This window comes from Polyodon spathula, chromosome 23, assembly GCF_017654505.1.
Source record: "Polyodon spathula isolate WHYD16114869_AA chromosome 23, ASM1765450v1, whole genome shotgun sequence".
Lineage (NCBI taxonomy): Eukaryota > Metazoa > Chordata > Actinopteri > Acipenseriformes > Polyodontidae > Polyodon > Polyodon spathula.
This window is the reverse complement of record NC_054556.1, coordinates 27915709-27987797: the sequence shown is the minus strand read 5'-3', so window position 1 is coordinate 27987797 and position 72089 is coordinate 27915709. Positions and strand designations below refer to the sequence as shown.

Below are 72089 nucleotides of genomic sequence, written 5' to 3'. Positions count from 1 at the left end.
TCATACTCCAGCATTGAGGAGGGGAAACCCTAATCGCTACTACTGCTCTTGCTTTTGTCTGCCTTTTTGCACAAGGCGCTTGTCTGCACAATGCAGCTACGTCATGCAGTTAAACACAGACCCAACATATAGACCACGGAGCTTATTCTTTTGCTAAGTTAGAGTGAGCACTCAACAATTCAGCACACAGCACCCAGAAGCACGGCTGGTCAGTGAGAATGCATGTAGGAACAATATGATTTCAAAACAGATGTAAATACCTCATTGAATGCCACTCTTTTATTTTGTTTTTGAACCATCAGACTTCAAGGCAAGGTCAACCTTAAAGAACTTGAATTGACCACCCAGCCACACAAGCCAGGTAACTGACAACCGCTGACGAGTCCCACAAGTGAGAGGATTCAGAATGACAAGTCTAGAGGAACACAGCGAGAGGGGCCTAGGAAGCTGAAACGGGATGCTTTTAATAAAAATGAATGAGAGGAGGTTGTTCAGCCAGTCCATGCTGGTCCGGTTCCTAGGAGCTGATTGAGTCCTTTGTCACAGGTGCATGTTGGCACGGAGCTCATGTGTTTTTAAATGCATGAAGAATATTGTCCCTCTGTATTGCCCGTGCTCCCTGCCTCCCCCACATGCCTGCATTCTGCACATTGCAGAACACATTCCAAATCTAGATCCTCCTGGACTTCACCAGCTGCTCTGACAAAGTAAAGATAACGTACATAGGCATCTCATCTACTGGAGCAGATCATGGTAAATGTCAAGGACGATGCACATGTTATTGCATATGACATGAAATAGCAACGTTACCAAGACTACCTAGTGAGTGCACAGGGGGGCGTGGCCAGCAGGGGGCAAACACAATCATTTTACATTCTTAAAGATATAGAATAGACAAGAAAAATGTCCCTTTGCTTTGGAGACAAGCCCAGACTGCAGTGTATTTTAGCAGGTCTGCAGAAATTGCTGCTAGAATGATCCTACACTGATTACGTACCACTTGAATAGTGAATGGTAGCATGGCTTTGCTAAAATGCAAATGTACACTTGCTCTAGGGTGTGGTTAAGGGTGACACATATAAAAGTTTACCGTGGTATTTTTGCATTTTTATCGTGCTCTTCCTTTGATTAAACAGTACTGTGCATTTGCCGTGTTTATTAACATGCTTTCCTATACCTCTCTGTGCTTCACAATGCTTTGCTATGCTTTTACTATGGTTATCTTTATAACAGTAAGTCTCTGGGTTCATGCACACCTGCAAGAGCCACCAGTTCTTCATTGTTAAATATTTATTGAGATCATTATTGTGCATGTATGATTGTGAGTAACAGGAAGAGGGGTTTCTTTGTTGTGCTGAAGATCTGTTTATCTAATCCTGTTTCCCAAGACAAGAGACAAGCCCATCTGCAGATCATCGCCTCATTACCAGGGCTGGATATCAATTCAAACAGAAATAGGAATGGGAATAGAATGGGTCATCAGAGAAAATCACAACTGCTGCTCCTTGCTCACAGCGGGACTGCTGTTCCCTGCAGGACTGCTGCTCCCTGCTCACAGCAGGACTGCTGCTCCCTGCAGGACTGCTGCTCCCTGCTCACAGCGGGACTGCTGCTCCTTGCAGGACTGCTGCTCCCTGCAGGACTGCTGCTCCCTGCTCACAGCGGGACTGCTGCTCCTTGCAGGACTGCTGCTCCCTGCAGGACTGCTGCTCCCTGCTCACAGCGGGACTGCTGCTCCTTGCAGGACTGCTGCTCCCTGCAGGACTGCTGCTCCCTGCTCACAGCGGGACTGCTGCTCCTTGCAGGACTGCTGCTCCCTGCAGGACTGCTGCTCCCTGCTCACAGCGGGACTGCTGCTCCTTGCAGGACTGCTGCTCCCTGTGGGACTGCTGCTCCTTGCAGGACTGCTGCTCCTTGTGGGACTGCTGCTCCCTGCTCACAGCAGGAGATCTTTAAACTCTTTTTGTACAGCAGTTGAGATAACCCCTGAACAGCTGTAGTAGTTTCACTCATAAAAATTATTGTTTTTAAACACATCAAAATACATTTTTATATTGCAGTATATTCTTGAAAGCGCTTCAGGCTTTGTGAATAGGGGTCTTGTATTTGAACAGGAGAGGCTGCTATGAAAACATCCCAGCCTGGTGTGGAGGCAGCATCTGAGACTGTGTGTCCACAATGGAAAGCAATTCATTCCAGCATTGATTTTCCTCTTTCTAAGTCTTGACATCCTTATTAAGATGTTCAGCTAATAGCCCCAATTCCCTCTTTAATTTGCCAGCCACCCAATGGGACTTGGCAAACAGTGTGAAGGAGACCATTCTTCTTTTCTGTTAATCTATACTTTTCTAAGAACAGTCCCTCTGGTATTCCATTAAATATTTACCTTTCGCAAGGTTATTTATTTCAATAGCTTTTTAAGTAACACCCCGGATTTCTCCTCTTATTTATGACATGTAACTTTTTTCTCTTCTTTTTCTTGTTTCAGAGAACTGTTGTGGAAACGACAAGCACCAAAGGGTTCTGGGTCTCAAACCAGACAGGTTCTAAACATGAAACCGGCGGGTTTTCTTTTTTGGAACCTTAACAAGACAAAGGTTCTAGAGAAAGCCCAAATGCTTAAAATGAAAGAACGACTGAATGCACCATACCTACCATTTTAATAAAATCACATTGCGAATCATAGCCCAGTTCAAACAGAGCACACGTTTTCAACAAGCAAGTGTATATATAGCTTGAGCCCCATGAGCAAAGCGCGCAATAACTGCTCAGGTACGAATCCTGTTTAATGTTGCAATGGTTAAGCTCTCAATGAGGGGCTGCAATCAGGCAGGAGAATGCAGTACCTGCTCCAGGGTAGCACTGACCTACTTTGATGGAGTGAATTTAGCTTTAAAGGTAGCTTAATTGCTTCCTGTTCTTCCTGACTGGCTGTGTGGAGTTTGCCGTGTGACTGTGCTGACTGCCTCTCCGACCCGCTCATCTACTGATCCGGCTGTCTCTTATTAATGAGTATGGATTAGGAGCTCATATGCTTCCTATGAATACTGTTGTGTATAACTGGTTTATCATCTCAATTGATACGGACAGTGACAGATCTTAATCACAATTAAATGACTCCTCATAATGGCTTAATGCCTTTCACTGCTCAAGCTAGCTTCTCTCGTGTGTTTCTGTAAAAGCTTTTTTTTTATGTTTTCTCTCTCAAAGATCCGAGAATCATTACTTTTCTTTTTCATAACATTCCTCTGATCATTCCATCTTCTGCTGGGAAGGATCTCTTCAATTGCATTAAGCAAGTCTGCTGGGAGCACGGCTGACTAAGCTGTTCATTAAGAACTGAAGACTGCATGTATTTGGGAATGAGAGCTGTCTGTGGGGTCAGTGAGGCACACAGGCAGAGCAGGTATTTGTGCTCCAGTACTCCCAGAATGAGAGCTGTCTCTGGGGTCAGTGAGGCACACAGGCAGAGCAGGTATTTGTGCTCCAGTACTCTCAGAATGAGAGCTGTCTGTGGGGTCAGTGAGGCACACAGGCAGAGCAGGTATTTGTGCTCCAGTACTTCCAGAATGAGAGCTGTCTGTGGGGTCAGTGAGGCACACAGGCAGAGCAGGTATTTGTGCTCCAGTACTCTCAGAATGAGAGCTGTCTGTGGGGTCAGTGAGGCACACAGGCAGAGCAGGTATTTGTGCTCCAGTACTCCCAGAATGAGAGCTGTCTGTGGGGTCAGTGAGGCACACAGGCAGAGCAGGTATTTGTGCTCCAGTACTCTCAGAATGAGAGCTGTCTGTGGGGTCAGTGAGGCACACAGGCAGAGCAGGTATTTGTGCTCCAGTACTCTCAGAATGAGAGCTGTCTGTGGAGTCAGTGAAGCACACAGGCAGAGCAGGTTTTTGTGCTCCAGTACTCCCAGAATGAGAGCTGTCTGTGGGGTCAGTGAGGCACACAGGCAGAGCAGGTTTTTGTGCTCCAGTACTCTCAGAATGAGAGCTGTCTGTGGGGTCAGTGAGGCACACAGGCAGAGCAGGTATTTGTGCTCCAGTATTCTCAGAATGAGAGCTGTCTGTGGAGTCAGTGAGGCACACAGGCAGAGCAGGTATTTGTGCTCCAGTATTCTCAGAATGAGAGCTGTCTGTGGAGGTCAGTGAGGCACACAGGCAGAGCAGGTATTTGTGCTCCAGTATTCTCAGAATGAGAGCTGTCTGTGGAGTCAGTGAGGCACACAGGCAGAGCAGGTTTTTGTGCTCCAGTACTCTCAGAATGAGAGCTGTCTGTGGGGTCAGTGAGGCACACAGGCAGAGCAGGTTTTTGTGCTCCAGTATTCTCAGAATGAGAGCTGTCTGTGGGGTCAGTGAGGCACACAGGCAGAGCAGGTTTTTGTGCTCCAGTATTCTCAGAATGAGAGCTGTCTGTGGGGTCAGTGAGGCACACAGGCAGAGCAGGTATTTGTGCTCCAGTACTCCCAGAATGAGAGCTGTCTGTGGGGTCAGTGAGGCACACAGGCAGAGCAGGTATTTGTGCTCCAGTACTCCCAGAATGAGAGCTGTCTGTGGGGTCAGTGAGGCACACAGGCAGAGCAGGTATTTGTGCTCCAGTACTCTCAGAATGAGAGCTGTCTGTGGGGTCAGTGAGGCACACAGGCAGAGCAGGTATTTGTGCTCCAGTACTCCCAGAATGAGAGCTGTCTGTGGGGTCAGTGAGGCACACAGGCAGAGCAGGTATTTGTGCTCCAGTACTCTCAGAATGAGAGCTGTCTGTGGGGTCAGTGAGGCACACAGGCAGAGCAGGTATTTGTGCTCCAGTACTCCCAGAATGAGAGCTGTCTGTGGAGTCAGTGAGGCACACAGGCAGAGCAGGTATTTGTGCTCCAGTACTCCCAGAATGAGAGCTGTCTGTGGGGTCAGACTGAGGCAAGTAATGGGACTGCTCTGGTTAAGGAGTCTCACAATGGCAGAGGATGATCAGAACTCTGCGCTTTGGAAGAACTAGGTGCTGAGCTTCACTCCACTTCAACAGACAGCAACCCCCTCCCTCCTCCCCCCCCCCCCCCCCTCCCTCTCTCTAAGTGTGAGTAGGCCTAGACTTCAATAGCGAACATGTGGAACAAAATAATTAACGGTAGGGAGTGAACATCTGCAGTTGTGATTAGAGAGTTAGCGTCATAAGGGTCAGGGAGTAAACTCTGCAGTACTGTGATTCCCAGTGAGGTGCCTGGGCTCTCTCGCGGTGCCCATGTGCACAGAGTCCCGTTCCCCCCCCCCCGGTTAGTGATAACAGCACAGCGAAGGACCAGAACTCTGCAGCATTGCTTGATATAGAACGACTGAATAATAAAATAAACATGACACACAAATCACTTTCAAAGCACTACCATTGAGATCAGCACAATGAAGACCTTTGAGCAGCATGCTCGTTATTTACACATACACTGTATGCTGTATGGGGGTGGCACGGGCTGTTTTAAAGAACGCTGTATCTGATGTCGTCCTGCTGGAAGTTTTAAAAGCAAGCAATTTTTTTTACATGTGGATTTTATTTTGCACAAAACAGATAAAAATAAAATATAGATAAATCATAAAAACATAAAAACATCATCACATCTGAATCACAGAACACATGCATCTCTACACAACAAGATCCATGTCTGCATAGTATGAGACAGCCAGAAATTGCAGAGGACGGGAATACAATTCTGCGCTTCAGAGTGTGTGTGCTGCATCCTACAACCGCTGCATCCAAACAGAGCTGTGAAGCAGGATGCTGTTCACTATGCTGTCAAAAATAAATCCCCTTTGAAGACAGAAGTGATCAGGCATCCAACTGATCTGTGCAATGTTTTCAAGTATATCCCAGGGCATGTCACCTGAATAGCCAGTGACTCCATGCTGTCTGCAGGGCGTGTGCTGTGGGGGCCGTGGTACCGCTGCAATACATCAAAACAGGAGACAGCTTCCAACACATCAGCTATTCCAATAGAGCAGAGGAGTCACGCCAGCAGGATACAAAAATGCACAAGGTTTGCAGGAGTGGAAGGAAAAAATAAATACACACACAAAAAAACTACAATGGCAATACATCAACCAGTGTGTTATCACCAGCTGAGGTCAAACTTCTATTAAAAGTGAGGGTGTGTGTACGACACGGGCAGAACATGACTAAAGAGCTCTTCACAATTATATGTCTGCACAGCAAGATTTCTTCAGCTGAGAAACGGTGCCCAAAACATAATGAGATCTGCTGCCAGCATGCACAAACCAGTCCGAAAAAGTTCCCATTAATATACTGTACACTTTCATCCTTCTTTAACAGTAGAGGTTGCATTATTTTTTTTACAAATAGACAACACATTATTATGATTGGTAATGCTTTACATTGTGTCTCTAATTACTGTGTATTTACAGTCTGCTGCCACACAACAATGACGTCCAATCAGGGTTCTACTGCTGAAGCAAGGTGCCTCTGTTGGGATTGCTGCAGTGAGGGGGTTCATGTCTCTGTTGGGATTGCTACAGTGAGAGGTTCATGTCTCTGTTGGGATTGCTGCAGTGAGGGGATTCATGTCTCTGTTGGGATTGCTGCAGTGAGGGGGTTCATGTCTCTGTTGGGATCGCTGCAGTGAGGGGGTTCATGTCTCTGTTGGGATTGCTGCAGTGAGGGGGTTCATGTCTCTGTTGTGATTGCTGCAGTGAGGGGGTTCATGTCTCTGTTGGGATTGCTGCAGTGAGGGGGTTCATGTCTCTGTTGGGATTGCTGCAGTGAGGGGGTTCATGTCTCTGTTGGGATTGCTGCAGTGAGGGGGTTCATGTCTCTGTTGGGATTGCTGCAGTGAGGGGGTTCATGTCTCTGTTGGGATTGCTGCAGTGAGGGGGTTCATGTCTCTGTTGGGATTGCTGCAGTGAGGGGGTTCATGTCTCTGTTGGGATTGCTGCAGTGAGGGGGTTCATGTCTCTGTTGGGATTGCTGCAGTGAGGGGGTTCATGTCTCTGTTGGGATTGCTGCAGTGAGGGGGTTCATGTCTCTGTTGGGATTGCTGCAGTGAGGGGGTTCATGTCTCTGTTGGGATTGCTGCAGTGAGGGGGTTCATGTCTCTGTTGGGATTGCTGCAGTGAGGGGGTTCATGTCTCTGTTGGGATTGCTGCAGTGAGGGGTTCATGTCTCTGTTGTGATTGCTGCAGTGAGGGGGTTCATGTCTCTGTTGGGATTGCTGCAGTGAGGGGGTTCATGTCTCTGTTGGGATTGCTGCAGTGAGGGGGTTCATGTCTCTGTTGTGATTGCTGCAGTGAGGGGGTTCATGTCTCTGTTGGGATTGCTGCAGTGAGGGGGTTCATGTCTCTGTTGGGATTGCTGCAGTGAGGGGGTTCATGTCTCTGTTGGGATTGCTGCAGTGAGGGGGTTCATGTCTCTGTTGGGATTGCTGCAGTGAGGGGATTCATGTCTCTGTTGGGATTGCTGCAGTGAGGGGGTTCATGTCTCTGTTGGGATTGCTGCAGTGAGGGGGTTCATGTCTCTGTTGGGATTGCTGCAGTGAGGGGATTCATGTCTCTGTTGGGATTGCTGCAGTGAGGGGATTCATGTCTCTGTTGGGATTGCTGCAGTGAGGGGGTTCATGTCTCTGTTGGGATTGCATTGGTTGAAACCAACCCACAAGCCACAGCTACCGCTTAGTCCAGAGGTGCACAGGGTTCCACATCAGGTGAAACTGGGTCAGCTTTGTAATTAAGGGTATTGAGGGTATGGATGTAACAATTATCTGGGCTGCAATCTGTGCTCAGTGCACACACTGGCTTGGAACAGCTGTCCTGAGCTGCAGGGAGCTGCTAGAAGCCATTGCTCTGCTGAGAGTTGCTGGCGGTGTAAATTGGATGAGGGATGAAGCTGCACAGTGGTGTGATGTCCTCTCCCCTGAGGCTCCTCTACCCTCACTGATCACTGTTAGATTTCACTCAGCCCCAAGGAGAGACATGTTACAAGCAAAGCAACATATGAAGTAAATAGATGCAGTGTGGATGTGGCCTGAAGGGCTGAGGGAGATCTGTTAGTCCAGCCACAGCTCTTTAGTGACAAGGTCTGTGTGAAGAGTGGTGGGATCAGCAGCAGCAGGAGTGCTTGTGATCAGAGCACTTCAGATCCATAGCTCACCTCTCTGACATCTCTCAAATTTTTTTTTTTCTCCCCAGACTGTTTTATTTTATTGGTGTGATTCTGTTGAGCCTAGATTCTTTTTCCTTTTTTTTTTTTTGGTCCAAGAACCAAACCCCGCCCCGCAGTTAATTGGATGAAAGTGTGACACCCAAAAAAATCAGAATTCAGTAAGCCTTTCTAAACATTTCTGACAATGTGTTACTGCCTCACACATGTTTCCTTATGTCAAGGAGAGCCAACCAACGACAAGCAACTCTTCACATGAAACGCATTGCCAAGAACGAGACCAGAACAGAGTTCTACACACCGCCCAGAAACGACAAGCGACTCTTCACATGAAACACATTGCCAAGAACGAGACCAGAACAGGGTTCTACACACCGCCCGGAAACGACAAGCGACTCTTCACATGAAACACATTGCCAGGGACGAGACCAGAACAGGGTTCTACACACTGCCCGGAAATGACAAGTGACTCTTCACATGAAACACATTGCCAGGGACGAGACCAGAACAGAGTTCTACACACCGCCCAGAAACGACAAGCGACTCTTCACATGAAACACATTGCCAAGAACGAGACCAGAACAGGGTTCTACACACCGCCCGGAAACGACAAGCGACTCTTCACATGAAACACATTGCCAAGAACGAGACCAGAACAGGGTTCTACACACTGCCCGGAAATGACAAGTGACTCTTCACATGAAACACATTGCCAAGAACGAGACCAGAACAGGGTTCTACACACTGCCCGGAAATGACAAGTGACTCTTCACATGAAACACATTGCCAGGGACGAGACCAGAACAGGGTTCTACACACCGCCCGGAAACGACAAGCGACTCTTCACATGAAACACATTGCCAGGGACGAGACCAGAACAGAGTTCTACACACCGCCCAGAAACGACAAGCGACTCTTCACATGAAACACATTGCCAAGGACGAGACCAGAACAGGGTTCTACACACTGCCCGGAAACGACAAGCGACTCTTCACATGAAACACATTGCCAGGGACGAGACCAGAACAGGGTTCTACACACTGCCCGGAAATGACAAGTGACTCTTCACATGAAACACATTGCCAAGGACGAGACCAGAACAGGGTTCTACACACTGCCCGGAAATGACAAGTGACTCTTCACATGAAACACATTGCCAGGGACGAGACCAGAACAGGGTTCTACACACTGCCCGGAAACGACAAGCGACTCTTCACATGAAACACATTGCCAGGGACGAGACCAGAACAGGGTTCTACACACCGCCCGGAAACAACAAGCGACTCTTCACATGAAACACATTGCCAGGGACGAGACCAGAACAGGGTTCTACACACTGCCCGGAAATGACAAGCGACTCTTCACATGAAACACATTGCCAGGGACGAGACCAGAACAGAGTTCTACACACTGCCCGGAAATGACAAGCGACTCTTCACATAAAACACATTGCCAGGGACGAGACCAGAACAGAGTTCTACACACCGCCCGGAAACGACAAGCGACTCTTCACATGAAACACATTGCCAGGGACGAGACCAGAACAGGGTTCTACACACCGCCCGGAAATGACAAGCGACTCTTCACATGAAACACATTGCCAGGGACGAGACCAGAACAGGGTTCTACACACTGCCCGGAAATGACAAGCGACTCTTCACATGAAACACATTGCCAGGGACGAGACCAGAACAGGGTTCTACACACTGCCCGGAAATGACAAGCGACTCTTCACATGAAACACATTGCCAGGGACGAGACCAGAACAGGGTTCTACACACTGCCCGGAAATGACAAGCGACTCTTCACATGAAACACATTGCCAGGGACGAGACCAGAACAGGGTTCTACACACTGCCCGGAAATGACAAGCGACTCTTCACATGAAACACATTGCCAAGGACGAGACCAGAACAGGGTTCTACACACTGCCCGGAAATGACAAGCGACTCTTCACATGAAACACATTGCCAAGGACGAGACCAGAACAGAGTTCTACACACTGCCCGGAAACGACAAGCGACTCTTCACATGAAACACATTGCCAGGGATGAGACCAGAACAGAGTTCTACACACTGCCCGGAAACGACAAGCGACTCTTCACATGAAACACATTGCCAGGGATGAGACCAGAACAGAGTTCTACACACTGCCCGGAAATGACAAGCGACTCTTCACATGAAACACATTGCCAGGGACGAGACCAGAACAGGGTTCTACACACCGCCCGGAAACGACAAGCGACTCTTCACATGAAACACATTGCCAGGGACGAGACCAGAACAGAGTTCTACACACCGCCCGGAAACGACAAGCGACTCTTCACATGAAACACATTGCCAAGGACGAGACCAGAACAGAGTTCTACACACCGCCCAGAAACGACAAGCGACTCTTCACATGAAACACATTGCCAAGAACGAGACCAGAACAGAGTTCTACACACCGCCCGGAAACGACAAGCGACTCTTCACATGAAACACATTGCCAAGAACGAGACCAGAACAGGGTTCTACACACTGCCCGGAAATGACAAGTGACTCTTCACATGAAACACATTGCCAAGGACGAGACCAGAACAGGGTTCTACACACTGCCCGGAAACGACAAGCGACTCTTCACATGAAACACATTGCCAGGGACGAGACCAGAACAGGGTTCTACACACTGCCCGGAAATGACAAGTGACTCTTCACATGAAACACATTGCCAAGAACGAGACCAGAACAGGGTTCTACACACTGCCCGGAAATGACAAGTGACTCTTCACATGAAACACATTGCCAGGGACGAGACCAGAACAGGGTTCTACACACTGCCCGGAAATGACAAGCGACTCTTCACATGAAACACATTGCCAGGGACGAGACCAGAACAGGGTTCTACACACCGCCCGGAAATGACAAGCGACTCTTCACATGAAACACATTGCCAGGGACGAGACCAGAACAGGGTTCTACACACCGCCCGGAAATGACAAGCGACTCTTCACATGAAACACATTGCCAAGAACGAGACCAGAACAGAGTTCTACACACTGCCCGGAAATGACAAGCGACTCTTCACATAAAACACATTGCCAGGGACGAGACCAGAACAGGGTTCTACACACCGCCCGGAAATGACAAGCGACTCTTCACATGAAACACATTGCCAGGGACGAGACCAGAACAGGGTTCTACACACCGCCCGGAAACAACAAGCGACTCTTCACATGAAACACATTGCCAGGGACGAGACCAGAACAGAGTTCTACACACCGCCCAGAAACGACAAGCGACTCTTCACATGAAACACATTGCCAAGAACGAGACCAGAACAGAGTTCTACACACCGCCCAGAAACGACAAGCGACTCTTCACATGAAACACATTGCCAGGGACGAGACCAGAACAGGGTTCTACACACCGCCCAGAAACGACAAGCGACTCTTCACATGAAACACATTGCCAAGAACGAGACCAGAACAGAGTTCTACACACCGCCCGGAAACGACAAGCGACTCTTCACATGAAACACATTGCCAAGAACGAGACCAGAACAGGGTTCTACACACCGCCCAGAAACGACAAGCGACTCTTCACATGAAACACATTGCCAGGGACGAGACCAGAACAGGGTTCTACACACTGCCCGGAAACGACAAGCGACTCTTCACATGAAACACATTGCCAGGGACGAGACCAGAACAGAGTTCTACACACCGCCCGGAAATGACAAGCGACTCTTCACATGAAACACATTGCCAAGAACGAGACCAGAACAGAGTTCTACACACCGCCCGGAAATGACAAGCGACTCTTCACATGAAACACATTGCCAGGGACGAGACCAGAACAGGGTTCTACACACCGCCCGGAAATGACAAGCGACTCTTCACATGAAACACATTGCCAGGGACGAGACCAGAACAGGGTTCTACACACTGCCCGGAAATGACAAGTGACTCTTCACATGAAACACATTGCCAGGGACGAGACCAGAACAGGGTTCTACACACTGCCCGGAAATGACAAGCGACTCTTCACATGAAACACATTGCCAAGAACGAGACCAGAACAGGGTTCTACACACCGCCCAGAAACGACAAGCGACTCTTCACATGAAACACATTGCCAGGAACGAGACCAGAACAGGGTTCTACACACTGCCCGGAAATGACAAGTGACTCTTCACATGAAACACATTGCCAGGGACGAGACCAGAACAGGGTTCTACACACTGCCCGGAAATGACAAGCGACTCTTCACATGAAACACATTGCCAGGGACGAGACCAGAACAGGGTTCTACACACTGCCCGGAAATGACAAGCGACTCTTCACATGAAACACATTGCCAGGGACGAGACCAGAACAGGGTTCTACACACCGCCCGGAAATGACAAGCGACTCTTCACATGAAACACATTGCCAAGAACGAGACCAGAACAGAGTTCTACACACTGCCCGGAAATGACAAGCGACTCTTCACATAAAACACATTGCCAGGGACGAGACCAGAACAGAGTTCTACACACCGCCCAGAAACGACAAGCGACTCTTCACATGAAACACATTGCCAAGAACGAGACCAGAACAGAGTTCTACACACTGCCCGGAAATGACAAGCGACTCTTCACATAAAACACATTGCCAGGGACGAGACCAGAACAGGGTTCTACACACCGCCCGGAAATGACAAGCGACTCTTCACATGAAACACATTGCCAAGAACGAGACCAGAACAGGGTTCTACACACCGCCCGGAAACAACAAGCGACTCTTCACATGAAACACATTGCCAGGGACGAGACCAGAACAGGGTTCTACACACTGCCCGGAAATGACAAGTGACTCTTCACATGAAACACATTGCCAGGGACGAGACCAGAACAGGGTTCTACACACTGCCCGGAAATGACAAGCGACTCTTCACATGAAACACATTGCCAGGGACGAGACCAGAACAGAGTTCTACACACTGCCCGGAAATGACAAGCGACTCTTCACATGAAACACATTGCCAGGGACGAGACCAGAACAGGGTTCTACACACTGCCCGGAAATGACAAGCGACTCTTCACATGAAACACATTGCCAGGGACGAGACCAGAACAGAAGTTCGACTTCTACACACCGCCCAGGCCCGGAAATGACAAGCGACTCTTCAAACATTGCCAGGGACGAGACCAGAACAGGGTTCTACACACCGCCCGGAAATGACAAGCGACTCTTCACATGAAACACATTGCCAGGGACGAGACCAGAACAGGGTTCTACACACTGCCCGGAAATGACAAGCGACTCTTCACATGAAACACATTGCCAGGGACGAGACCAGAACAGAGTTCTACACACTGCCCGGAAATGACAAGCGACTCTTCACATGAAACACATTGCCACGAGACCAGAACAGAGTTCTACACACTGCCCGGAAATGACAAGCGACTCTTCACATGAAACACATTGCCAGGGACGAGACCAGAACAGAGTTCTACACACTGCCCGGAAACGACAAGCGACTCTTCACATGAAACACATTGCCAGGGACGAGACCAGAACAGGGTTCTACACACTGCCCGGAAATGACAAGCGACTCTTCACATGAAACACATTGCCATTCTACACACTGCCCGGAAATGACAAGCGACTCTTCACATAAAACACATTGCCAGGGACGAGACCAGAACAGAGTTCTACACACCGCCCAGAAACGACAAGCGACTCTTCACATGAAACACATTGCCAAGAACGAGACCAGAACAGAGTTCTACACACCGCCCAGAAACGACAAGCGACTCTTCACATGAAACACATTGCCAGGGACGAGACCAGAACAGGGTTCTACACACTGCCCAGAAATGACAAGTGACTCTTCACATGAAACACATTGCCAAGAACGAGACCAGAACAGGGTTCTACACACCGCCCGGAAATGACAAGCGACTCTTCACATGAAACACATTGCCAAGAACGAGACCAGAACAGGGTTCTACACACCGCCCAGAAACGACAAGCGACTCTTCACATGAAACACATTGCCAGGGACGAGACCAGAACAGGGTTCTACACACCGCCCGGAAATGACAAGCGACTCTTCACATGAAACACATTGCCAAGAACGAGACCAGAACAGAGCCCAGAAATTCTTCACATGAAACACATTGCCAGCCCAGAACAGGGTTCTACACACCGCCCAGAAACACAAGCGACTCTTCACATGAAACACATTGCCAGGGACGAGACCAGAACAGGGTTCTACACACCGCCCGGAAATGAAGCAGCCCATTCTGAATCAGCGGGATGCCCTCACTTTCTTCTTGTTCTTCTCTTACAGTCTGTATGTGGTTCAGCGAGAACATTAGGAAGAATATATGATTACTTTACTTAATACTTAATACTTACTTATTACTTAATGAAGAAAGAAGCACATTTTATTATTCGTTATATTTCTTTCTCTTGTCAGTTGTTCACTATTGTTTACTATTTAACTGTATGTTAAATAAACAAACATAATGTAAATTTAACGTTGCGTTAGAGAATTGACTTCATGTAACAGACACACATGCATGTTGTAGATACACACTATGCATCAATTACACTGTTTCATATGCATGTCAATTTGAGTTCTTCAAAGACTACATTGTGAAAGTATTTGAAATGTTTTGTTTATAAATCTGAATAGTCAGGTTACTGATGAAGAAGCTTTTTATGTACCTGTCAGAATCTTTGCACTCAAGCCAGTGAATCCTGAATGTGCCTATATATACACACACACACACACACACACACACACACACATGATAATTGTATAGGCATGCCCAAGTCTTAGAGAGAAACTGTGTCTGCTTGTGGAATCAAGCCAACATGCTTCGTTCAATAATTACCTATAAATGGAATTCAATAAATACTTTGGCACAGCAGGCATGAATATTGATTCGATGCTCATGCAATGTTCTTGGGATTATTATCATTTTTGTATCATATACAATACAGGAGTTACTAAATAGAAGTCCTCTGAACTAAGTACTCACTGTATAAACAGCTGTGCAAAATATCCTCGCTTATAAAATTGAAGCACTGTACTGACATAAATGTAACAGTCTCTCTCTCTCTCTCTCTCTCTCTCTCTCTCTCTCTCTCTCTCTCTCTCTCTCTCTCTCTCTCTCTCTCTCTCTCTCTATATATATATATATATATATATATATATATATATATATATATATATATATATATTATATATACATGACAGACATGCTCTGGGAAGTTATTAAAATACTGCTGAAAAGAATAAAATAAACAGACATTTTGATTAATGCATGAAATGAATTTAAATTGAACTCGCCTGTGTAATTTACATTTGATTTATCAATTATATAGGAAAGAAGTGAGAAACCTTGCTCGTTAGCGAAGGAGAGAGACACATTAAATATGAATTGAGGGTCTAAATCAAAGCCTCCAGTTCACACACCGTACATCAACCCCCCTCCATGGGTTTGCTTTCCCATACTGGGGTGCGTGTAGCAACCACTGAGCAACATTTTAATAAGATTCACACAGCTCTCTCTGATCACAAAAAAGCCTGCAGTGAGCTTGCTTCAGTGCATTTATATATGTATTTATTTTTTATAGGACTGGTCCATTATTTTTATATAAAGGCATATATATATATATGCACGCTCCCTTTCTCCACTTTGAGCAGTTTAATCATTCTGTCTTCAAACAACCTCAGCAGTTCGCTGTTTAGAAGTGAAAGGCTGTGCAGACTGATCGAGTTTATAAGAGCAATCTGAAGTTCCCAACCCAATCTCCTGACTCCCTTGCTGTTCTGCCATGTAACCCGCCAGGCCTGTTACCTTGGTTACAGAACCCCCTGTCTCATTCCGATCAGGGGGGGTGGGGGTGGGGTGGGTTTCTAGCACACTCCCCTCCAGTGTGCCATTTGTTCCATTGGTAACATTTGCAAGAAGTAGCCTCTGAATGCTTCAATGAAACAAGTGAACTGCAGCTTCATTATTCAATCCCTAAAACAGGCCGAAATCTGTCATGCAATTCAACACTCGCTCCACTGTCCTTCAGGCCTCTCCACTGAAAGATTCAACAGTAACACCTGAACTACGCCCTGCAGCTTTAAACTGTTTGCTTTGATTTCTGCAAAAAGACCCCTTCATAAAGGTGTACCATAGTAGAAGCATAGCACAGTGTGATAAAGCAGAGTATAATGAAGCACAGTGTGATAAAGCAGAGTGTAATAAAGCAGAGTGAAACGAAGCAGAGTGTAATGAAGCAGTCTTTTGTGATGAGCGTGTTGTTGTTGTTATCCGCACCGCGTTACCGTGTGTACACTCGCGCCTCCCTTCTCAGCAGTCCAGTAAATGAACATGGTATTTCATATTCTCCCTAATACTGGTTTTATGAGTGCAGTCTTGCAGAGGCTAGGGCTGCCTCATGCATGCCTGCACCTTTATTATCTTCATTACAAATCACTTCTATTTGATTCAGTTCATCTCATCTCTCCAAATACGCCTATTAGTCAAGGAAAGGGAAGCAGGAGCCATGAACGGGGGAGGGGGAGGGGGGGGTCACAGCAGAATAATAAGATGGAACCGGGAGTCCCTCCCAGTGATTTCTGATTTTCTACAGCATATCTATGTATGTATGTATGCATGTTTGCATTGAGTGGCAATATAATTGAAGCATGCATAAATATGTGTTTAGGTATAAATATATAAAGCCCCTCATAACATGTTGATGTGAGAGAGCTGTCTGAAATGCCTTTGTATCAAATAGTTTGTATGCGATGGACATGGTGGCTTGCTATAATGTTCAATTATTCTTGTAACTATATATGAAAACAATAGGGTGCTGGCAGACAAGCTGATTTTTCACCTGAGGTTACATCAGCCAGAATGCTCTAATGAATGGGATGTCACTTTCATAGTACGTTAAATATAGTTAAAAGTGCATTGACATCACATTGTGCTTTTAATCTGAATACTTCAGACCTTGTGCTATAAAAGCGTACCACAAACCTAACACAGAAACACCGGACAGACCGATGCATTAAACAGACACAGACACTCCAACACTGTGAGAGAATGAGGAGGAGAGGAAGCATTTCTCCTTCATTGACCAGGGTAGCTGTTGTCCGTCTCCCTAGCCAGTACATTATAACAGCTTCTGTTGTTTGTCTGGGTTGGTGCAAGGTCCTTAATGAAGCACGGTGGGCACAGTCTGTCCCGGTTGCTGTGCCAGCACTGCAGAGTTAAACCACGCTGAACAGCTGTTGCCAGGGATGCCAAGGTCAAGAATGAAAGAATCTTTAATTAGTTGTTGTTGTTTGTGCAGGAATGTGATTCCACCCAGGCAGCATGTGAGGCGACCGGTCTCCTGGCTGCAGGCAGGACTGAGGGGAGCATGTTTGACGCACAGCTCCGGAGGTGTTTAAAAACTAAAGAGACTACTGCTGCCCCCACAAGGGAGAAGAGATGGACTAGAAACCAACAGAGCAGCCCCCCACTGCAGTGACGATTCAGGTATACCTTGTTACAGCAATGTGTTCAGGATCAATGAACAAGCATAATCAAGGCACTGCCCTGAGATCATTAGGAATGTGTTGGGAGGAGGCAGCTGTTCTGCGCTGGCTGGTGTCTCACGAGTGCAAACTGACAATCGATACACATTGAGGAGCGTGTGTTTATATGGAGTCCAGGGCAGATACACCATCCATTGAGCCTTATTACAGAAGCGTGCATTGCCATTGACCAACTATAGTTATTGCATGAAATGAGAAAACCTTTCCAATTCTGGGCTTCAGGACAGAGTGCTGGTTGATGTGTAGATTTGTGCAAGAAATGATCTGGACCAAGAAGAAAGACAAACCTTTTTATTTTTGTTAAATATGATTATCTGGGGCAGGGGCCTGCATTCTATTGAGAGGAGCTTGGATACATCCAAACAATAGGTTGTGTTTCATCACAGTTGACTGGTGATCCTGGTGACAGGCTGCTCAGACAGCCACGTGGTCTCTGCTCCAGAAGATCATTGTTATGAAGCCAGACGAAGGCCAAAGGCAAAGGGAACGACAGTCCCTTGGAAATGTTACCTTCTCCACAAGCCGACCAGTGGATCCTGCCAGCTCGTGCTCTGATGACTATAAATGTCACATAAAACTTCCCAGAATCCTCACCTCCGAGCCGAGGTTACCTATGCCACGCCCGGGGAGGCCGGATGGATTACGAGACAAGGAAGACCAAGGCAAGTCTCAGAGATCACCCTGGTGCAGCTGAGACGGGACCAGGACAAGCTTCAGAGATCACCCTGGTGCAGCTGAGACGGGACCAGGACAAGCTTCAGAGATTACCCTGGTGCAGCTGAGACGGGACCAGGACAAGCTTCAGAGATCACCCTGGTGCAGCTGAGACGGGACCAGGACAAGCTTCAGAGATCACCCTGGTGCAGCCGAGACGGGACCAGGACAAGCTTCAGAGATCACCCTGGTGCAGCCGAGACGGGACCAGGACAAGCTTCAGAGATCACCCTGGTGCAGCCGAGACGGGACCAGGACAAGCTTCAGAGATCACCCTGGTGCAGCCGAGACGGGACAAGGACAAGCTTCAGAGATCACCCTGGTGCAGCCGAGACGGGACCAGGACAAGCTTCAGAGATCACCCTGGTGCAGCCGAGACGGGACCAGGACAAGCTTCAGAGATCACCCTGGTGCAGCCGAGACGGGACCAGGACAAGCTTCAGAGATCACCCTGGTGCAGCCGAGACGGGACAAGGACAAGCTTCAGAGATCACCCTGGTGCAGCCGAGACGGGACCAGGACAAGCTTCAGAGATCACCCTGGTGCAGCTGAGACGGGACCAGGACAAGCTTCAGAGATCACCCTGGTGCAGCTGAGACGGGACCAGGACAAGCTTCAGAGATCATGCTGAGGTGGCGCTGGGTCTAACCAGTCTTGTAAACCTGTTATCATTCAGCAGCAATAAACAATAACAGCGTGACGGCTAACTTGCTTTGCTTTGCATTTTTTTAAAGGGTGTGATTTTATGCCTGCTCTTAAAAAGCTCTCCCCACCCATACTGCCTGCTGGTATAATTCTGCACATCTTTGCAAAATGTTCCTTCACTCCGAGCTCTTTAAACATAAATCAAATTGTGTCGATTCTCCACCCTCACAGCTCTCTCAGGTGTGCTGCTGTCTTGTGTATCCAGTGCATCTGCTTTGAAAGGCATGTTCAAGGGTTTGGATTTATAAGCCTTTCCTTCACTTGCAAAACGTGCTAATGTTACGAAGCAGGTGCATGGAAGCACCTACTGCACATTACTGCCTGCATAACTTTAACGTAAACTAAGGGAATAGGCCAAGCAAGACCATATACTCCAGGGTTATATTTTAAGGATCTAAACAGCGGCAGATCTTAATACAATCTTCCTAACATTTCAAAACCTGATTTTGTACCAACCTCATTTCAAGAGGGTCAGTGAATCCCCACTAGGTGGGGCAGTGGAATAATCATTAAACTAGAACTCTGAATTATATTACTCACCTGGGTGTATTCAGTGCTTGTCTTGTAAAATCAACAGCTGTTTTATCTTGTAAAAAAAAAACCAAAACAAACAGAAGTAAATGACAGAGTAAATAATTAGAAAAATCTGTCCCATTCACATTCTATTGCAAACGAGGGCCCTTTTAAGAAATGGTTAATCGTTCATCCTGTGTGCATTGCTGTAAGCTATCAGCTGCTGGAGGTGCTTGTGTAGCTGTAAGCTATCAGCTGCTGGAGGTGCTTGTGTAGCTGTAAGCTATCAGCTGCTGGAGGTGCTTGTGTAGCTGTAAGCTATCAGCTGCTGGAGGTGCTTGTGTAGCTGTAAGCTATCAGCTGCTGGAGGTGTTTGTGTAGCTGTAAGCTATCAGCTGCTGGAGGTGTTTGTGTAGCTGTAAGCTATCAGCTGCTGGAGGTGCTTGTGTAGCTGTAAGCTATCAGCTGCTGGAGGTGTTTGTGTAGCTGTAAGCTATCAGCTGCTGGAGGTGCTTGTGTAGCTGTAAGCTATCAGCTGCTGGAGGTGTTTGTGTAGCTGTAAGCTATCAGCTGCTGGAGGTGCTTGTGTAGCTGTAAGCTATCAGCTGCTGGAGGTGCTTGTGTAGCTGTAAGCTATCAGCTGCTGGAGGTGCTTGTGTAGCTGTAAGCTATCAGCTGCTGGAGGTGCTTGTGTAGCTGTAAGCTATCAGCTGCTGGAGGTGCTTGTGTAGCTGTAAGCTATCAGCTGCTGGAGGTGCTTGTGTAGCTGTAAGCTATCAGCTGCTGGAGGTGCTTGTGTAGCTGTAAGCTATCAGCTGCTGGAGGTGCTTGTGTAGCTGTAAGCTATCAGCTGCTGGAGGTGCTTGTGTAGCTGTAAGCTATCAGCTGCTGGAGGTGTTTGTGTAGCTGTAAGCTATCAGCTGCTGGAGGTGCTTGTGTAGCTGTAAGCTATCAGCTGCTGGAGGTGCTTGTGTAGCTGTAAGCTATCAGCTGCTGGAGGTGCTTGTGTAGCTGTAAGCTATCAGCTGCTGGAGGTGCTTGTGTAGCTGTAAGCTATCAGCTGCTGGAGGTGCTTGTGTAGCTGTAAGCTATCAGCTGCTGGAGGTGCTTGTGTAGCTGTAAGCTATCAGCTGCTGGAGGTGTTTGTGTAGCTGTAAGCTATCAGCTGCTGGAGGTGCTTGTGTAGCTGTAAGCTATCAGCTGCTGGAGGTGTTTGTGTAGCTGTAAGCTATCAGCTGCTGGAGGTGCTTGTGTAGCTGTAAGCTATCAGCTGCTGGAGGTGCTTGTGTAGCTGTAAGCTATCAGCTGCTGGAGGTGCTTGTGTAGCTGTAAGCTATCAGCTGCTGGAGGTGCTTGTGTAGCTGTAAGCTATCAGCTGCTGGAGGTGTTTGTGTAGCTGTAAGCTATCAGCTGCTGGAGGTGTTTGTGTAGCTGTAAGCTATCAGCTGCTGGGGGTGTTTGTGTAGCTGTAAGCTATCAGCTGCTGGAGGTGTTTGTGTAGCTGTAAGCTATCAGCTGCTGGAGGTGTTTGTGTAGCTGTAAGCTATCAGCTGCTGGAGGTGCTTGTGTAGCTGTAAGCTATCAGCTGCTGGAGGTGTTTGTGTAGCTGTAAGCTATCAGCTGCTGGAGGTGCTTGTGTAGCTGTAAGCTATCAGCTGCTGGAGGTGCTTGTGTAGCTGTAAGCTATCAGCTGCTGGAGGTGCTTGTGTAGCTGTAAGCTATCAGCTGCTGGAGGTGCTTGTGTAGCTGTAAGCTATCAGCTGCTGGAGGTGCTTGTGTAGCTGTAAGCTATCAGCTGCTGGAGGTGCTTGTGTAGCTGTAAGCTATCAGCTGCTGGAGGTGTTTGTGTAGCTGTAAGCTATCAGCTGCTGGAGGTGCTTGTGTAGCTGTAAGCTATCAGCTGCTGGAGGTGCTTGTGTAGCTGTAAGCTATCAGCTGCTGGAGGTGTTTGTGTAGCTGTAAGCTATCAGCTGCTGGAGGTGCTTGTGTAGCTGTAAGCTATCAGCTGCTGGAGGTGCTTGTGTAGCTGTAAGCTATCAGCTGCTGGAGGTGCTTGTGTAGCTGTAAGCTATCAGCTGCTGGAGGTGCTTGTGTAGCTGTAAGCTATCAGCTGCTGGAGGTGCTTGTGTAGCTGTAAGCTATCAGCTGCTGGAGGTGCTTGTGTAGCTGTAAGCTATCAGCTGCTGGAGGTGCTTGTGTAGCTGTAAGCTATCAGCTGCTGGAGGTGCTTGTGTAGCTGTAAGCTATCAGCTGCTGGAGGTGCTTGTGTAGCTGTAAGCTATCAGCTGCTGGAGGTGCTTGTGTAGCTGTAAGCTATCAGCTGCTGGAGGTGCTTGTGTAGCTGTAAGCTATCAGCTGCTGGAGGTGTTTGTGTAGCTGTAAGCTATCAGCTGCTGGAGGTGTTTGTGTAGCCCATGGTTCAATAAGGAAAGCCTTGTGATATATTTTTTTATTTTTTTGGGATCAGGTTGAAAGTGAGTTCTCTGACTGAAGCACCACTTTGCTTCATTGTTCTACTGTCCCTGCTAGTTATTGCATACTGATGATTGTGGTTTTTGGTCACAGATTATGCTTTTCATGCGGGCTGTTCTGAAGCATCTGAGATCAATAAGATCTCTGGGGAAGGAGTAGAACTCATGACGTTAAAATGTAATAGAATGCACATCAAAACATAAGCCACATAAAGACTTTTTTTTGGTATCGCTAAAAAGAATAAGGGCACAGTTTTTTTTTAATTTTCTATAAAATTTTGAAAGGATTTATTGTTTTTATTATTATGTTTATTATTATAATTTATTTCAGTGTTCTGTGTTTATTACAGTGTTCCGTATTCATTTCAGTGTTCCGTGTTCCATGTTTATTACAGTGTTCCGTATTCATTTCAGTGTTCCGTGTTCCGTGTTTATTACAGTGTTCCGTGTTCATTTCAGTGTTCCGTGTTTATTACAGTGTTCCGTATTCATTTCAGTGTTCCGTGTTCCGTGTTTATTACAGTGTTCCGTATTCATTTCAGTGTTCCGTGTTCCATGTTTATTACAGTGTTCCGTATTCATTTCAGTGTTCCGTGTTCCGTGTTTATTACAGTGTTCCGTGTTCATTTCAGTGTTCCGTGTTTATTACAGTGTTCCGTATTCATTTCAGTGTTCCGTGTTCCGTGTTTATTACAGTGTTCCGTATTCATTTCAGTGTTCCGTGTTCCGTGTTTATTACAGTGTTCTGTATTCATTTCAGCTGTTCCTTGTTCAGTTTTGGTCACTATTTATTTCTACTGGTATTGTGGATGACTTCCTGCAGAGACTGCTCTGCATGTGTTCCAGGAGTGCCTAGCGCCAGGCTTGCTTCTGCTTCACCCCACTTGGGTGGAAGGAGCCTGTGTGCTGCTGTATCCTGTTCTCTGTGAGCCTGTACCCACCACTAACTTGGCAGTTTCCTCTACTTGTAGATTTGTATGCATGTTATCACCTGGTCTCAGCTTAGTTCACAGTTAAGAGCTTTGTGTTACAGACCACTTCCATTGCAGGGGTCTTCAGGAGTGCCAAGCGGACAGTGAAGCATGGGTTAGCAGGAATCGATTGTGTCTGCATCAGAGCCACTGAAACTGGAAGACTCTGCTCCTAATGAGCACCAAAACAAGTCAGCAGAAAAGAAAGCAGAATAAATCACATGAATCAGCAGCTTTTCCGAGCCCAGTGCATCCTGAACTGCACCTCGCTTCCACTCCCAGGGCGCTTCAGGGTTAGCACAATGTTTTGCACTTAATCGTCTCACAATTTACACACACTGCGGGCATCTGGAATTGCATGAATGATATCAAACGCAGTATCAAACCAAAGCAGCCCCCTATCTTCTAAAAGCAGCAGGTGAGCCAGTGTTATCTATGCATGTGCCACCCTTCCGTCAGCACTGCTGTGGCCACAGTGCCACCTGCTGTCCACAAACTGCATGACTTATTTGTTCTTCTGCAAACATTAGCGGTACAATCTGAACAGAACAAACAGAATACATAGAAGTCTTGTTGCCATTCGCAGTGTCTTGTGTTGCTACTTGAATAGGCAAGGCTGTTAATTGTTCTCACAAAGCTTCAGTGTCTCGGACTTGCATGTGTGTGGAGAGAGTTGCAGTTACTGTTTGTGCAGAGAGTGTTATCCACTGGAGAGAAGCACAGCAATTATAAAGCTATACACTTTAATATGAATGTTAGTCCTTGAAGATACTGTAAAAATATGACTCTTTTAACAGTTCTAGAAGAACATCTCAAAGCGCCTGTCATATCCACAGGCATTGGCATTGCTAGACACTCCTTGAAGGCAAGCTACTGACCTGTAGAAAAGTTTTGCAGCCACAGTAGAGTGTGAAAGCTCCACAGGAACCGTAGGGTGATCTGTGCTTCCAAGCTGTGGGAAAGAGTTCAAGCAAGGCTTACTTTCATTTAGCCTCAATGAACTCTTTGACATGCAGGTATTCATGGTTAGGCCAGTATTAATTGCATTGATCCCCACTTCAGCCACATTGCTATCTACTCTCGCTCTCTCACAGCAATGATGGACATTCGGAATGAACGAGGACCAGCAGAGACTCATTTTACAGCTCCTGCTGGTCATTATTTCCACTGGTTAATAATTCGTGAAAGTTTGCTTTTTTTTTAGCAGAGGACACATTTTGTTTATTCTGCTAGAATGAGACACCCTGAGGAAAACACTGGAGCCAATTTAATATTTATGAGGTGTTGTTTGAGGAGAACAAAAAAAAAACCAGGCCTGCTGTACAGCAGAGCGTTCCTGAAAGCATGCAGGAGCAAAGCTTTGTTAGCTTTGCCAGCTGAGTATCCTAAACAACATTAACAACTGCCCTGTCCCCTTTGTCCCTGCATGCATAACTGCCCTGCCCCCTTTGTCCCCTTTGTCCCTGCATGCATAACTGCCCTGCCCCCTTTGTCCCTGCATGCATAACTGCCCTGCCCCCTTTGTCCCTGAAACTGTGTGCTGTTGTGATCGCCTGCATCTGTGCTTCGTAGACTAAGGACAGGAACACTCCTCCCGTAGGAGCCCACATTCAGATTCATTTATCATGAACACAGTGCGGGATGAGCTGCTCTTCAGCACAGTGCTGATAACATTGTGATGACAGTCCTAATGCTACTGGATAGCTACACAGCACATGAAGCCATTGTGTCAGTGCCATTAGATACCTGTATTACCGTGTGCACCTATCAGGACGAGGAATGAAGGCTATTACAAACGTGTTCCCCACACATTTACAACAATAGCTTGTCAGTACAGGATTAGCTTGTAAGGATAAACAACATCTATGCATTCAAGAGTGTTTTGTGGAAGCAGGCTTTGTTACAGAACGTGTATCTGAGCTGTGAATAGCGTTTCTAGAGAAACCATGTAGTGCAATTCATCTTCATGTCATTGCTGCCACCAGACTATACATATTAATAGAGTCTGAGATCAGGATCTGCTGTGTGCATGTGACTGTATTGCAGATGAGGAAGGCATGTGAAATACTATACTGCATTACAGACTGTTGAGAGGTATCCTTGTGCAGAACAGAACCTCTCTTAGGCGGGCAGTGTGCTACAGAGCAGAACCTCTCTCAGTCCTGCAGTGTGCTACAGAGCAGAACCTCTCCCAGTCCTGCAGTGTGCTACAGAGCAGAACCTCTCTCAGCCCTGCACTGTGCTACAGAGCAGAACCTCACTCAGTCCTGCAGTGTGCTACAGAGCAGAACCTCTCTCAGCCCTGCAGTGTGCTACAGAGCAGAACCTCTCTCAGCCATGCAGTGTGCTACAGAGCAGAACCTCTCTCAGCCATGCAGTGTGCTACAGAGCAGAACCTCTCTCAGTCCTGCAGTGTGCTACAGAGCAAACCTCTCTCAGCCCTGCAGTGTGCTACAGAGCAAACCTCTCAGTCCTGCAGTGTGCTACAGAGCAGAACCTCTCTCAGCCCTGCACTGTGCTACAGAGCAGAACCTCACTCAGTCCTGCAGTGTGCTACAGAGCAAACCTCTCAGTCCTGCAGTGTGCTACAGAGCAGAACCTCTCTCAGCCCTGCAGTGTGCAATAGAGCAGAACCTCTCTCAGTCCTGCAGTGTGCTACAGAGCAAACCTCTCTCAGTCCTGCAGTGTGCTACAGAGCAAACCTCTCAGTCCTGCAGTGTGCTACAGAGCAGAACCTCTCTCAGCCCTGCAGTGTGCTACAGAGCAGAACCTCTCTCAGCCCTGCAGTGTGCTACAGAGCAAACCTCTCTCAGCCCTGCAGTGTGCTACAGAGCAGAACCTCTCAGTCCTCAGTGTGCTCAGCAAACCTCTCTCAGTGCAGTGTGCTACAGAGCAGAAGTCCTGCAGTGTGCTCAGAGCAAACCTCTCTCAGCCCTGCAGTGTGCTACAGAGCAAACCTCTCTCAGCCCTGCAGTGTGCAATAGAGCAGAACCTCTCTCAGCCATGCACTGTGCTACAGAGCAGAACCTCTCTCAGCCCTGAACTGTGCTACAGAGCAGAACCTCACTCAGTCCTGCAGTGTGCTACAGAGCAAACCTCTCTCAGTCCTGCAGTGTGCTACAGAGCAGAACCTCTCTCAGCCCTGCAGTGTGCTACAGAGCAGAACCTCTCTCAGCCCTGCAGTGTGCTACAGAGCAGAACCTCTCTCAGCCCTGCAGTGTGCTACAGAGCAGAACCTCTCTCAGGCCTGCAGTGTGCTACAGAGCAAACCTCTCTCAGCCCTGCAGTGTTCAATAGAGCAGAACCTCTCTCAGCCATGCACTGTGCTACAGAGCAGAACCTCTCTCAGCCCTGCACTGTGCTACAGAGCAAATCTCTCAGCCCTGCAGTGTGCTACAGAGCAGAACCTCTCTCAGCCCTGCAGTGTGCTACAGAGCAAACCTCTCTCAGCCCTGCAGTGTGCTACAGAGCAGAACCTCTCTCAGCCCTGCAGTGTGCTACAGAGCAGAACCTCTCTCAGCCCTGCAGTGTGCTACAGAGCAGAACTTCTCTCAGCCATGCAATGTGCCTCCAATTTCTTTTCTATGGTGTGCAGAAGAGAGTCTCTTTACGTAAGACATGACAGCTACTGTAATGCAGTTCGGACCATGAAGAGAAGCAGAGCAAACCGTGCAAAATGATTTCTGTTGTAACGAGACAAACCCCACCCCTGACTTATTAACTTCTCATAAACCAGAGTGAAGATTGTTCTCCTGTTCCACAATTAAAAATAAGTGCATGGGATAACCTCTGCACACAAGATGCACTGGAACTTTGACAGAGCTGTGGCCTGGAGTTCAGTAGACTATTCTTAAAGGGTTTGCTGACATCTGCTGGACCTGTTTGCATCTGCAATACTGTCACTGTGAGACTGGTGCTGTTACTCTATTAAGTCAATAGACACAGACACAAACGTGTTACATTTATTTTTAATAAAAAAAAAAAAAATCTATCTATAGTATATTGCTTCTGCTTGTTTGTTTAATTCATCATATCCCTAAAAAAAAAAAGAAAACCAGGCATGTATATTTAAATAAACAAACTTTCTTTTTTGTGTGATTTTGATAAGAACTGGAAAGAAACATAAAAAAAAAAACAAGTTTAACTATTCACATTGCACAGCATGAAGGTTGAAAGTCATCTTTTATTGCACAATAAAAGATCACGCATCAGACTGTGGGGTTTTCTGATTGGTCCACTTGGGGATACAGCTACTTGAACAAAATAACATACAGCAGCATATAATAAACACACATAAAGCCTGACTTCAGATCAATACAGAGAACACTTTGGGCTTTGAGTAGCTATCAATCCATAACATGAGACTCCTTTCACCTCTATTATTTTTATTACTATCAGTTTATTTAGCAGATGCTTTTATCCAAGACAACTTTGAGACTAGGGTGTGTGAACTATGCATCAGCTGCAGAGTCACTTACAATGTCTCACCCCAAAGACAGAGCACAAGGAGGTTCAGTGACTTGCTCAGGGTCACACCGTGAGTCAGTAGCTGAGCTGGGATTGAACCGGGGACCTCCTGGTTACAAGCTCTTTACCCACCGGACCACACAGCCTCCTACTTTTACACTGGCCATGTACTGTGTATGGGGGGGGGGGGGGGGGGGGATGGCAGTGTCAGTCAGACGTGAGGCTCCAGTACAAACATGTTTCTACAGAAACGTTAATGACCAAATACATACCAGTCACTGTCTGAGTAGAGGCCTTTCTGCTTTATTACATTGTGTTCATTAAACCAGTTTCAAGTAAAGCATATTGTCATTATTCAATATGTATACATATCTGTGATCCAAACAAGGCTTGTAATCGCCTGTCTGCTGTACACAGCATCCAGTTCTGAAGTCAGAGATTTCAAATAGTCCAATCGTCTAATCTGAAAAGGACTTCCCAGGAAGTGGGACACTGAAGAACCCTTCGATTGATCAGATTCTGCATTTACATTATTTATGTTTGTCCTTTATCTGCATATCCAAGACCAGATAAGAACTGGTCCCATGAACCCATTCAAATTAGGATCCTGCATCTCCAGGCTTTCCTTTTCTCATGGGCTTACGACACACAATAATAATAATAATAATAATAATAATAGACAACGCCAGCCCAAGAAAGTTCAGTACTCAGACAAGAAAACTCTGGTATTTGCCAAGTGATCATTAAGAATAAGTTAAATGTGTTTTTTTTTTTTGTTTTTTTTGTTATTTCTACTTCCACTAGAGGTAAAACTGATTAGTTTAAAGGGAAAGCTGTCCAGGTCGATTGAATCATCAGGCAGTGTTGACTATAGCTCACTGGATTAAGCACAACCAGATTCTTCATAAACTTGACAGGTTTCCCTTCATAAGTCAAATATAACTTAGGAGGTATATATATATATAAAAAAAAAAAAAAAAAAGACAAGATAACAAAGAAGTGTAAAATAAATACATCTGAAATACATATGACTCCAAAAACATTGGACCTGTGGATATATTTCTGAAACTTAACAGAAAAAAAGACATATACAGTAAAACAGTAACAAGCATGTACACTGAATAAACAGTAATTCACTGTCACTGACCTTCAATTGCTTTGAAATGGAAAAAAAAAAAAAAAAAAAAAACATGATTTCAAGTCTTTATAATGAGAAGTGGAGTTGAACACTAAACACTGAATCTGTCTGCTCGGTTTGGATACCAACAGTTAGCTCGAAAAACAACAAAAGAAAAAAAAAAGGTCAAGCAATCAAGCATTGCAGAATGTCAACGTGTAGTTAAGAGGCAGAACAGTTTAAGCATCTGGAAAGCAGGACTGGTCATTATTAAATAATTCAATAGAGCTGGTGTTCTCCCATTGCTGAAGTACACACAGGAAGTACCAGCTGAGTTGGGACACGTGGCGCACAGAACCCTGTTGCAGGAGTTTAATAAGAAGGATATTCACTCAACTTTGAGGAATCCTCACTTGTGATTGCGTACGCGATCAAAGTTCTTCTACGGTGTAACTCTTCCATAAATCTGAAGTGCTATTAAAAGACATTTTTTGCTAGTTTTACACATGGATTTTTTGTATGTGTATTTCGGTCACAACAGAGTGATCTCTAAACTACAAAGAAAGAAAGGAGTTGCCAGGTTCCATCGTGTAACGAGATAGCAATCTGATCTCTCGTCAGATGAAGGGACCTCACGGGGCCTGAAGAGATGTGTGCGCTTGATCCTCATGACGATTCTGTTTACTCTCACAAAAGCTAAAAGAAAGTTACAGCTACAGAAAGCGTTGATTGCGTTTTTTTGTAACCCTTCAAAACACAAGGGACGTGCGTTGTTTGCAATGAGGGGCATGAACCAGGGTTTAAAAAGTACCAATGGGTTGGACCTGCTCATCCAAGGTGTTTGTTTCCTCCCTGTGACACTCGAGTCACTTTCAGATGTATTTTAAGAAGAAACCTTTTGCACAGCTCAGTTCCTTGTATACCTTCAGGAGATGTGCGACTTTCACCAATTACTGGATACCAAGCAAGGGCCAACAAGTCTTCAACCAGTTCAGTATGTAGAACACTTTAAAAAAAAAAAATTAGCACAATACAAACAACTTCAGTTTGAATTGGGTTCAACACGAAGAAGCTGTGTTTTAGCTTTCAATAATGGAACTGCGCAGAAACTTCCATGTGTGTAACACTACACAAGGCATTTTGTATACTGAACAAATCAGAAAAATTTAATTAAAAAAAAAAAAAGGGCAAAAGGCGATTTAATTGCAGCTGGTAAAGTTTGACGTAAGAAAAAGCATAAGATGGATACGACAGAATCAACGCAACAATAGCAGATTTTCGTTGCTTTATAAAAATGTAAAAATGAAATCACGTGGAATGGATAGCACACAGCAGAAGACTTTCTGTAAAGAAATGGAAAGAAAAGTGACCCGTCAAAGAGGCTTATCTATAAAAACAACAAAAAATTGTAACAAAAGAGGGACAAGATTGACATAAACAGCAACTTGCAATCGGAACTCCCGCCTCGACGGCTCGCCCAACTCCCGCCTCGACGAATCGCCTAACTCCCGCCTCGAGAATGCTTAACTTTGCCTCGACGGCTCGCCCAACTCCCGCGCCAACTCCGCCCTCGGGGTCGCCCAGCTCCCGCCTTGACGGCTCGGCGGAGCTGCCTCGACGGGTCGCCCAACTCCGCTGCCGAGCGCCCAACTCCCGCCTCGACGGCTCGCCCAAAGGGCCTCGAGGCTCGCCAAGCTCCGCCTGACGGCTCGCCTGCCGAGCGGGTTGAGGGCGGAGCTGCCGCGGTAGGACGGGTCGCCGGAGCTCCCGCCTTGACGGCTCAGCGGAACTCTGCCGAGACGGCTCGGGGGGCGGAGCGCCTCGAGGGCTCGCTTGCCGAGCCCAAGAACTCCCGCCTCGACGGCTCGCCCAACTCCCGCCTCGACGAATCGCCTAACTCCCGCCTCTAGTCACGTCTCCCCTCCATGCTCAGCAGGAACAGCAGGGTGTAATGCTTGAACCTGTCCCCCTGCAGTACTCATGTTGGTTAATGGCTACACTCTGGTGTAGCAGAGGAACTCTGAGATCAGGCACAATTCGGAGAGCCACGGGGCTGTTTTCAAACTTCAAAAGAGTTGAACAAAGCGTGACAACAAACAGAAAACCACATATCTAAACCACAAGAGGAATCCATTAGTTAAGAGAAATCGGATATTCACCTCTGTACAGAGTTGCTTTTTTAATGGGACTTAATAACAGAAACGTGAAGCATGGAACATGAAACTACAGGCTTTCTTGTATTAAAAAAAAAAAAAAAAAAGATTAAAAGATTTTTTTATTTTTATACCAATATATATATATATATATATATATACACACACACACACACATATATATATATATATATATATATATGTGTATATATATATATATATATATATATATATATATATATATATAGCTTGATCTAACCTACAGTACTAAAATAGGGTAAATTATACAGAAAGACCGCAACCTTTACAGGCACTCTGTGTCTTGTACCCTAGTGATTTCTTCTAGAACTCGCACAGAAGCACGCTATGAACGTCTTTGAAAAACATTCCTTCTGCACGCCGATCCACCCATGTGCTTCTGTACTGACACAGCACACTAGCATGTACATCCAGGACAAGCACATGTGCGTCTGCAGGGACTTTTAAAAGCACACATTCTGCAAACATTACAACTGCAACTTAAAAGGATTGTTTAAAAGTGACACAGCAAAATAGATTTGTTTGTGTGTGTGTGTGTGTGTGTGTGTATGTGTATGTGTATATATATATTAGTATTTAACCTTGGCTCTTTGAAGCTATCCCCAGCGACAACTTCTGAAGGCCTCTAGAATTTCCTTTTGTTTTTTTTTGTTTTTTTTAAGCAGCGATATTTCTCTTTCCTGCGGGACCCTGTGTGGGGGAAATTTGGGGTTGGTTTTGTTTTTGCATACTGACCTGGAAAGATATAAGTGTGGGAAGAATTTGAGAACCCTGTTAACACCAGCAAGAAAACCTTGCAACATACAGAAACGAAACAACCAGCACTGAGAATAAAATATAAGGATACATCGCTGGACCAGGACCCCAAGCGTGTGATACAATCCAGCAACCTGCACAGCTTACTGAGGGACCCCGCTGCAGCACAGTATACTGAGGGACCCTGCAGTACACCGAGGGACCCTGCAGTACACCGAGGGACCCTGCTGCAGCACAGTATACTGAGGGACCCTGCAGTACACCGAGGGACCCTGCTGCAGCACAGTATACTGAGGGACCCTGCTGCAGCACAGTATACTGAGGGACCCTGCAGTACACCGAGGGACCCTGCTGCAGCACAGTATACTGGTCCACCTGCTTTGAGAGTGCTGTGAAGCACTGAGCTGAAATCCAACCCCCACGGTGCTGTGTGCATAAGCAGCAGCTTCACAAAAGACCACCAGTCTGATCACTGGACACAAGCCAGGCTTGAGGGCAGGGGCAGGACTCTGCATGCTTCAAACCCTTAGAGCCGCTCCAGTGTTTGTTTCAAATGAGCTTGAGACGGGGGCTAGAATCATCACAAAGTACAGTGGAGAAGATCTATAAACATTAATAATAAGTGTATAATAAAAGACTTTACATTTAGATTTCTGACCTACACACCACACACTGGTAACTCTGTTGTACAGTACGAAGGCTGGCCTATAGTAACCCCTCCCCCTCCTCAGCTGTTTGCTCTGCACAGTCCCCTGCGGGCAGCGGGGGCGGCTCCTGTTCTGTGCTGGTTTGGTTCTGGGTCTCTGGAGGGGATTCAGTCTGAGAGGTGGCTTTGCACCCAGCTTCGTCCTCCTTCACTTTCCTCTTCTTGCTCTTGGGGCTCTCACCCGAGGAGCTGGCCTGCTGCACGCCGGGCAGCGCCATGCTGACGCCATGTGGGAGGAACATGTGCGGGTACAGCAGCCCATGAGACATGCCCGGGATCAGGAAAGGATTGAAAGCTAGCGGTCCGCTCGCAGTTACTGTGGGCTCAGGGTGGCTGCTGGTGCTGGTGGCACTCTGCTTCTCCTCTGACTCCTCTCTTTTGGGTGCGTCCGCAGGGTCCTTCTCCGCCCCGCAGGAAGAGGGCGATGTGCTGCTGCTGGTGACGGTGGTGCTGCTGATCGCTGCAGTGGCTGCCGGCTTCAGGAGTCCGCTGACGCTGAACATGTGTGGCTGGACAGCGGCCATGCCATGCAGCATCATGGGCAACATGTTCAGCCCGCCCTTGCCCTCCTCCCCAGCAGGGAGCGCTGTGGCAAACCCATGAGGGAAGCCCACAAGTCCAGTCAAGGGGAACCCCTGCATGTTCCTCAGGTTCTGGAGGCTCACCAAGTCCATGCCGCTGATCAGTCCGTTCATGAACAAGGACCCCATCGCAGAAGGGGAGTCTGGGATGGCTCCAGCTGCCTTGACCACCTCGCTCCGGGGACGCCTGCCTCTTCTCCTGGGGCCCGGGTCTCTGAAGACTGGCTCAGTGAGGATGCGGCTGAACTTGTCTTCCGGAAGAAACCCCTGCAAGATACAGACGCGCCAGTTTGCAATCAATTAGAAACTACAGCAAAACACACTCTAAACCATTAACGATGTACAATAACTGCTGATTAAAATCACTTTGATTTCTAACAGAAGGATTTGACTTTGCATGCGACTACTGTACTTATAGAATTCTGAAACAGCTAAGTTTGCACAAAAACCATAACAATATCTTTATTACAGATTTTTTAAATTTTATTTATTTATCTATTAAATACTCACTAATGGCGAGTTCAGAAATGCTAAAGGAAACTTGAATTAATTGACAAACATGTCGACTATGTCACTGAAAAAGACTTCTAGTTTCTTTTAAATAAAGAAAATCAAAAGAAACCCGTACGGAGTGTTTGACGATCTCAGCCCAATCTGATGTCACAGCATACTCTGCATTGGCATCCAGCCACCGGGACAACTCCTTAATAGCTGGAGCCATTGCGCCTCCCAGCTAGAACACAACAAGAAACACAGTCAGTACAAGAGCACACCCAAACCTTAACCCCCTACACCGACACCCACTGGAGCCTTAACCCCCTACACCGACACCCACTGGAGCCTTAACCCCCTACACCGACACCCACTGGAGCCTTAACCCCCTACACCGACACCCACTGGAGCCTTAACCCCCTACACCGACACCCACTGGAGCCTTAACCCCCTACACCGACACCCACTGGAGCCTTAACCCCCTACACCGACACCCACTGGAGCCTTAACCCCCTACACCGACACCCACTGGAGCCTTAACCCCCTACACCGACACCCACTGGAGCCTTAACCCCCTACACCGACACCCACTGGAGCCTTAACCCCCTACACCGACACCCACTGGAGCCTTAACCCCCTACACCGACACCCACTGGAGCCTTAACCCCCTACACCGACACCCACTGGAGCCTTAACCCCCTACACCGACACCCACTGGAGCCTTAACCCCCTACACCGACACCCACTGGAGCCTTAACCCCCTACACCGACACCCACTGGAGCCTTAACCCCCTACACCGACACCCACTGGAGCCTTAACCCCCTACACCGACACCCACTGGAGCCTTAACCCCCTACACCGACACCCACTGGAGCCTTAACCCCCTACACCGACACCCACTGGAGCCTTAACCCCCTACACCGACACCCACTGGAGCCTTAACCCCCTTAACCCCCTACACCACCCACTGGAGCCTTAACCCCCTACACCGACACCCACTGGAGCCTTAACCCCCTACACCGACACCCACTGGAGCCTTAACCCCCTACACCGACACCCACTGGAGCCTTAACCCCCTACACCGACACCCACTGGAGCCTTAACCCCCTACACCGACACCCACTGGAGCCTTAACCCCCTACACCGACACCCACTGGAGCCTTAACCCCCTACACCGACACCCACTGGAGCCTTAACCCCCTACACCGACACCCACTGGAGCCTTAACCCCCTACACCGACACCCACTGGAGCCTTAACCCCCTACACCGACACCCACTGGAGCCTTAACCCCCTACACCGACACCCACTGGAGCCTTAACCCCCTACACCGACACCCACTGGAGCCTTAACCCCCTACACCGACACCCACTGGAGCCTTAACCCCCTACACCGACACCCACTGGAGCCTTAACCCCCTACACCGACACCCACTGGAGCCTTAACCCCCTACACCGACACCCACTGGAGCCTTAACCCCCTACACCGACACCCACTGGAGCCTTAACCCCCTACACCGACACCCACTGGAGCCTTAACCCCCTACACCGACACCCACTGGAGCCTTAACCCCCTACACCGACACCCACTGGAGCCTTAACCCCCTACACCGACACCCACTGGAGCCTTAACCCCCTACACCGACACCCACTGGAGCCTTAACCCCCTACACCGACACCCACTGGAGCCTTAACCCCCTACACCGACACCCACTGGAGCCTTAACCCCCTACACCGACACCCACTGGAGCCTTAACCCCCTACACCGACACCCACTGGAGCCTTAACCCCCTACACCGACACCCACTGGAGCCTTAACCCCCTACACCGACACCCACTGGAGCCTTAACCCCCTACACCGACACCCACTGGAGCCTTAACCCCCTACACCGACACCCACTGGAGCCTTAACCCCCTACACCGACACCCACTGGAGCCTTAACCCCCTACACCGACACCCACTGGAGCCTTAACCCCCTACACCGACACCCACTGGAGCCTTAACCCCCTACACCGACACCCACTGGAGCCTTAACCCCCTACACCGACACCCACTGGAGCCTTAACCCCCTACACCGACACCCACTGGAGCCTTAACCCCCTACACCGACACCCACTGGAGCCTTAACCCCCTACACCGACACCCACTGGAGCCTTAACCCCCTACACCGACACCCACTGGAGCCTTAACCCCCTACACCGACACCCACTGGAGCCTTAACCCCCTACACCGACACCCACTGGAGCCTTAACCCCCTACACCGACACCCACTGGAGCCTTAACCCCCTACACCGACACCCACTGGAGCCTTAACCCCCTACACCGACACCCACTGGAGCCTTAACCCCCTACACCGACACCCACTGGAGCCTTAACCCCCTACACCGACACCCACTGGAGCCTTAACCCCCTACACCGACACCCACTGGAGCCTTAACCCCCTACACCGACACCCACTGGAGCCTTAACCCCCACCGACACACCGACACCCACTGGAGCCTTAACCCCCTACACCGACACCCACTGGAGCCTTAACCCTCTACACCGACACCCACTGGAGCCTTAACCCCCTACACCGACACCCACTGGAGCCTTAACCCCCTACACCGACACCCACTGGAGCCTTAACCCTCTACACCGACACCCACTGGAGCCTTAACCCTCTACACCGACACCCACTGGAGCCTTAACCCCCTACACCGACACCCACTGGAGCCTTAACCCCCTACACCGACACCCACTGGAGCCTTAACCCCCTACACCGACACCCACCGGAGCCTTAACCCCCTACACCGACACCCACTGGAGCCTTAACCCCCTACACCGACACCCACTGGAGCCTTAACCCTCTACACCGACACCCACTGGAGCCTTAACCCTCTACACCGACACCCACTGGAGCCTTAACCCTCTACACTTCCACATGCACTGGAGCCTTAACCCTCTACACTTCCACATGCACTGGAGCCTTAACCCTCCTACACTGGAGCCTTAACCCTCTACACTTCCACATGCACTGGAGCCTTAACCCTCTACACTTCCACATGCACTGGAGCCTTAACCCCCTACACTGACACCCACTGGAGCCTTAACCCTCTACACTGACACCCACTGGAGCCTTAACCCTCTACACTTCCACATGCACTGGAGCCTTAACCCTCTACACTTCCACATGCACTGGAGCCAGCTCCTTTGTACTGATGAACCCTCCCCTCACATGGCAGTTACAAAGGCTTGCATTATCAACCACACAATCACAAGCATGTCGACAGCAGTTCTGCTAAGCAGGGCTAATGATCCTCTCTCAGAGAGCAAGTGAAGATGCTAGGACTACTGTGTGTGTACTACTGTGCCCTTACCCTCCTCCCTGTGCCCTTGTGCACCACAGGGACCCTCTCCTCTCCGGTCAGCGAGTTCACGTCCAGCTTGCTGGGGTCTTTGCAGCGATGCCTCCTCTGCTTGGGTCGCTCCGCAAAGCCGTGCAAGATCCCAACGTTCTGTCAAAAAGAAAAGCACCTGATTGGACGCTGTGTCTCCACTGGAAGGATGGGTTCTGCAGTGTCTGCAAGCACAGACCCCCATTGCATAGCACTTTGATACATTCCTGGTTTTGCAATGCGCTTAATAGGACACACCTGAGATTACCTAATCGCTGCAGCTAAATCAAGCTTGTAGTAAAACCTGGAATGGGTGAAACAAAAAATGCAATAGGAGTCTTCTTTCCATCCCTGCAACAGGAATACTGCACTCACATGGGAGAAGGCGGGCATCTCCATTGTGTAGTTGGGATTTTGCCTGAGCCACTCCAGCAGGCTCTTGTTGGCGACCTCCCTTTCCATCACCACACTCTGTGTTTCTTGAGTTTGTGTGGCAGGGTTTCGCCTGTCAGACGGCACGGGCCCAGAGCAAGGCAGGCCTGGACCCTCCTGACCATTCTGAGAACAAAAGCAGCAAAGCGAGAAAAACAGAGTCACATGACAACTTCACATGCGCTCAAGCCAGGAACACGTTCCGAACAGTAACGGCTCCCTTACAAGTCAACAGCAACACAAAAAATGAGCAGCTTGATGAGAATCAGAACAACGGCACTGCTGGTAATCAGTTCAAAGAAAACCAATAATGTATTTATGAATGTGTTTAAACAATATATACAGTAGTGTGCACACAAGCTAGTGCTTGAGTAGTCTTGAGTAGTCAACTGACTTGCATGCTAGAAACCTCATGAGCAGCATAGGCAGACCCAGTACATTAACAACACCTTCTCTATTAACAATGTGCTGTGTTTACTTCGTCTTGCTGTGCTGGATGTCACTCCTCGACATGGTTACCGACCTGCTCCTGACTCTGAAGGCTTCTGTTTTTGGCGAATCGCAGGTCCACCCCTTCCACGTTCTTCCTGCGGCCCCGCCTCCTCCTCAAGACGGCGTCATCCCTGCGCAAGTTACCGTTGACGATCTGCCCGGTGACGGGGTGAATGAGGCCGGCCTGCAGGATCCCGGCCATGTCCAGTCCCAGTGAGCTCTGCCGGGGGCCAGCGGAGGCCAGCTTGGGGGAGCTGCCCGCAGACAGGTCCCCCGCCTTCGAGAGGTCCATGGCAGCCTCCTGCCAGCCATTCAGAACCACCGGGATCTTCTCCATCCTGCCCTGCTTGGAGGTTGCCTCCGATTCAAACTCAAACCCCCGCCGGCTTCTCCTGGGGTCCCGCATGAATGACATGCCCACCAACCCATCCTGACAAGCAAAGGGACAGCATCGATTACAGTCAGGTCTACCAGGTGCAGCCCCTACACTACAGCACTGCTCTCCACAGTGCAGCCCCTACACTACAGGACTGCTCTCCACAGTGCAGCCCCTACACTACAGGACTGCTCTCCACAGTGCAGCCCCTACACTACAGCACTGCTCTCCACAGTGCAGCCCCCCCTACACTACAGGACTGCTCTCCACAGTGCAGCCCCCCCTACACTACAGCACTGCTCTCCACAGTGCAGCCCCCCCTACACTACAGCACTGCTCTCCACAGTGCAGCCCCCCCTACACTACAGCACTGCTCTCCACAGTGCAGCCCCTACACTACAGCACTGCTCTGTGCAGCCCCTACACTACAGCACTGCTCTCCACAGTGCAGCCCCTACACTACAGCACTGCTCTCCACAGTGCAGCCCCCCCTACACTACAGCACTGCTCTCCACAGTGCAGCCCCTACACTACAGCACTGCTCTCCACAGTGCAGCCCCCCCTACACTACAGCACTGCTCTCCACAGTGCAGCCCCTACACTACAGCACTGCTCTCCACAGTGCAGCCCCTACACTACAGCACTGCTCTCCACAGTGCAGCCCCTACACTACAGCACTGCTCTCCACAGTGCAGCCCCTACACTACAGCACTGCTCTCCACAGTGCAGCCCCTACACTACAGGACTGCTCTCCACAGTGCAGCCCCTACACTACAGCACTGCTCTCCACAGTGCAGCCCCCCCTACACTACAGCACTGCTCTCCACAGTGCAGCCCCCCCTACACTACAGCACTGCTCTCCACAGTGCAGCCCCTACACTACAGCACTGCTCTCCACAGTGCAGCCCCTACACTACAGCACTGCTCTCCACAGTGCAGCCCCTACACTACACTACAGCACTGCTCTCCACAGTGCAGCCCCTACACTACAGCACTGCTCTCCACAGTGCAGCCCCTACACTACAGCACTGCTCTCCACAGTGCAGCCCCTACACTACAGGACTGCTCTCCACAGTGCAGCCCCCCCTACACTACAGGACTGCTCTCCACAGTGCAGCCCCCCTACACTACAGCACTGCTCTCCACAGTGCAGCCACCCCTACACTACAGCACTGCTCTCCACAGTGCAGCCCCTACACACTGCTACAGCACTGCTCTCCACAGTGCAGCCCCTGCACTACAGCACTGCTCTCCACAGTGCAGCCACCTACACTACAGGACTGCTCTCCACAGTGCAGCCCCTACACTACAGGACTGCTCTCCACAGTGCAGCCCCCCCTACACTACAGCACTGCTCTCCACAGTGCAGCCCCTACACTACAGCACTGCTCTCCACAGTGCAGCCCCTACACTACAGCACTGCCTCCACAGTGCAGCCCCTACACTACAGCACTGCTCTCCACAGTGCAGCCCCTACACTACAGCACTGCCCTCCACAGTGCAGCCCCTACACTACAGCACTGCTCTCCACAGTGCAGCCCCTACACTACAGCACTGCTCTCCACAGTGCAGCCCCTACACTACAGCACTGCTCTCCACAGTGCAGCCCCTACACTACAGCACTGCTCTCCACAGTGCAGCCCCTACACTACAGCACTGCTCTCCACAGTGCAGCCCCTACACTACAGCACTGCTCTCCACAGTGCAGCCCCTACACTACAGCACTGCTCTCCACAGTGCAGCCACCCCTACACTACAGCACTGCTCTCCACAGTGCAGCCCCTACACTACAGCACTGCTCTCCACAGTGCAGCCCCTACACTACAGCACTGCTCTCCACAGTGCAGCCCCTACACTACAGCACTGCTCTCCACAGTGCAGCCCCTACACTACAGCACTGCTCTCCACAGTGCAGCCCCTACACTACAGCACTGCTCTCCACAGTGCAGCCCCTACACTACAGCACTGCTCTCCACAGTGCAGCCCCTACACTACAGCACTGCTCTCCACAGTGCAGCCCCTACACTACAGCACTGCTCTCCACAGTGCAGCCCCTACACTACAGCACTGCTCTCCACAGTGCAGCCCCTACACTACAGCACTGCTCTCCACAGTGCAGCCCCTACACTACAGCACTGCTCTCCACAGTGCAGCCCCCCCTACACTACAGCACTGCTCTCCACAGTGCAGCCCCTACACTACAGCACTGCTCTCCACAGTGCAGCCCCTACACTACAGGACTGCTCTCCACAGTGCAGCCCCTACACTACAGGACTGCTCTCCACAGTGCAGCCCCTACACTACAGCACTGCTCTCCACAGTGCAGCCCCTACACTACAGCACTGCCCTCCACAGTGCAGCCCCTACACTACAGCACTGCTCTCCACAGTGCAGCCCCTACACTACAGCACTGCTCTCCACAGTGCAGCCCCTACACTACAGGACTGCTCTACAGTGCTACACAGCACTGCTCTCCACAGTGCAGCCACCTCTACACTACAGCACTGCTCTCCACAGTGCAGCCCCTACACTACAGCACTGCTCTCCACAGTGCAGCCCCTACACTACAGCACTGCTCTCCACAGTGCAGCCCCTACACTACAGGACTGCTCTCCACAGTGCAGCCCCTACACTACAGCACTGCTCTCCACAGTGCAGCCCCTACACTACAGCACTGCTCTCCACAGTGCAGCCCCCCCTACACTACAGCACTGCTCTCCACAGTGCAGCCCCTACACTACAGCACTGCTCTCCACAGTGCAGCCCCTACACTACAGCACTGCTCTCCACAGTGCAGCCCCTACACTACAGGACTGCTCTCCACAGTGCAGCCCCTACACTACAGCACTGCTCTCCACAGTGCAGCCCCTACACTACAGCACTGCTCTCCACAGTGCAGCCCCTACACTACAGGACTGCTCTCCACAGTGCAGCCCCTACACTACAGCACTGCTCTCCACAGTGCAGCCCCTACACTACAGCACTGCTCTCCACAGTGCAGCCCCTACACTACAGCACTGCTCTCCACAGTGCAGCCCCTACACTACAGGACTGCTCTCCACAGTGCAGCCCCTACACTACAGGACTGCTCTCCACAGTGCAGCCCCTACACTACAGCACTGCTCTCCAAAGAGGTGAGCCCCTACCTTGGCGAGTTGAGGGACGCCAGCCCCAATGCTGAAGCTCAGGCTCTGGGTCGCAGGGACCCGCGCGGACAGGACATTGTTTCTGTGAGCGATGCTGTTCGCACAGCTCTGGGCAGACACAGAGCTCGGAGAGTCAAACTGCTGACTAGAAGATGGCCATTTCCCCTTCAGGATGGCGTGGCAGATGTTATCGATCCGGTTGATGATCACCCGATCCTGGGGGGGGGAATGGAAAAAAAATAAAAAATCATCAATTGCACCATTCAATGGAGCTCACAAGATCATGTCAATATGGAACAACGGAACTGAATGGAATCAGTCCAGGTTTTCACCTTTGGCCACTCAGAGAAGGAGTAAAGCGCTTTCTCCTGCAGCAGCTGAGCGATGGTGGGCTCCCGGATGTCCTGGAGAAGCCCCTCCTGGATCTCAAAGCAAGCAGCGTGGGCAGAGGCATCATCTTCACAGCTCTCCACAGGAACAGCTGAACAGGAGGGAAGACTGGGCATGAGGTCACTTCCTCTTGCGATTCTGATAATGGGCAACATTCACAAAGCCTTTTACTGTGCAGGCTATTTTACATGAACAGTATTACAGCTAACAAAGTGTACTCCCTTCAGTGCATTAACAGCACGTTAAAGCGATTTAACGTTTTAGATGGCTTACCTGTGAATGATAAAACACCAACCTGGTTTCACCCGATTTTATTGTGTGGGATTAAAGCCAGATTAAATCTTAAATTAAAATGAATCTGCAAACCACAGCCCCTAACTGATATCCTGACAGACCTGTGGGTTGGGGTTTTTCATCATTCAGGGCAAACAGCCCCATCTCTTCTTGTCTGGGTGCTATCAGACCAGCTCCAGCCTCTGATTTTATGGGCTTATTGTCTGTGAAGTGCTGGTCTTCGCTGTACTCCCCCGCTCTCAACTCCCCAACCGACTCCGATCCCGACGATGCAGGGGGAGCCTCCAGAACCGAGAACGCGGGAGACGCCTGGTCTGCTCCTTCGTAGGTTTGACTGCTGAGGGTATTTTCATCTCCAACGTCACAGACACAGCCTTGTCCAGCCTCCCTCTGTCCCTCCTCGGGCTCTTCTACGTTACTCTGGTCATCATGCGAGAGATAGTCCTTGTCGAACTCCAGGTTTACACTCTCACTGCCATCGCACAGGCTTGGCGCGCTCTGGGTGACGTCAGAATCGCTCAGCTTTTCCACAGGTTCGCTGATGTTCTCCTGTACATGGTCCTCACAGTCGTGGTTCATTTTGAGGTCCGTCACAGTGACAGAAGGTACATAGTCGGTTGCACAGGGATCAACGCATATGCCTGGAACTTCAGGCTCGTCTTGAACATTAACTGGACCAGTTATTTCCTTAAACAGCATGAAGCTGGATGGTAAAAGCTCCATACTATTGCCTTGGGAGTTCAAGCTCGGCATGGTCATGCAGTCTGGTAGGGAGCTTTCTGCTCTTTCCTCGGCTGGCTGGGCTGAATCTAGGAACTCTGACTCCAGGGTCTGCGCCCCGAGGATCGCTCCTGATTCGTTAAATATATCCGCTGCGTTGGAATGCTCCGTGCTGTCCCACTGTGTCTGCATCTCATCCAGGCTGCCCGACGGTGCCATCAGATCGGCCTCGCAGTGGTTCTGCTCATTCCCTAAAGAATCTACGTGCAGCTTGCCTGCGACAGCCTGCGCGTCGGCTTGCACGCTGTACGTATTCAGCATGCTCTGCCCCCCAGTGTCCGTGTTAAAAGGGAAAGCGTTGGACGAGTCTTTCAAAGCTTTTCCGTGTAGTGCGTTACCTGCCCCCAAGGTCTCATCGTGGTGAAGAGAAGCCAGACTCATCGAGTCCTCCATGAACACATCCTTACTGCCCGGCCCCACCTCCCCAACACAGGGGTCCATGATGCTCCCTGCAGCCTCCATGGCATGGTGGGTCCCTGGGTAAGGGAACGGGGAGGCGCACTGGCTGACATTGGCATCGTAGAGGCAGCAACGCGCCAGGGCGTGGCCGGGGTGGCGCTGCTTCTCCTTCTGCACGTAGTTCCTGTGCGCCTCCAGGAAGTAGAGCTGGGGGTCGTTGAGGATGTAGTAGTCCGTGCGGCTCAGCCCGTGCTTGGCGGCCCCGATCAGGAGGTCCCGGTCGTGTTTGCCACACTCCCACCACACGGGGAGGTAGAGACTGGGTTGGCACAGCTGGAGCCGCGACGCCAGCTCGGGGTGCCGGAGGACTTGCTCGCGCACCTTCCGCAGCAGCTCCATCCGGTACAGCGTCCGCGCCGCTCGCTCCTCCGTGATCGGCTCCACGTACACGGGCTGGTCCAGCGGCCCTGGGGACACAAGTTGGGCATTAGCATCTCCCAGTACGGTCAGGTCTCAAGACACATCTGGATGAACTGGTTACATTACATGAAGTTAAATTACACGGACCACTTGGTCCTGCTTAAATACAAAGGTTTGTATTGTTTGACTTCTGCATTAGATCTTTACAGGGCTGACCCTTTTTTGTATATAACTTAGCCCTTTTTTTAGTTATCAAACCTATGGCTGGTCTCTCTATTCTAACTTGGTCATTTGTGTACAGGTGAAACATTTTCGGACAGGATACAAAAACATTCTACGTGCAGGGCGATGCGAAAAATCTAAGGGCACTTTTAACTGAAATCAAAGTGAAATGCAAACACTAATAAAGCTGAGGTAGTTTAAACATTGAAAACAGTCTGTGCAGTTAGAACCGATCATCTCCAGTTTCTCTGAATCACAGTGCTGGGCAGCGTTTATCTCTTTCACAGCAGCTCGTAAGTAAGAAAGCTCAGCTCCCCTCTACCTTCGTCTTTCCTGGGAGGCAGTCGGCAGGAGCAGCGACACATGGCCACGAAGCTGTGGAAATACCTCTCCAGGCTCTGGTCTGTCTTTCTCTCTAACCGAGCGAACATCCTGAACTGCGTCCAGTCAAAGCACTTCTTTTCCGGGTCGAAAACCACTCCAAAGGAAGAGACCGTCCGGTAGAAATCTGCCTGTTCCCTTCTGGTCCACCTGTAGAGCGAGAGAGTGTTCAGATTACCCTCAGGAAAAGCTCCTGCAATACATCGTTCACAAGCACTCTATCTGGGCTTTCTATACAAGCTGCTTCAGGGGCTAAACAATGAGGCTCACATGACAATTGTGTCTGTTTCATATCTGCTTGATCAACAAGCATCAATGAGGGGGTGGATATTGGTGTCTCCTGACTTTTCTCAGCATGTAATAGTTGTAAAAGGTGTACAGACTACAGGCGCAGTCACCTGTTCTGCAGCTCCAGGTGTAATAGTTTTAAAAGGTGTACAGACTACAGGCACAGTCACCTGTTCTGCAGCTCCAGGAACAGGGGGTCCGGCTCCACGACTCTCCTCCTCATTTCCTCGGAAAGATGCCAGGTGCCGTGGCCGTCTGGCACCAGGAACTCACTCCGAATCAGCTCCTTCCGGTTGAAACGCTGGTACGCAGTGATCAGCCGGCGCAGTCTCGCGGTCAAGGAGGAAGGAACCGGCCACACGGGTCTGTCTTGATCGGAGCAGTCCGGGGCTTTAACCAAAACACACACACACACACAGCTTCACAAGGCTGAACGCTAAACCCTAATACAGGAAATGGCTTTGTTTTAGGTCATGTTTTGGTATTTTTGGCACCCTGATGCATTGTACATAATAAACGTTTGCCAGTATAGAGTTTTTTTGTTTGTTTTGCGATTAATGTTTGCAAGTGACATGCAGCCCATCACAGGATTCAGTTTGACAGTGGAGAAGGAGGAGCAGCTCACTCACCCGCAGTGACATTTTCTACTTTGTCTTCGGCTTCGTTACAGACGACAGCTTCCTCCTACACAAAAACAATGAACACAAATGAAGACGAGACGCGTTTCAGAGCGAAGTCGCTGTGTTTTGGAGAATGAAGAACGGATAAAGGGAGTGCGGTTTACTTATCATCGCGCCAGAGTCACCGCACGTCATGTCCCATGCTAACACTAACAGCATTTCACCAAGGTCATGTTAGTTAACAGGACTTCTCCTCTTCTTTCTGAAAGACTGAACCTCTGGAAGATTAGCAGCGATGGCACTCCGACCCACACTACACCCGGTGACGATCTCCTTCAACCCACTTCTTTACCAACACGGACTGTCACCAGTGTGAGCGCCTGACACAGACTGGGACACAGCACCATTCCCACCACAGGGGACTCGATCACAGCATTCACCGACACAAAGTGAAGACAAAGGGATGTGTACCTGTAGCTGTACAGACATCTTCAATGTGAAGTCACTTACCTCAGCCAAGTCTTTATCGCACTCCACAGCCTCCTTGTTGACCAAGTCATCTTCTTTACTCGTGTCGCTCCTGAAGGAAAACAAAACAAGCAAATAAGAAAATCTACATTTGACTGTCTATATCAGATCCTGTCTCCTCCTCACCTATTACTTATAACAAGTCAGAAATATCCTCTAAGCTGATGTACAGGGATGGAAATAAGACTTCCATTGCATGGCAATTTGATCCATTCCTGGCTTCTATGAGTTTAATAAGACTCACCTGAGCTTGTTACCTGTACAATGTGGCTAATCAAGCTCACAGTAAAACCTGGATTGGGTGAAGCAAATCTCATTAAAATGTTAAATACAACCACTATACAGCTTTGATCCCAGGATGCCAGGTGAAGTTAACTCTGCTGCTGAGCAGAGTGGCTGCTGACCTACCTCTCACTGAGCACGTCTGCAACCCCCTGCTCCACTTCATCAGGCATCCCCACCCTCTCCAGGAAGCACAGCTTGGGGTCTGTCCGCATGGCATGGTATCTTTCATACCCTGAGGGAGACAGAGCAACACAGGAGCCCATCAGCAACCTCAAGAGACAGGACTGGAAACACAGGAGCCCATCAACAACCTCAAGAGACAGGACTGGAAACACAGGAGCCCATCAGCAACCTCAAGAGACAGGACTGGAAACACAGGAGCCCATCAACAACCTCAAGAGACAGGACTGGAAACACAGGAGCCCATCAACAACCTCAAGAGACAGGACTGGAAACACAGGAGCCCATCAACAACCTCAAGAGACAGGACTGGAAACACAGGAGCCCATCAACAACCTCAAGAGACAGGACTGGAAACACAGGAGCCCATCAACAACCTCAAGAGACAGGACTGGAAACACAGGAGCCCATCAACAACCTCAAGAGACAGGACTGGAAACACAGGAGCCCATCAACAACCTCAAGAGACAGGACTGGAAACACAGGAGCCCATCAACAACCTCAAGAGACAGGACTGGAAACACAGGAGCCCATCAACAACCTCAAGAGACAGGACTGGAAACACAGAGCCCATCAACAACCTCAAGAGACAGGACTGGAAACACAGGAGCCCATCAACAACCTCAAGAGACAGGACTGGAAACACAGGAGCCCATCAACAACCTCAAGAGACAGGACTGGAAACACAGGAGCCCATCAACAACCTCAAGAGACAGGACTGGAAACACAGGAGCCCATCAACAACCTCAAGAGACAGGACTGGAAACACAGGAGCCCATCAACAACCTCAAGAGACAGGACTGGAAACACAGGAGCCCATCAACAACCTCAAGAGACAGGACTGGAAACACAGGAGCCCATCAACAACCTCAAGAGACAGGACTGGAAACACAGGAGCCCATCAAAAACCTCAAGAGACAGGACTGGAAACACAGGAGCCCATCAACAACCTCAAGAGACAGGACTGGAAACACAGGAGCCCATCAACAACCTCAAGAGACAGGACTGGAAACACAGGAGCCCATCAACAACCTCAAGAGACAGGACTGGAAACACAGGAGCCCATCAACAACCTCAAGAGACAGGACTGGAAACACAGAGCCCATCAACAACCTCAAGAGACAGGACTGGAAACACAGGAGCCCATCAACAACCTCAACAGACAGGACTGGAAACACAGAGCCCATCAGCAACCTCAAGAGACAGGACTGGAAACATTCAGGACTGTTACGCAAGGTTTTTGATTAGAAGGGCTGTTTATGTACATTGTTGAAGGTTAAACAGCACTTTAAAAAGCTGAATAAACAAATCTACCCTCAAACAGTTTTAACTGAATTAAACCCCAAAGAAAAAAACAGACATTCTTCAAAACAGCATCCCTAAAGTTTTGTGAATAGTGCCCCAAGTTACGCTCAACAGACCACAAAAACTATTTACCTGCAACATATTTGTGTCTGCATACAATTCTGATTGCATATAGTAGAGCACAGTGTGGGTTTGTAGAGTACGTTCTGATTGCACATGCTAGAGCACAATGTGGGTTTGTAGAGTACGTTCTGATTGCACATGCTAGAGCACAATGTGGGTTTGTAGAGTACGTTCTGATTGCACATGCTAGAGCACAATGTGGGTTTGTAGAGTACGTTCTGATTGCACATAGTAGAGCACAATGTGGGTTTGTAGAGTACGTTCTGATTGCACATGCTAGAGCACAATGTGGGTTTGTAGAGTACGTTCTGATTGCACATGCTAGAGCACAATGTGGGTTTGTAGAGTACGTTCTGATTGCACATGCTAGAGCACAATGTGGGTTTGTAGAGTACGTTCTGATTGCACATGCTAGAGCACAATGTGGGTTTGTAGAGTACGTTCTGATTGCACATAGTAGAGCACAATGTGGGTTTGTAGAGTACGTTCTGATTGCACATGCTAGAGCACAATGTGGGTTTGTAGAGTACGTTCTGATTGCACATGCTAGAGCACAATGTGGGTTTGTAGAGTAGACTTTGATTGCATATGCTAGAAAACTCTGGGGGTTTGTACAGTACATGCAGAGTTCTCTCTGCAGTCCTGAACAGCTCTCACCATGCTTGTGGACGCCTATAAGCAGAGATTTATCAGCGTCCCCGTCCCACCACTCCGCTGGAATCTCCAGGTAGTCAATATCAGGGAGCAGCACATCCAGGTCGCTGCGAGAGAGAGAGAGAGAGAGAGAGCATTTACTGAGCAGCCTCCCTATCTGCTGGCTCACACTCACAAAGTCAATGCAGAGAAACAGTAACAATGATAATACTATTTGTTTGGTTACCGACTGGGAATGCCTTCTAAAGATTTGACAGCCGCCTCTCCCAGCACTTCCGCCTTCAGGTAGTACAGCATCCTCACTCGGAGCAGAACCCTGTGCACAGCAAACACACACAGGCATGAGAACAGCAGAGTCTCTCCAGCACCACAGTACACACACACAGGCATGAGAACAGCAGAGTCTCTCCAGCACACAGCAAACACACACACAGGCATGAGAACAGCAGAGTCTCTCCAGCACACAGCAAACACACACAGGCATGAGAACAGCAAACACACACAGACATGAGAACAGCAGAGACTCTCCAGCACCACAGTACACACACACAGGCATGAGAACAGCAGAGTCTCTCCAGCACACAGCACACACACACAGGCATGAGAATAGCAGAGTCTCTCTAGCACCACAGTACACACACACAGGCATGAGAACAGCAGAGTCTCTCCAGCACACAGCAAGCACACACAGGCATGAGAACAGCAAACACACACACAGGCACGAGAACAGCAAACACACACACAGGCATGAGAACAGCAGAGACTCTCCAGCACACAGCAAACACACACAGACATGAGAACAGCAGAGACTCTCCAGCACCACAGCACACACACACAGGCATGAGAACAGCAGAGTCTCTCCAGCACCACAGCACACACACACAGGCATGAGAACAGCAGAGTCTCTCCAGCACACAGCAAACATACACAGACATGAGAACAGCAGAGACTCTCCAGCACCACAGCACACACACACAGGCATGAGAACAGCAAACACACACACAGGCATGAGAACAGCAGAGACTCTCCAGGACACAGCAAACACACACAGACATGAGAACAGCAGAGACTCTCCAGCACACACGCACAGGCATGAGAACAGCAGAGTGTCTCCAGCACCACAGCACACACACACAGGCATGAGAACAGCAGAGTCAGTCCAGCACACAGCAAACACACACACAGGCATAAGAACAGCAAACACACACACAGGCATAAGAACAGCAAACACACACACAGGCATGAGAACAGCAGAGTCTCTCCAGCACACAGCAAGAACACACAGGCATGAGAACAGCAGAGTCTCTCCAGCACCACAGTACACATACACAGGCATGAGAACAGCAAACACACACACAGGCATGAGAACAGCAGAGTCTCTACAGCACACAGCAAGCACACACAGGCATGAGAACAGCAGAGTCTCTCCAGCACACAGCACACACACACAGGCATGAGAATAGCAGAGTCTCTCTAGCACCACAGCACACACACACAGGCATGAGAACAGCAAACACACACACAGGCATGAGAACAGCAGAGTCTCTCCAGCACACACACACAGCCATGAGAATAGCAGAGTCTCTCTAGCACCACAGCACACACACACATGCATGCATGAGCTCAAGATATGCCCAACACAGCTCTCAGACCCCAGCTGAAGAACCTTGTTGTGCACCAAAGTTGTTCAAAATAACGAAGACAATGGAAACCAAAATCTGTCAGAAATTTTGAAAACTGTCTTCTCGTTCAAACTTGCTTCAGCTGATTTGCACTGGTAATGCTGCCACTATTTTAACCCTTTGCTTCCCAGGGTCTAATATATTCGACATTGAGAAAACAGGTGTTAAATAAGTGTGAGAAGATACCCAGGGCAGTAAAGGGTTACGCGGTCCGCTCTCTTTATAACAGCATGGTCTCACTGTGGCCAGTAAGAGAGATTCCACATTGCCACATGCAGTGTAAGTTGCACATGCATACATCCCATGGGTCCTGATCTCTCAGGGTCAGGGTCCTGATCTCTCAGGGTCACGGTTGAAGCAGCCTGTACACACAGTAATCAATCCAGTGTGGAAACACAGCCCACTTCCTCACCTGTTACAGTGCTGCTTGAGGTGCTTCTTGTAGCTGTCGTCGTGAAGCAGGATCTCTGGGTTGCAGCTGAGCAGCCAGTCTGCGCTCTTTGTCTCCGGCAGGGACAAGGGATTCTTCAGCTTCTTCCCCTTCCTCCCCCTGGGAACCGGCGCAGACAAGCCTGGGGAGCACAACATGACAGGCTTGATGCTGCATCACTTTTATTCTGTAAAGTGATCCAGCTCTGGTGTCGGATTTTAAACAAATTAAAAACAAAAAAAAAAGTAATTAGGTAATTAATCTTTATATGGCAACTTGAATCGTCAGGTGGCCGGAGATGAGAATTATTTTACAAAATGTAAGAGCAATCTGGTGTGTACGATTAGTGGTCAAGCCTTAAAGAAGAAGAGATTTTTTGAGTGTGCGCCCAGCCTCGTCTCTGAGTGTCATCAAGCAGGGCATGCAAGGATGATTTACCACTGCTGTGAACTCTGGAAAGACATTCATTCATTATATATATATATATATATATATATATATATATATATATATATATATATATATATATATATATATATATATATTATATACACACACACACACACGTTAACGCACCATATCACTGATGTGGTAAACTTTATCTATCTATCTACATATTGTACCGGAGTGGTTCTGCAGGTCCTGGCTGTGCCCGTCCTTGGTGGGGGTGATGAGGTCCCAGATGAAGCTCTTGATCTTCTCATCTCCTTTGTAGTGTTTGACGCAGTAGACCAGCAGCGCTCGGCAGATCAGCTCCATGTCCTTCTCCACCAAGTGCCACTTGAACCTGCCGTGGGTCAGGATGTCCTTCCAGCGGCCCCAGCTGCAGCAAACCACAGACAGTAAAACACACACTAAAACAATGCACTCCCCAGAGTTGAGCAGTCCTCCTGTGCACGGGCCCTCAGGAGCATGCTTCTCAAAGAGCGCTAGCTTTGTGAAGAGAACCTGCTCACCTATTCAGAATGACTTTAAACCATCTCACTGTGTCACAATGAGGTGTGCGAGCCTGCTCACCTATTCAGAATGACTTTAAACCATCTCACTGTGTTACAATGAGGTGCACGGATCAGTCAGACATGCTGGGAGTTTGAGGTCTTGCAGTTAAAACATTCAGCCACCAGGTGGCACTGACTGGTCCTGGACATTTCTTTTGGTTCCTGTTTAAAGACAGTTAGTATCTGTGTGTAAACATTCTCCTGCTGTTCTGCTCGTATCTGCACCCAGACCCACCCGAATATGAGCAGGTTCTTCTCGACCCGGAAGCACTCGGCCCGCATGTAGCGGCGGTTCCTCTCGTTCAGGCGGCGGGTTCGGGACGGCCGGTCCTCGGAGTCGCTCTCCAGCTCGGAGAACTCCATCAGCTCGTCGTCCTCGAAGGAGTTGTAGTGTCGGGTCTGCTTTCGCACGCGCGGGGTGTCGATCACCAAGCTCACCTGCAGGGAGAGAGAAGGCACAAGCAAAACATTGGTCTCTGCATGATGCAAGTGATGCCATTATTGCCCTGCTTTAAAATGCATTCAAAAGAAAGCAGTTTCAGTATTGTTCTAGATGTCCTGGATGTAACTGAAATGAAAAGGATGAGCCAGATCTGTTAAGTGAGCAGAGTGCTGCACACAGAGATGATACAGTGCACACCGAAGAGCAAGTTGCACAGAGATGATACAGTGCATACAGAAAAGCAAGCTGCACACAGATATGATACAGCACACAGAAGAGCACGCTGCACACAGAGATGATATAGTGCACACAGAAGAGCACGCTGCACAGAAGAGCACACTGCACACAGAGATGACACAGTGCACACAGAAAAGCACAGTGCACACAGAAGAGCACAGTGCACACAGAGATGATGCATTGCACACAGAAAAGCAGTGCACACAGAAGAGCACGCTGCACACAGAGATGATATAGTGCATACAGAAAAGCACAGTGCACACAGAAGAGCACACTGCACACAGAGATGACACAGTGCACACAGAAAAGCATGCTGCACACAGAGATGATACAGCACACAGAAGAGCACGCTGCACAGAAGAGCACACTGCACACAGAAAAGCACGCTGCACACAGAGATGACACAGTGCACACAGAAAAGCACGCTGCACACAGAGATGATACATTGCACACAGAAAAGCAGTGCACATAGAGATGATACCGTGCATACAAAAGAGCACAGTGCACACAGAGGAACACAACTGCATCTGGCTCTTCAGAGGCTTGAGTTGTTCACAACGTGGTTCTGCAATCATTTCCAGGCCTTACCTTTTCATCTTTGGAATCGAGTTCCAGCTCTGCTATTTTCGCCCACTTCTGCCAAAAGTTCGGGTCGTCTAAAGAAATGTCAGTTCTGTTTCCTGAAGATACAAAGCTTGCCTGCAAGAGAAGACCAAAAGGTATCGGCGCTGTGCAGACCACAAAGAACCATGAACCAGAAGAACAGCTTTTCAATCCAGGGAAGTGAATCTTGTGAAAACGTTAAGACTCGTTGTCAGTGCAGGCCATTTTTATTTGACTTTCACAATAATAATAATAACAACACTATGTAACACAACTTTTGTTCCTGGGTAGTAAATGTTATTTCCTAATTGTTTATGCCTCAAAAGTATAGAAAATGGCTATTATTCCCCACAAACTCTGCTTTTGTGACGAAGACAGCGATATTTCAAAATATCACTATTTCCAATGGGAGAACGGGCAAATGTGTGAATACAGTAAATACAGTGTAATCGTAAATCTCGAAAAACTACTCACTTCTAAATCTTTTGTAGTCATTTTTGTATTACTTTAGTATAAATACATGTTAATTTGGATTCATATGTTGTTTTTTTCTGACTTTATGTGAACGAAAAGACACACATTTGCCCGTTCTCCCATTGGAAATAGTTATATTTTGAAATATCGCTGTCCTCGTCATAAAAGCAAAGTTTAGAATAATAGCCATTTTCTATACTTTTGAGGCATAAGCAATTAGGAAATAACACTTACTACCCAGGAACAAAAAAAAGAAAACATTGTTACATGGTGTAATAATACATCCGGCAGGTGTGAAGACGACTGCGACGGGGTCCTTGCCCGCCCCGGTTCAGGTGTGCTGCTCTGTCTACCTTGGCGAAGGTGGATCCCTTTCCCTCGGTCTGGATGGTGATGGTCCGCGTTCGGCGCTGCAGGATCTGGTCAATGTCTTCCTCGCAGAACTTGGAGCCCTCGTCCTCCTCGTCCATTAGGGCTCCGTATGCCCCCTTGCGCAGGAGGTCCTCCACCTCCATCTTGGACAGCTGCTGCACCTGCAAAAGCAGAGCGAATGAGCGCTGGGTCTAACAGCACAGGGGTGGGGTCTCACCGCACCGGGGCTGCCACTCCACTCCACTCCACTCCACTCCACTCCACTCCAGCTCTAGCTCTCCTGGGACAGAAGAGGGCACCCCTCATTATCTAAAGAATAATGTATTAGTACTATTGAACAGGGTACATGCTTATCCCCCAGTCAGAGCGGTAGATAAAAATGAGCTTCTGACTCACATAGCACGCTATGCTATCTAATTTATAACACATAGTTAAAGAGATTTAAATAGAGCAGGTTGTCACGCCGATGTCAGGGGGGACTACATGTTTTAAACGGCTATGGGATGCCACTCACCCCGTTGGTGCTTCCCTTTTTGTTGATGTCCTGCAGCACTGCTTTGTCCAGCCCAAGCTTCAGGCTGGCTTTGTCGAACATCTCCCTTTCATAGGAGTTCCTGGTGATCAGGCGATACACCTTGACCGCTTTGCTCTGGCCTATTCTGTGGCAGCGGGCCTGAGCCTGCGAGATCACAGGAGGCAAGGGGTTTAAGAGAGAGAGAGAACTGATCCCGCGAGCTCATCCATAAGATACAGTGAAGCAGCAGAACACACCAGAGCTGCTAAACAAACCCTGGAATCCAGCAGTCCCCAGGGGCCTGCACTCAGAATGGTAACCGTGTAAGAGAGCTCACCTGCAGGTCGTTCTGTGGGTTCCAGTCTGAGTCGAAGATGATGCAGGTGTCAGCAGCTGTCAGGTTGATGCCGAGGCCCCCTGCTCTTGTGCACAGCAGAAATACAAACCGGTCCGAATCCACTTTGCAGAACCGATCGATAGCGGCCTGGCGAAGGTTCCCTCGAACTCTCCCGTCGATGCGCTCATAGGTGTACCTGAAATGAGGTTTGAAACTTCTGAGCCATTGAACAAAACAAACATTCCCTGGGCAAGTCTGAAGCGTGCAGTTCTGCAGCCGATGAGGTAAGATTAATGGAATGGCTGCAGTCGCTCCAATCCCACCCCCTACCGTCTCTGGATGAGGTAGTCCTCCAGGATGTCCAGGCAGCGCACCATCTGAGAGAAGATGAGCACCTTGTGTCCGCCGGCGATCAGCTTGGGCAGCAGCTTGTTGATGAGTACCAGCTTCCCCGCAGCCTGGATCATGGCCTGCAGCTGGAAGTCCCAGGCTTCGGGGCTGTGGTTCTTCCGGAAATCCTCCAGGATCTTCTCCTCCGCGCCTGGAGGACACAACAAAGAACCATCACAACTCTGGAGCTCAGAGTCAGGCTCTGTGTTCCCAGTGTGTGATTGCAGCGTGCTCCCGAGACAGCCTGGACGCAGCCCGGTTTTCCAGAATATGCTGCAAGAGAGCAGCCTGCTCTTAGTTATGCACGTTCAGGACAATCCCCACGGCTTCAGTAAATGACGAGTAAATGAACTTGCTTGACTGTGTGCGCTACCTTTCAATTTCTCTTGACAGAAGGGATTTTGCCTGTCAACTGGTTGAGGAAATTGAAACTGACTGTTTTGGATTAAGTAAATAATTAATAGCACCACATTACAGCTTAGGTTACAAGCAAGGATTTACTATTCTAAATTCAAGAAGGGCATGTATCACCAGCCTTATCAAAGCGAAAGTGAATACTTCTGCACACAAAGCTCTTAAGAAACGAAATGTTAACTTCAAAAACACATGACTAGAAGAAGGTGGAGACGTGGCGCCCGGTCTGGTGCAGATACCGCTACCCACCGGTTATCAGGTAGGGGTGGTTACAGCACTTGCGCAGCTCCATCATGGTGTTGATAAGGTTGGGCATGTTGTGCTGGTTGGCCCCCTTGGCCAAGAAAGTGAAGTTCTTCTCCAGGATGGCTCGGTAGTATTTCTTCTGGATGTTGGTGAGCTCCACCTCGATGATGGTCTCCTCCTTCGGGGCCAGGTTCTTCTCCACATCGTCCTTCAGCCTGCGCAGCATCATGGGCTTCAGGAGCGCCTGCAGCTTCTTCACCTGGAGCAGAAAGAAAAGGGGCCAGGAAACAGTGAACACAAGGTGAGCAGAGAGAAAGGGGCGAGGAAATAACTAATACAGCGAATTTCCACAGAGGGTTTAGCATTGCTAGGACACACGAACGCCTAGGAGCTCGGAGAAGGTGTGTGTGTCGACTCTTACTGTATATGAGGGGTTACCTTGTTAAGTTCAAGATGAGAGAACTGTGAGGCAAATCTGGCTGCTCTAACCGTGTAAAATAAAATCTCTCCTACAATAAAAGTCATCACATAACAGGAGATAGTATTCCACTTGGGAATTACTAAATCTGTATTTGCTTTTGTTTTGTCGTTTTGAATAGCTTGGGATAAGAACTGTGACTAATTGTGACAAAACTGTGATTGGTTAATTTGTAAAATGTGATTTGCAAGAGGAGGTGTAAAATCCAGGTGAATAAAAGCATCTTCACTCTGGCCCCCGCTCTCTCTCACCTGTTCCTCCGTTTTAAGATCTCCAAATTCCTCCAGGAAGGTGTTTTCCGAGGGAAACTGCATGGGCTCCAGGAAGTTTAAGAGACTGAAGAGCTCCTCCACAGAGTTCTGTAGCGGGGTGCCAGTCAGCAGCACTTTATGTTCCTGCAGAGCGGAGAAATCATCTGAACACAACAGAAACTTCAAGCCATTGTGAAGCACAAGGCAACTAACAAGAAGCACAATCTCACCCAACGAAAAGAAAGACTAAAACGTACAAGGGTGTGAATAAGCTCTGCTAAAACAGTGCTCCAAATTTACCAAGCAATTAAAAAACGTACAAAAATAAACTGCTCAAAGGACAAAGTGTAATAGTCCCAACCACAAGGTTTAAACAATGACACCACCTTAAAAGAACAATGCAACAGAAAACACAGGTAAAAAGTCAAAAGTCTTTATTCCTAAAAGCCAGAAGGGGAGTCATGAGTTTTTTAAAGTGCAAAGGGTTTGGGTCCTGACCAGGTTCATGAGTTTCAGCCCTTCCAGCAGCTTGCAGTTCCTGTTCTTGAGGCGGTGAGCCTCGTCGATCACCACGCAACGCCAGTGGATCTTCTTGAGCTCTGGGCAGTCAGCCAGGATCATCTCGAAGGTGGTGATGACCCCGTGGAACTTGAACAAACCCGGGATGGGGTTAGCCTGCAGAGAAGGAGGGGCAACAGACGTGACTCCCACCTCAACCAACCGCTTTTCAAGAGCATTACACGGGGTAAAACTTGCAAGCCTGACCATTTAAAATCAACAAATGCACAAGCTAAAACTTGTGTCTCCTCGGCTTAGTTTCACCTAACAAGTTATGATGGGGTGTTGAGAAGCTATGGATGAATTACATTAGTCTTGTTTAAATGCTGATGATTTTAAGAATAAAAAATAATGCAGACCATGAAAACATGCTGATTTATATTCTATTGACTCTAACATTGGTTTAAGTATTTAAAAAAAAGAAAAAAAAAAAAGTGCAAAGTTGAAGCTGACGCCAGCGAGCCCAATGCCTTGAAATCAAGTAATGGTGAAATACTGGTGCTGCTGCGGGGGTGTGCCGTGTGAAGCAGGGCGCTTACCTGCTCATCCTTATACAGCATCTCATACTGCTGGATCATCTGCCTGCTGATCTGGCTGCCGTGGTACACGATGGCATTCATCTCAGTCCAGGTGCGAAACTCACGCTCCCAGTTGGTGATGGTGGACAGGGGCGCGATGATGAGGAACGGCCCTCGGATCCCCAGCAGGAATATTTCGTAGAGGAACGTGATGGACTGGATGGTCTTCCCCAAGCCCATCTCATCCGCCAGGATACAGTTCTTTCTGAAGAATAAGACATTTTCCATCAAGCACATCTGAACACGTATCTGTCTGCTTTGCCCAGTATGCAAGACTAAAGCACAAGCTTTGGAGACGGCATCTTGTAAAAGTGGGTTTTTACGAAGGGGAGTTTTAATGCTATGGTCCGATAAAAAGCTTATACCAACATATTTCTGCCAGTTTATCTCAGCAAATGTGCTGCCAGCCCCCCTCCCCCATGTGTTCCTGTACCTGTTGTACCAGTTGAACAGCAGCCAGTTCATCCCCTCCAGCTGGTACTCGCGTAGCTCGTTGGCGTTCCTGTAGTCCCGCGAGCGCTCCAGCTTCTGCCATGTGTCTGCGGCCGGGCGCTCCTGCAACAAGGACGTTTCAATGAGCACCACTGCAGTGCACATCTTCTCATTCACTTGCAGCCTGTTTCATTTCTCTTCACAATGCAACACGCACGTGCATGTAACGTGCTGGCTGCGTACAAGGAGCACTACATGCATCTCTTGTACAGCAAGCTCCTGTATTACCACCCTGGCAAAAACACCATGCAGCCAGCTTAAATTTTTCAGGAAATAATGATAACCGGCTGGGAAAAAATACAATGCGTTACAATGTGAACTGAACTGGGTCACAGGCTCACAGCAGCACATACAGGCTCCTACCATGTGAACTGGGTCACTGGTCTCACAGCAGCACATACAGGCTCCTACCATGTGCTTTACGGCAGGGATCTTCTGGATGTCCTCAAACTCTTTGATTTTTCCTGGATCCACATCCTCCTGTAACTCCCAGGTACTCTCTTCATAGGATAGGGAGCACCACTTCACCAAATAATGGGTAACTCCCTAAATAGGCAAGAGGGAACAGACGCACACCAGAATCCAGATTAGATTTGACGTCTCACATATACAGTCAATCCATGAAAAATGTCTCTCTTTTAGATCCCTGTTTAAATGAAATCCTGGGGGTGGGGGATGAAATCATCCCTTAATGACTAAACGAAGGCTAGAAGAGCCTGTAGATTTCCACACCTACCTCCCCAGTCTCTGTATCCTTTGTGTGGGCTACTTCCAACACTCTGTCCACTTCAATGTAGTCTGGATTGAACAGGTCCTCGTCAGGCTGCAACCAAGAGAAAGGCAACTACAGTTGTGCTCCTTTGCACTGTGAACCTGCAGCCCTAGTGCTCGTGCACAGAGGTGCTGCGACTCACTGGTTCATCACACAAATACGCATCCGAAGAAAGCATGGACATGATATGTGCACCTCACAACGAACACGTTAAAACATCTTCAAAATGTAGCAGACTGCGTGTACAAATATAGAACAGACACAAAGTAAGTTAAGAACCAAAAAAAAACACACACACACACACACACACACACACACACACACACACACACACACTGACACACACACACACACACACACACACACACACACACACACACACACTGACACACACACACACACACACACACCTTCTCTCTCACCTCGGTGAAAATGTGTTTCATTTGTGCCTGTTTGTTCCTGAAGCGCTTGATTTTCTGACTGATCCTAGGGTCCTTCTCCAGCTCTTCAAGCGTGGCCCACTTACAGTGCAGGTAGGAGCTGTAAACAGGACAGGCAGGCTGATGAACATTATGACCACATGCTCTCCGAACAATCAACTTCACTCAGAACAGATCACACTTTAACAATGAAAGCAACTGTTAAAATTGCCTGACACTATTAAAAAGAGCAGACCTGAGGAGTGTGGGGAAGGTGTTTGCGAGAAGGGTGTGGACCTCAAGACTGGTCACTGTGACAATGAGATGCATCCCTCTAATGACAAACACTACAATTCAACAGCACTGTGATGTAATGCGAGTCACCTGGAGTGGAGACACTGGAGATTACTCTGCGACGCCTACATGAACACACTTACAAATTCCTGTACTTGACATAGAACTCTTCAGCCTGCAGGGTCGGCTCACCAGGAGAAGTCTGGAACAGAAACACATTTCATACCTCAGTCACCGGCACACAGCACTCAAGGAGAGACCAACAAAGCTAGAATTAGTTCAAATGAAATCTCTCAGCAATATTGTGCAGAAACATGGCTGCCTTGCCTCAGCTGAAACCTTCTACTGACTGGGGTCCACCTGACCCTCACGCAGGAAGTGAAAGGGCAGGCCCAAACAGGGCTGAGCCACAGCCATTCTAAAGAACAGTGGTGGTGTTAGGCCTGAGAAAGTGAGAAGGAAATCAAAGGGATCCACAGCAGTGCTGTGCAGGTCTGTCTGGATGCTCTTCATATAATGACAGCCTTTCTCATGGTGTAAGCCTTAGAGCTTTGGATTGCCTTGAACCTTAAACTGCGCCTGTTCGCTCTGACCTCACAAGAACAACACCCCCTTCAGCCATACCTCGTTATTCACCCAACGAGCTGACAGGATCCTCTCAATGATGTTGGCTTCATCTTCCGGGGGCTCCTGAAATTCAAACCAAATGAAAAGACAGGTTTCTCGGTGTTCAAATCAAGGTGCAGCTGCATGAATCTGTATGTAGTACCCCAAAGACTGAGGTCCTTCCAGCATCGCGCACCAATCATTCACCTCCCTAACGCTGGCCTGGCCTGAAACACCATGGCAGAGCCACTGTCATCACTTCCAGAGTTATAAAAGTAGACTGTGTGTGTGTGTGTGTGTGTGTGTATTCTCATACCTCGGATTGCCACGCCAGTGTGGATGAAGGCAGCGCCGGCACTCTCCCTGTTCCCAGCACAGCGATCGTTTCTCCATCGTCGTCGACCACTTTGAAATCCAGATCCTCGTTATATTTCCTCCGCTTCACTTGCCGGCCTGAGCGGCGCTTCTGCAAAAAGAAAGCTGCTGCAGTGCTGTGCGTACGTTCGTTTGTAACATGTGCACCTGCCTTTGTATGACATCTGCAGGCCGTGTTATTGAAACTTCTGTAGCCTCAAGTCTCACCTGCCCGTCTGTGGAATCAGTGGTCTCCTCTGCACTGGGGATTTGGAGAGTCAGAGAAACGTTCTCGTCAGAATCCAAGGAGTCCGCAGGGGTCTCACTTTTCCTCTTCCCCTTCTTCTTCTTCTCCACAGGAGTTTGGCCCTGATCTTTGCTGAAGGTAAACAGAAATAACCCTCGTCATAGTCAATCTGCTAGACTGGAATCCAGGACTACTAACAGCATCCCTGATACAAAATCACATCTCCATTCAATCTGCTAGACTGGAATCCAGGACTACTAACAGCATCCCTGATACAAAATCACATCTCCGTTCAATCTGCTAGACTGGAATTCTATACTACTAACAGCATCCCTGATACAAAATCACATCTCCATTCAATCTGCTAGACTGGAATCCAGGACTACTAACAGCATCCCTGATACAAAATCACATCTCCATTCAATCTGCTAGACTGGAATCCAGGACTACTAACAGCATCCCTGATACAAAATCACATCTCCATTCAATCTGCTAGACTGGAATCCAGGACTACTAACAGCATCCCTGATACAAAATCACATCTCCATTCAATCTGCTAGACTGGAATCCTATACTACTAACAGCATCCCTGATACAAAATCACATCTCCATTCAATCTGCTAGACTGGAATCCTATACTACTAACAGCATCCCTGATACAAAATCACATCTCCATTCAATCTGCTAGACTGGAATCCAGGACTACTAACAGCATCCCTGATACAAAATCACATCTCCATTCAATCTGCTAGACTGGAATCCAGGACTACTAACAGCATCCCTGATACAAAATCACATCTCCATTCAATCTGCTAGACTGGAATCCAGGACTACTATCAGCATCCCTGATACAAAATCACATCTCCATTCAATCTGCTAGACTGGAATCCTATACTACTAACAGCATCCCTGATACAAAATCACATCTCCATTCAATCTGCTAGACTGGAATCCAGGACTACTAACAGCATCCCTGATACAAAATCACATCTCCATTCAATCTGCTAGACTGGAATCCTATACTACTAACAGCATCCCTGATACAAAATCACATCTCCATTCAATCTGCTAGACTGGAATCCTATACTACTAACAGCATCCCTGATACAAAATCACATCTCCGTTCAATCTGCTAGACTGGAATCCTATACTACTAACAGCAACCCTGATACAAAATCACATCTCCATTCAATCTGCTAGACTGGAATCCAGGACTACTAACAGCATCCCTGATACAAAATCGCATCTCCATTCAATCTGCTAGACTGGAATCCTATACTACTAACAGCATCCCTGATACAAAATCGCATCTCCACAGCTCCAGGAATTGAACTGGGGGCCTCCCGGTATCAAGCCCTTTTCTTTAGCCACTGGACCACCAAGCCTACATTGTAAAATAATTTAAAACTCGTTTCCCAGGATGGGGTACCTCCTCTAGACAGCATTCAGGAACTAGCATTCAACCTCTTACTTCCTCAGTCTCACTGGGAGAGATGGCTCACATTCATGCTTGTGCTACAAAATGTAAAACAGCTGATTCTTACAGCTGCAGAAATCCATAAAGTGTAACAGTATCACTATAAATAACCGTACACAATACATGGTTTTATAGCCATCAACCCAGAGAGTCAAGGCTTGCTTGGCTCTCTGCATGTGGGCACGGCTGGAGAGTATGGAGTCAGGGATCGCTGGCTCTCTGCATGTGCTTCTGGGCACGGCCGGAGTGGCTCCCTGCTGCACCTACCTGGGTTTCCGGCCCCTGCTCTTGGGGCTCGTGGCAGCGGCAGTTCTCTTCTCCTTGGGACCCTTCGTCTCCCGCGGTTTCCTCGTCTTCTTGGGTTCTTTCTGCTGCTTCAGCTCCTTGCCCTTTTTCGCCTCCTTGGGCTGCTTGTCTTTTTTCTGTTCCTTCCCTTCTTCTTTGAGCTCCCTCTTTTTCTTTGGTTTGGGTTCTTTCTGGCTCGTCCCCTTCGCCGCTGCCCCCCCGCCCGGCTCCTTCTCCTCTTTTTTCTTTCGTTTCTTCTTCACCCTGCTGCCTCCGCCGTCGTCCTCGATGCCGTTCACGGAAGGAGCGGGGTCCTGACCCAGGCCCGGCTTGGCATGCACCATGCAGTGATTGGACGGTCCTGAGGCCCTGGGCTGCTCTTGCAGGCTGGTCTGGCTGCAGGGGAAGGGGGATTGTGCGTTTTGGTCCCCAGCAGTGGAGACGGCTGCTGCTGCTGGAGTGTGCTTTAATACCTTGGACGAGGCCATCTGGAAAGAGGAGACAAAGACAGAGCTGTGAAAACACCCACAAGCATACTAGTGCCACGTGCAGTACAGGTGCTGTCATTTACCTGGTTTAAATCATTACAGTTAACAAGGGGGCGCTCCATGGGAAATCTCACCAGGGTCATTATCTGATTATCTTAACGAAACTGGCTGTGGGTTAACAAAGCAAGTCTCAAATCACCCATAATCTCCAAGACAGAGAACAGCCCTGTATTACTGTAGCCAGTTTACTGTACACCTGGGCAATTTAGGAACCACAATAATGAATTAGCCAGGAGGCTGGTTTGATAATGATGCCGGATTACTTTAAAAATCAGGGGTTTTATTTTTCTAGTCCCGAACTGATCAACCAGTCCCATGGATGCAGTGCAGGACGTTTACTCTGAAAACAATTCAACTCTCGGGATCCAGACTCTCGTTTTCAAGTAGCTCCGAGTGACACTCGCCACCAAACATGAACCGGAACAGCTGTACTGTACACACACACACACACACACTGGCTCACAAAGACCGGATTCTGTGACATACTGCAGTATTTACACTGCAAGCAGTACAGGGGACTGGAATCAATTCAGGCCTTATCTCCAATCAATAGGGTTGAATTCAACAGCTGCAACAAGGTCAATGTTCCCACCTTCGGCTAGCTTAGCTGCTTAGACTAAACATGTTTGAAAGAAACATTAAAATACAAGGCGACATGAGAATGCACAAGAGCAGATGAAAACGCAGTTCTTCCATTCTGTGCTCATGTGGAATGAATGAAGAGAGGGAGAGAAGCAGCGCAGGTTTGCAGCCATGTTTCTGGAGTCTGACATCGATCAGTGCTGAGGACATCCCGGAGGAGATACGGTGGCACACGGGCTGCTCAGAACAAGCCAAGAAACTGTACTGTGGGGTAACCTGCAAACACCGAATAGAGGAACCAGCGGAGCAGACAAGCTGCATACCGGCCGTTTCCACATGTTCAAAAAAAAAAAAAAAAAAAAAAAAAAAAAAAAAAAAAAAAAAAAATCAGAAATTAAAAATACGCACAGCAATTTTACTGCACAGCTTGTCTGTTTCCCCTCCCGCCTCCCCTAGAACTTCCACTAACATATTCCAGAATACAACAGCTTCAGTTACTAGGAAACCGTACACAAGAAAAAGCAACAAACATTATCCAAATCGCTGTTGTGTTTGCAGCCAATCACAGTAAGAAATTCGAAGCTACACTGGTTGAAGTGTAAACACCCCAGTCCAGCTACAAATCCATCTGGAACCATCGTCAGGGGCAACCTCTAAAAAAAAAAAAAAAAAGACGCCTATAATATAAAACAAAGTGTTTTATTTATCTGCTTGGCTTTATATTGACGTTAACATGTTCACCGAGTGGAAGAATTTCATGTTAAAATAGAAGAAACATAATTCATTTGCAGTCAGTGTGACACCTCTGAAAGGTGCACTTGTAGAACATGCGCGTGGTTATGCAGGAGTTCACACTAACATTGTAGTTAAAAGCTCATTACCATTAAAGACCGTACAGTATTCAGCGGGATTACTCATGACTTCAAGGTAATGTTGCATTTTACCCCCTGAAAATACATTTTACTCTCTGAGTGTTAAAATTAGAGGTTAAGGTACTCCCAGACCAAAAACCTTATCTGGAGCGTCAAGTGGAACTGCAGCTTGATATTCAATCCCCATGAACAGGTTTTATTTTCTCATCCAGACCATATAAACAGCTGCCATGCCGAAAGTACACTGTACTGTATCATATCTGCAGTTCTCTGTGCTTCTATATATACACACACATCTATCTATAAACTATTCGAGGAGGTGCAGGTTCTAGCCGGCTCATGTGAAAATGTACCCGATACATCACAGTATTAACATGTGAACAGTGCTTAAATCGGATTATTTTTATTCATGATTCAGTCTGGGGCAATGGTTCACTTTTAATTTGTAGACTCTTTTTTTTCTCTTGGCAAGAACATGTACTGGGATCCATTTATTTTAAAACGATAATGGATAAAAATCCCAGAGAGCCTTCTGTTAATCGCCAACACCAAGCCCATTCACAAATCCAGACCCATGTAGCTTTAAACCAGGGGCGAAGAACGCTTCCGAATAAACGATCAAGCTGTTCACCTGCCCAGTTATACAGCAGGTACCACACCCATAAGAACGACATCCACTCAAGCACTTGATGTGGCTTTCTGACATTCGCGGTACAAATTCCTCTGGTTAATTAGGTGACCTTGTTAGAGCTGTAGAAACTGCTAATTAAATACTGTTGTTAAAGCAAGATTATGACTTAGGCAGAGAGAACAGCCCCAGATTAGGCTATTTTTCGCGTCTTTTTAAACTAACTACACGTCAACGATCGGTTTCTTTAGCGGCCGCGTTTCAATCCTGGATTTTATCCCACGTTTGTTTTACACCCTGAAGGAACAGTATGATGTTTCAATGCATTAAAGGTGCTTTTCCGTTGCGTGGCTGTTTTATCAGATCAGTAAATCTGTTTAAAAGTTTAACCCTTCAGTGGAAGTAAGACAGCCCTGGCAACACACATACTGCAATACTCCTTTTAAAAACTCTACAAGCAGCGTTTAAATGACAACTCTGTTGCTGTATTTCCAGGCACAGCCCCCTCCCTCCATTTCGTCTGGTTTTGGCTCTTTAAAGGCGAAACAGAGATGGTCGTGCCGATCTCAACACCACAGTCCTGAAATGACATTCCCAGTGTCTACACTCTGTTAGTAAAATAAGGGGGTGAATAAGATGCAAACATCAGCCTTTACTTCCGCCACTGCACAGATCTGTGAAACCGACCCCTCCACACAGTACTGGAGTGCTGGAGCTCATCCCAATCTTAATCCCCTGGATGGGCTGGGCTTCAATGAAGAGCTGCTGTGAAATCCTAGACACAATCTAGAGAAATCCACCGACCTGCGAGACTGGAGGAGGCAGGGTCCTGTGCAGCAGCTTTCTGAAAAGCGAAGCCTGTATTCGGCAATACTTAAAAATAAAAAAACGTTCCTTTGAAGATGCTGTTCTCGTAGGCTGCATGAGCCACTACCCTTCGGAGAGGCGCAAAGTGCTGCAGTTGCACCTGCTCTACTATTCAGCTGCACACTGCAGACAACCCTTACTGAGCAGATCACCGACTGGGAGCGGTGATCCAGCCTGACTGATCAAGCGAACAGACCACCCCATCACGAAACAGCAGCAAGTAACAACTTAGATGCATACAGTGACCCTGCAAAGCTTTACTGTTTGTTCAGTCTTTAAATAACTAAATGAATATTTGTTTTTCTTCTAATTTTGGAACAAAGCGGTGCAACTTCGTCACTGTAGCAAAACACTTTGGCAAACCTGTGTGATCATCAATCAGGAAACCCAGACGCAGCCCGCTCTGAAAAATACATCGGAAATAAAAAATCTGTATTATTCCCAGGTTTAAACAGTTCATTTTGAAACTCCAAAGGAGCACAAACTATACACACTCTGCTTTGTTCAGTGTGCACAGCATAAGGTGTAGACCTGCTCTGGGTTTAAAGTGTGACCACATGGAAACCAGAACGCCAATCAAAAATGCAGCCCAGCAAACCCAATGCATGTCTATAGCGCTGATCCATTCCCTGTTGAATCAGGCACGTTTACCATTTAGATAGTCTTTCTGTTAAGTGACATAGCGTCAAGAGAGTCACAATGTACCCAGTGAGCCAGTCAGGTAACAGGCACCCACATCAAGCTCTCAAACAATAGTAAAAGGTAACTCTACAAACCTGCTTTCCTTTCTTCTGAACTTTCATGATTTCTCTCTTTTTTTTCTGGCAAATCTTCACATCTAGAAAACAAAAATGTAACTTTTTTCTGTTATTGCTCTTTTCTTTCTTGAAGCTCAAACAGCTCCGCCCTGGTGGTCTTTTGGCCAGACTTAGGAAACATTAGTGTAATCAGGCTGCAGCGCAACACATTTAACAAGGTCAGGCTGCTTCTGCCAATGCTTCCCAGGCCAGTATCGCCCTGCATTCCCCTTTCACAGCATCTGCATTCTCACAATGAAGACCCTACACCCACTCGCACAGACTGGCAGCCACAGTATACATCAACCAGGTCCCCAACACATCGATATATATAACCCTGCTTACATGAAGTCACTCCCTCAAACGAGTCTTTAACACCCACAATCAAACCTGGCCTGGGGAAATCACAGAACACAGCTGTGTACCGAGTACAACGGCAATATCTCAAAGTACAAGTCTTCATCACGCGGAAACCCCCTCGTCACATGACCCCAACACGGCAGACATCTTGAGGCGTCAGTCTGGTCTGACCCGGCAGCTCGGCTGTGGTTTCCTCCCATGTGGGCGATGGTCACATCATCGCCCGCTTTCTTACCTGCTTACTATTAATCATGGATTTGTTTGTTTGTTTAAATGTCATGCTCAGCGTAGATGATGGGCACGGTTGTGAGCACACTGGAAACAAGAGACTTTATGTGACATGTTATTTATTGAAACACAACACCTCCCAGACTAATGGAAGAATACACTCCACCAACTGAGAACAGACACTCACGGTGTCATCTCCCGTGCCTGGAGTTGGGCTGGCAGATGGAGATTTGAACCCAGAGGGTCCTTGCTGATGAGAATAATACCTAGGAGAGAAACTGTAACCTCAAGATATCCTGCGGATTGCTGAACCAGACCTCGACTACACACTGCAGCAGAGGCGATGACAACGCCAACGGATCCGATTAGGGAGGGGGTTACGACAGAACGAGGGCTGCTTCATGGGATGAGCTCAGAACACTTGGAATGGTTTGATAACAAGGAGAACGAAGCAGAGAGCAGAGCACAGCAAAGACAGAGTGCACCCCCCACCCCCCTCCATATTAATGAGTCTCTCGGAATGCAATATAAAAAACCAGAGCAGTGCCACCCCCCCTACCCCACATAGAAATGAGGCTCTCAGAGTGCAAACGTAGGGTTCAGTAATTTAATTAAAAAGGACCAGCACGTCTCCTCATTGGCTGGCTTGTTCTGGATTTGCAGAACACCACACCTGTGCAGCAGAAGACCCCAAGTGCAGCCTTTTAGAAGTCTACTTAAAAACAGGTTCTTATGCCTAATTTTGTAATTGTTTTCCACAACCAGACCAGGCTGCTTTGCAAGCAAAGATATTCTCTGTGCTGCACGGAGAGTTTCTAAATTCCTTTCCCCAAGTGTGTGAGACTCTGTGCTGCACGGAGAGTTTCTAAATTCCTTTCCCCAAGTGTGTGAGACTCTGTGCTGCACAGAGAGTTTCTAAATTCCTTTCCCCAAGTGTGTGAGACTCTGTGCTGCATGGAGAGTTTCTAAATTCCTTTCCCCAAGTGTGTGAGACTCTGTGCTGCACGGAGAGTTTCTAAATTCCTTTCCCCAAGTGTGTGAGACTCTGTGCTGCACGGAGAGTTTCTAAATTCCTTTCCCCAAGTGTGTGAGACTCTGTGCTGCACGGAGAGTTTCTAAAGTCCTTTCCCTACAATAAGTGTGTGCCGGTGCAGCGTTGACTCCTCCAGCAGAGGTCTATACAGCTCTGCCCCGTGCAAGTGCTGCCCTCTGCTGTTGCTGCTTTGCAACTAGACCCACAGTACTGTTCTTGTAGCCATGTCTTAATGGGAGACAGCTGCTCAGATCCAACCAGCTTTCATCTAGACGTGTCTGTTTGAAAGCACAGAACTACTGGATTGTTCATGTCAAGTTACTTGTGTTTCAACACTGGAGCTCTGAACACATGTCTAAGAAAGATGCTTCCACCCAAAATCACAGACCAGTAAAACAATCTTCTGCACTAATACACATCTTCATGTATGTTTCAGTATAGGTCACTAAAGGTATTGAATTTGTTATCTTCGTCATCTTAAAAAGAATTTATACTGGCCAATATTTCTGCTCGAATGCTGCAGGTCTCACAAGTGTTAAGAGTAAAAAAAATGATTAGTACTGTAGCACACTACACTTTTTGCTTTGTTGTGTGGCAGTGCAGCGAGGTCTTTCTCATTACTGATGTTTCGTTGCTATCACTGCATGTTGTTATCCTGCAGCAGGACGATGGCATCTTCAAGATGAAACCTGTGCATATGCGTGCACTGTACAGACTTGTTAATCTCCCCGCTAGAACCCCAGAGCACTGGGAGACGTATTAAGACATGTAGCCCATGGTGGGGGGGCGGGGGGCGGCAGACAGTCAGTCCGTGTACAAACATGACAAATGCATACTCTTCCACCACCACTTTGAAAATCCTTAAGATTAAACAAGAAGGAGACTAAACCAGAAATCCAAGTTTGCAGTCCGAGCCTCTACCAAGCACTGCAGCCCTGCCTCTCATCTGGGTACAGTACAGCATGTCTGCCTGGAGAGTCACGGCTTCACTGTGTGCACACGCACACCTCGGAACACTTGACACTTCATCTCCTGTAACTGCACCTACTGTACTCTGCATTCCAGGCTTTAGCTCCATCCCAGTAAAGTTATCCATGGCTTCTTTCTTCCCTCCAAACCTACTGCCCTTTGAAAGAGGTTTCACCTGTAACACGACCACTAGTGTCAACAGCACAAGAGTCCCTATCTGGTGATGAAGCAGGCACCCAGACATTGCATAGCAGTTTGAGCCACTCCTAGTTTAAATACTTAGTCAATGGTACATAGCTGAACATTACATCCAGCTGACAGCAAGAACAGGAAATGTCACTAACTGCTATGCAATGGGATTCTTATCAATGTAAAACGCAATTAAGGTTTTAATAAAATCAGAAAGAATTTTGGCAAATTTCTTAAGACATTTATTTTATTTGTTAGAATTTTGTTTTTCTGTGTCGGTTCTACTGCACAGTTTTCATAGACAATTCTACCTCTCTCTGTGCAAGAAAGCAGTTTTGCAATATCGTGTACTCCAGCTATTGAAAATGTGGGGTAAAAATGGATGCATTTTACTAACAGATGACCATGGGCTGTCCTGCCATACATTCATGAAAAAGTCATTTTGTTAGTTGTTTTTTTGTGTTATTTTTTTTAAAAAGCAAAACAAGCCATCTCAACATCCCAACTGTATGACAATCTAACTGTTGCTGCTATATAATGTCCTGCAGGACTTTGGCCATGCTTAATACAGAGTGCAAGCTCCCTGTATCTGTGTGATGAGGAGTGCTTGTTGCAGCGAGCGTTTATAACAAGTGCACTCCTCTGAAAGGCTTGAATTGGGTTAAGATGCAACACATTACCACAAGCGTTGCTGTGAGAGTTTGATCCACTCCAGGTTTTACTGTAATGCACCAGAGTGTAAAGTTAATAAGCTTCGATTTGCTGAGCTCACAGAAAAACCTGGAATAGCTTAAAACTGCGACAGGATGTGCAGACTCATTTCCAGCCCTGTTCTTATAAGGTTTTATAAGAGGTGATGTACTGTGCACTGAGTGGGGGCCACATGTCCCAGTCCTAGCAATCACAGTATCGTGCTGGAAGCTCACTTCTTTGCTGCTGCCTGTGGATTTAACAAGCTGTTTTACTGAGTCTGCAGGGTTTGGGGTCCTCGTTGTGAAACCAGTCCACCTTTGCATTTAAATCAAGGGTCACACAGGGGCGGGCATGCTGGGGCACATCAGGAGGGGTCTCCCCACAGATCACCGATGTATGGAGTCTACACAGCAAGGGTGGCAAGAACACTCCCATTGTGTAGCAGTTTGATCCATTCCTGGTTTTTGCTACAAATTTAATAAGACGACATACCTTAGCTTGTTACCTGTACACTGTGTCTAATCAAGCTTGTTATAAAACCTAGACTGGATGAAACTGCAATGCAATAGGAGTCTTCTTGGCATCCCTGAAACAGGCATGGCAGGTAGATACCTGAAAAACAGTTGCAAAAATAAATTTCTTCAAACCAACGTGGAATTTATTAACCGGCATATCGCAAGCATTACTGTTATAATACTAGCATATCATGTTATCCAAACTTCTGAAGTACGAACAGTGGGCCAACAGCGAAAAAATGCATGACTGGAACTTTTACTTAAAAATGCAAAAATAAATAAATAAATATGACAATGGTAAGCGGTACATCAAGCGAGTTTGGAGCAGTCTTTGTTATTCATTAAACACATACTTACGCTTGTCTGTTCTGCACGGGAACTGGAAGTGCATCCTTGCCTGTCTGGACCACCTCCTGTGCTTTGTAACAAAAAAGTAGCCCTTCCACATTCGAATGTGTACATCTTCCAATATACCACAAACGCAAAGCCTTTAGCAACATCCCCTGCACCAGCGTCCTGCGCGTCAAGGAATGTGCCACTGCACTGATCTGGAGTCCCGGTCGCTGCTGCACGTGTAGAAGAACACCCCCTTAAACTTAATACCGGGGCATCAGCACTAACCCCAATTACCGGCGCAGCACCTCACCGTCAAGCGCCGCTTCATAACACCCACACCCCCTCCCCACTTCACACAGCGTTTTTATCCCAAGGACACAACAAAAACGCCATGACAGTTTCTAAGAAAAGAAAATGCATTAAAAATCATTGCCCCACTAAAAAAATATATTGAAAAAATCCCAGTGCAATTTCTAACCCTGTATAAAGGCTAAGAATCCCCCGAGTTCATTCGTGGGAGATGCACCGACTTTGTAAATGGCCCATTACACACCGGACATGAAGGAAAACCCACAGGAAAACGTAATAGAGATAAAAGTTAAGACAAGTACTTACCTAAGATGGCTACTGCAGCAGCCAAAATACAAACAGCTATTATTTGGTGAAGTTTAGCACAGGCAGTCAGAAAGAACACCCTAACGTTAATTAGCCCCGATTTTTCCTTCTTCCTATTGGCTGTTCGGCACCACTGATCGGCTGGTGTGCGAGGCTATTGGGCAGGCAGCTGTCAAACAAGGAGTGCCCGTTCTTCGGTTTGTCTGAGCCGTGCTCATTGGAAGCCCCGTTGTGCACTGTACTGGATGCGATCTATTTTATGATTGGCTGACTTTAGCAAAATGCAGACCCGAAAACTCTGTGAAATACCCGACACTCGTGCGTCTAAACGATCCGATTGCGGTTCCGAGGGGTAGCGCTCTGGATCTGCCTGCGTCTGGTATTCCTGCTTTTCACATGCCGGGAAGCCTGGGTTCGGGAGCTCGCTGTCTTCCAATCCACCAATCATAATGCCTTTTACTTGTTCATTAAAGCGTTGGAGGGGGGGAAAAAAAATCGAGCGTTTGCATTCCACGTCTTTGCTCATGTTTCGTTTCCCGGATGTTAAATTTCCTGTTTTAAACACAAATGTGTGAAGCTGGAATGTGCTGGTTCGTTCCTGCAATGGAAATGTGCGCTGTTGAGTGAAGCAGTACACTGTACTGTACAACTGCTGGTGTCTGTGCAAGGTTTGATTGTGCACGCCACTCAGAACTACACCTCTCTCATATAGAACAGCTAAGCAATATACTGAACAGAATGATCTAGGACTACATCAAACAATTCCAACAGTCTGGTGCCTTAAATGATCTAGGACTACATCAAAC

General features: G+C 48.1%; 1 protein-coding gene across 5 annotated transcripts; it reads right to left on the bottom strand.

Annotated features, from left to right (window-relative positions):
• Positions 1–31088: 31088 nt before the first annotated feature.
• LOC121298025 (chromodomain-helicase-DNA-binding protein 6-like) lies at positions 31089–71429 on the bottom strand. Of its 5 annotated transcripts, none has more exons than XM_041224744.1 (40): positions 71284–71373; positions 70690–70898; positions 70310–70429; positions 66325–66386; positions 62034–62539; positions 60271–60421; positions 60005–60154; positions 59707–59772; positions 59226–59284; positions 58792–58909; positions 58334–58420; positions 58009–58143; positions 57539–57660; positions 57067–57310; positions 56468–56644; positions 55970–56113; positions 55244–55499; positions 54521–54731; positions 54191–54386; positions 53854–54018; positions 53321–53500; positions 52479–52589; positions 51447–51649; positions 50837–51036; positions 50196–50355; positions 48328–48417; positions 48105–48208; positions 45963–46071; positions 45537–45606; positions 45036–45090; positions 44577–44796; positions 44060–44268; positions 42018–43562; positions 41565–41713; positions 41233–41448; positions 37742–38140; positions 37162–37344; positions 36769–36906; positions 33546–33650; positions 31089–33184 (listed from the first exon to the last, which is right to left on the bottom strand). In XM_041224744.1, the coding sequence occupies exons 4-40, from the start codon at positions 66349–66351 to the stop codon at positions 32336–32338; spliced, it is 8109 nt and encodes a 2702-aa protein (XP_041080678.1). In that variant the 5' UTR covers positions 66352–66386; positions 70310–70429; positions 70690–70898; positions 71284–71373; the 3' UTR covers positions 31089–32335. The 5 variants fall into 5 exon arrangements, with proteins under 5 accessions (XP_041080678.1, XP_041080679.1, XP_041080677.1 ...); XM_041224745.1 differs by having other exon boundaries at positions 70323–70429; XM_041224743.1 differs by lacking the exon at positions 70310–70429.
• Positions 71430–72089: the final 660 nt, after the last annotated feature.

Excerpts from the sequence above, each read along its gene's own strand:
- LOC121298025 (XM_041224743.1), bottom strand. The coding sequence starts at position 70,780 with ATGTGGAAGGGCTACTTTTTTGTTACAAAGCACAGGAGGTGGTCCAGA. Across the intron at positions 52,590-53,320 it reads AGGGATCCACCTTCGCCAAG|GCAAGCTTTGTATCTTCAGG; the intron begins GTAGACAGAGCA and ends CTTCTCTTGCAG. Across the intron at positions 51,650-52,478 it reads TCGATTCCAAAGATGAAAAG|GTGAGCTTGGTGATCGACAC; the intron begins GTAAGGCCTGGA and ends CTCTCCCTGCAG.